Below are 69,730 nucleotides of genomic sequence, written 5' to 3'. Positions count from 1 at the left end.
CTTTTTTTCCGTTTCTGTTTCTGATACATGTACGACCTTCTTGCTCTTAATAGTCGTTTCAATTTCAAGAACGATAGGATATTGAAGTTTTCGGAAAGAAAAAGTTTGACTATCATAAGATGCCTTGCCCAGTAGGGATAAGAATTATGCTTTTTTAACAGAATTGCATTCCCGAATAGTCTACCCGAATGACATGGCAATGTGCTTGTCAAGCTACGTCAACGCTTTAATTTTTTAATTATAAAAAAAAAAACTAAAAGAGACCATCTGTATAGTACAATTAATATTTTATTCTTGGTCGGTAAACTTGCATCCTGGGTTTAGGAGCATGAAGGTATTTTTAATGGACCTATTAGTTATTATAGATAGGAGAGGGTTAATTATTATTTTTACTTCTTTTTTATCCACAGTATAATTAATTAATCATCTTTAAATAAAAAAAAGTTCTTTTTGGGTTTTTTTAATTTTTTTTGTCAAATGAAATTACTTAAATGCCCCTAAAAAATAATTATTCTTAGCTTTGAATGTCAATGTATTTAGTTATTTTGTTATTTTCATGTGGTTTCAGGGGTGATTAGGTTTTTAATATATTTAAAATAATATTTTAATTAAAAAGCAGTTAGCATGCGCACCGTTTTCATCAGTGTGGTGAGGCGTGTACAATAAAAAGACTAACAATTGAGCTCCGACAACGTGTTTTTCCTTCCCTTTCTCTTTCCTCTCTCCTCTCCTATAAAAATATACTGGTCATCGCAAAAAAAAAGTATGTTTGTTTGTTGATTCAAATTAGGTCATTATTTTTTTTATTGTAATGTATTTAGTCTTGAGTTATTTATTAATTTTTTTTTTAATTTTATCCTTTCATATTTTATTTTTATATCATAGTTGGTCCTTATTTTTTTAATTGCACTGTATTTAATCTTAAATTCTTTATTGATTTTTTTTTCAATTTCATCTCTTATGATTTTTTATGTCAAATTGGTTCTTATTCTTTTCAAATCTATATTTTCTTTTTTATACCTTTTTATTTGTTTTTTTAAATTTATCCTTAATTATTTTGGTTGGTTGAGAATTTTACATTGTTATTTTTTTAGATTTGACTTTTATGTTGTGATTTGGTTGTACGATTCATGTCATAAGTTTTGAAGGTTGGGCCGAATGATTTTAGTCATTTTTATTTTTAATTTCATCCTTTATTATTGGGTTCGTTGGAAATTGGTATTCGTTGTTTTTTTACCTTTTCTTTTTATAGAGTTATCCCGATATCATGTTTCGGGCTATAGATTCGGTAGGTTCACCAAGTTTGACTCGAGCCTTTTTTTCATTGCTTTTTAACCTTTTTTTAATGTCCCTTCAATATGAAGTTGGTTTGAAAATTGAGTATCATGATTTTATTTAATATGATTTCCATGAAATTATTCCGATCTCATAACTAAGTAATAGATTTGATTTGATTTGATTTTTGTTAAAGTTGGATGATAAAAAATTTTCATGTCTAATTCTATGGATGTACTTTTTTAGAATTTACCTATGTCAAACAGACTAGGATTATTTTTTTTTCTTTTTAGTTTTGTCATTTATTATTTTATTGTTAAGAATTGATTCATAATTTTTTTTTCTATGCAATCATCCCATTCTAATTTAATTTTTATTTTGTTAACAAATAAAATCATTGAGACATTTTAGAAATATTATAAATATATATTTTTATAATATTGACAAGTATTCATTTTTTGTATTGAATCGTCGTTATTTTTTTCTGCTTTATTTGTTGATGTCTTATATTTTAATTATATTATTAAATTAACCAAATTTATTAAATTTTTTAAACTAATGACGAGAATCTTAAAATATTTTTTTTTAAAAAAATATTTACTATCATTTTAATATCTTTTCTCCAATGGAAAAAAAATAGATGAACTCTTGGAATAGCACGGCCATCCATCTTATTAATTAACTAATAGCTGCCTTCTGCTTTAAGGAAACAAATCAGCTACCAGAACACTCGGCAATCGGGAACCAAAACCAACAACCACCTTTATTCCGGTTAGCTTTAATGCGAATGGCAACCTTTTTCATAAAATCCGCTTTTTAGCAAATCAACGGTGATGTAACTTTCAGCTACCATGGACGGATATATAATCCCATGGATCAAACGGTTAGGGGACACCGGGGATGATGCAATTGACGTTTTCATGTTTATCTGGTGGAGATGAAGTCTTAAACAGGGATAGCAAAACTGGAAGAGACACTTAACAGTAAATTAATTCAGAATGAGTGTTAACATGGGAGTATTCTATTCGGGAAGGCTATATTCTGGCAATAGCCTTCCCTAACCTCATGATTCATAACCATCGCAAGTATTTATTCATGCCGTGCAAATTGCATGTGATGGACGGGGAAGAAAAACTGGGGCCTGGGACGTCTGTTTCCTCGTAGCTTAAGGGGCTATTTTTGCTTATATAAATTTGTCAGGAGCTCTTCATAGAAGAGCAGCATCGCTTTGTCTTAAGCATAGTGGCTTTCGTCCTATTTTGTTGGAAGAAACTCCATATCCGAGCAGCCTTGGCATGGCTTTTTTAAATCATCAATGCTTGTTAAAGAGAACTGGAGGAGACGAGGAGGAGATGTCACGAATAATTTGAGGAGATTTTAAATAAACAACTCGAGTTTAAAACCCACCTAGGGTTGGATATAACAGCACGCCTATGACTTAAGCATTGTGATTAGAAAAACAAAACAGGGGAATGCATGTAAACTCAAGGACTACGAGCAGCTCTAACCTCTCTTAGATTGGTCTACCTTTGGGTACAATCTGATCTTTGAGCCACATATATATGGGAACCAACACATAGTACGTTGCTGCCATGGCACCCAAAATGAAGCGCAGAAAGAAGACGAATGGGTTCGCTGGCTTCGACACATCCTCTGCCTTCGGGCCAAGCTGTGGTAAAAGAAAAGGAAATATTGCAAAGGTTAAAGATAAGATTAGTAAAGAAGCTTGCAATTGCAGAACAATGCATAATTTTCAAATAGATTTCCAATCTCAATTGCTCCAAGGGCAATAGTTTCATGGCCACATACTAAATCGTAAGTCAACTAAAACCTTGCATTCATACTACTTTCCAGTCAGTTGCAGGAATCTAATCATGCCACTATTAAAACCAAAAAGTGTGGTGCCCATAAACAGGGCGACAAGAATTTTCTCAATTTCATCAATTTAGCTGTTCAGGAATTCGGGCCCAAAACCATGCTGTGATGATGATTATGCAGGCCGTGATATTGATCTCAATGGTGCAAAGATGATGAAATTAAGCCTAAATACAAATGTTGTGTGTTAAATCATATTCTTTCTCAGCAGGGAACCTTTCGATCAGATTCTAGCTTTCAATTTGTCAACTTTCTCCTAAAATGCTATATTGGAAAATTCCAAAAATCCTATATCATTGCAGGATCAAGATTCAAATCTGGAAGCTCAAACCAAGTTCATTTATGTCCAGAACCTAAAGAAGTTCTACAATAGTGCAACCAGCTTCTTTCTTTTCTTGGTGGAACCTGAACTGTTCAGAATTACAAGCTCATCCCCTTTCAGCCAGGATCAGCACAAAATAGATCCAAGCAACTGGAATTCATTTTGCAGAATATGGATCAATGACTTGCTTCAGGAATTCTTAACAGAGATGATTACTGGTGGTTCTATGTTGTCAAGTTTACATCCAACCCCATGACCTAAAACAGTGAATTACTCCCAGCAATGAAAAGACTGATGATAGAAGACTACAAGATCCACTGCCATCTGAAATATCAATAAATTCCTGTTGAATCTCTAAGAGAGTACAACGAATTCATAACTCGAGTTTTATATTTCATATTAATATAAACATAAGCTCTAATTCTAAATTAATAATGATTTAAAAATTGAAACCTCAATGGCAATGACCAAAAAATAACATGGCAGGAAGCCAGCCAGGTGCAAATAACAGACTCATATTACCTCCATTTAAATGACATGCAAAGCTAGAGTGAAGTGGGTAGTTATTATCATGCAATGGTAAGTCAAGAATAGTTACCTGCAAAGGAGAATCTCCAGATGCAGGTTTAACACCTGTTACAGAACATCCCATGATCAGCCCGTGCCTACGAACACCACGATACCACTTTGGACCAATCCTCTTTAGTTGAACATCCTTAAACCCAGCCTTCTGGAACCACTCAATGTACTCTTCCTCCTTAGGGAAGAGCATCCAGACATCAGCAAAGAAGCGAGACAACCAGAATGTTGGATGCACTGGACCAATTAAGCAGGCTTTACCTCCTAGCTTCAAAACCCTGTACGCTTCCTTGATGCCACGCTGGGGATCAGGCCAGTACTCAATACTGAGAAGGTGCAGACATGTAATTCCCATAAGAAATCATTAAGAAAGTTTACCTCGCTCAAATTTCAACAACAAAGCACCAATTATTTATTTTTTCTTGAAAATCCACCATATTCTTACTCTTTAATGTATGCACACTCCTATGCACACTCCTAAGAGCTTACCCAAAAGCTTCTATTACATCAATGGTACATTAACAACATGTAGACTAACCATTAACATACTTGATTCATAGAAACCAAATAGAGGCCATCGCTTGCTAAAATCAAGTAAGACTTGAGATATGCAGGTTATAGTTCAGGAGAAGCCACTCCATGCAAAATATTGAAGACAATGACTTTCTCCAAATTCTTCCACTTTTTAGCCGTGTGCCACCTTGACGGAACTATATTTTTTTAAAGTTCTGATGCCTTCTGGAAAGTAGATACCAAATTACAGGAAAGCATATTCACGAAAACCATTCTATGGAATTTTGACCAGGAGAATCATTCTGGATAGTGCTGAAAAGGAATTAAAAAGCTCAAAGGTAATAAAAGAGTTTGCAGAAAAGCCTCATTGTAGTCCTACATAAATGACTGTTTCTTCGGCCACCAAAACATGAAACAACCAGAATTTAGCACAACAAAGCGCAGTATCAAATAGCAAAAACAATAATTCAGTTCAAACAAAAGGCAAGGCATGTAATTCAGAGATATACCTCCCAGCAGACACATATCTATCAGCATAATCGGTAGGAAATGGTAGATCCTCAGCATCGCCCTCAACAATCTTACAATCCTTCAAAGGCTCTTTCTGCTTGGCCTTTGCAAGCTGGTGCGGAGATTGATCAAGGATGGTTACATTTTTGGCATCCACATGCTTAACTATACCCAAAGTGGTGAAACCAGTGCCGCCACCAACATCCACCACTATCGTATTCCTGTCACTGAGATCAGCAGGCTCAAGTGCCTCATCTCTCATGTCCTCGGTCCAGTGCCCAGGGTTTATGACATGGTCATACACAATTGAAAGAAACCTATAGAACCAAAAAGCCTCTTTCTTGTGTTGGATAAACCTAGGCTGTGAAGCTGGCCTAGGGGCTGATAAACTGCACTTGGGTGTTAAAGTTCTTGCCTTTGAGATTCTAGTGCTAGGGATTAAACTCACTTTAGAAAAGTGCCTCCCTTGCAAATCTGACCCCAAAAAGCCTAACCCTTTAGGGGTTATGCCTCTTATTAGAGCGAGGTTTTCAGCTCCATTGAACACTGAGGAGGTCATGACTGAACCAAACAAAGAAACCCACAGAGGAATAGAAATGAATTTGGAGATTATAGAGAAAACCCACTTGCAAAAAACTTAATCGGCTGTGGTGTGTCGTTGTTCAAAGAGTGAAGTTGATGCACAAGTTTCTAGTGTGCAAGGTTGTGGTTACTCGCTATATCTCTCAAGAACCGAAACAAAATATAGATAAAACAACCAGTAAGTGACCTAGAGCAGCTTTCGAGGAGGCTTCCCACCAGTTACCAGAACATGCAGTGGGTTTGGTACTTGAGATTTATGCGCGTAGAAGGGGGTTGGGTTGGTGGTAAACAAGGATCCCAATCCGGTAACAAAAGCACTGGTTTTTAGGATATGAATGGAAATGATTTTGTTTTCTAAAGTGTATTTTAAAAAAATATATATATTAAAAAAATATTTTTTATTATTTTTTAAAAATTATTATTTTAATAATAACAACAATAATAATATATAAAGAATATATTTAAATAAAAAAACTCAAATTCTTAAAAAATATTATTTTAAACACGTTACCAAACATATATTCTAAAAACCATATTAGTCCTTTATTATTATGATTTAGTTTAATTGATTTCTCTACATTTAATTTAACTTTATAAGTCTCTCTTTATGTATTCAGGAGTATGGTTATTGTTATTTTTTAAATAATTTTTCTTTCTAAAATGTATCAAAATGAATTTTTTTTATTTTTTAAAAATTATTTTTAAAATTAGTACGCCAACACAATCTAAAATATACAAAATTAAATTAAAATTTTTAGAGACGGATATTTTTTCACATGATTATAAAACTCGAGTTTTTTTAAAACTCAACTCTTTATATTCTCGTTACATTCTAAATAATTATGTGATATTTTTCTAATATTGTACAGATTAATTATATTAGCTATACATGTAAAATATTTTATTTTTTAAATTGAATATATAGAAAGGAGCTATAAAAAGAGTACTACGATCTCTCATGAAGAAAAATGGGAAGGATTGAAAATTACCTAGAGGCAGCTATGGAGATTATAAGCCAGTTTGTTTTTTATTTTTTATTACAATTGCGTTTAGATGTTTTTGTCATAAAAAAATATTAAATTTATTTTTTTAGTGTATTTTGATAATTTTAAAATGATGAAATTAAAAAATATAAAAAATAATTATTTTAAATAATTTTTAAATAAAAAATAATTTTAAAAAGGACACCTCATGCTGTGGCCATATGGGAGGATTCTCATGCGAATAAGGTAAAATGAGACAAGGAAAAAGGAAAGACTTTGATAGTTATTAAACAAATAAGTAGAAATTGACAACTCAACTAGGACTAACAATCCACAGTGCATGGAGTTATAAAACGTCATCGTGCTGTTGATGTACAACTGTGTCGGCGCAAGACACTCAAGGCTATAAAGGAGGCACAGGACATGAAAGACGACGTGATTACTAATTACTAATTAGTGTGTTCTTGTGTTTTGTGGGCCTTGACCCCCTTCCTCAAGGCCATATTACATTATATTATAATAATTAACAATTAACAAAAAAAACTAAAACTACTAGGTGTTTTGTTGTTCAGTCTTGTACTGTGCAACTCCTTGCCGAGCACTGTAGATTTCGGCATTGCTTTTTTAGTTTTCAAAGTTTTTTTTTTATTACATCATTTTTTTTTTATTTTTTTGTGTTTTTTTGGCTGGTGGTCTCTCTTTTTTTTTTCTTGCATGTTCTTGGTGATAGTAGGTTTTTACTTGGTTTTAAAACTTGATTTAAACCAATTTAATGAGATAATATTTGAATTTGTACTAAGAAAACACAATTAAAACAAAATCAAAATAAGAAAACAGAACATACATCACTTTCTATACTAAAAAAAAATTGAGATTTCAAGGTAGATTTAAGCGAGGAATAACAAGTTTTGTTATAAGTTAAAACTCTCAAATGCTAAGAATACTATAATTATAGGAATACCTCTGATATATTTATTTTTTATTCATTCATGTCTTCATTTGTCAAAAAGCTACAACCTTTTATGTAGAAAAAACTAATAAACCCTAGTAATACTAAATATGAAAAATAAACTAGGACTGACCAAGTCGACTCGATCACATCAAACCAACTCCCTTATAATTTAATTTGAAATCATGTCTAGCTAAAAACTCAGGTTGAGAGTGTTTTTGGTCAGTTCCATAATTTTTTTTTCAATTTCACCCTTAGATTTTTACCGGTTGGTGGAGTTGTTTTTTAAACAGGCAAGTTGACTGGGTTATGTTAGAGCAATTCTAACATTATTTAATTTTAAACTCAGGTTAAACAAATAGTTAGGTAGGGAGGTTTTGTTTTGTCAATTTTATTCTTTTTTTTTTCTCAATTTCATCCTCATATTTTTTTACTGGTCGGCCAGGTTTGCTTTTGGACCAACTAATTTCACTAGGTAATGTTGGGGTAACTTCCATACTATTTAATTTTAAATACAGGCTAGGTAAAAAGTCAAATTGAGAAGTTTCAAGGTAGACTTAATGGGTCGAGTTTACTATCAATGATAAATATTTCTCTATGACTTAAATACTTTTTGTGATGTTTTAATTTTTTTTATATGACTCATAATGTATTACGGGTCTGTAAACTAGTATAGAGCTATATAATATATGTGAAAGGGAAAAATTGTTGTTTAAAATCTATCCCAAGCCATCCCACGTTTATTTCTGACAAAAACTATCTCAAGCCCGTAAACTTTTCTAGTCTGACCACTATTTTCACGAATAGCTATCCCAAGCCTGACTCTACATTAATTTTCTTAACCTGATTGTCATTTTCACCAATGGTTTATTCTTAGACAATAACCTATCAATTAATGGCAAACATGACACATTAATCAATGACTTAACTTCTTAGAAAAGCATATATTACTTATTATTTAAATACTATAAGTTACTAGATAAAAGTGAGACTCATTCAAGCTCACACATACATTACTCCCCCTGCAATATCATTTATTTGCTAACCTGATTGAATGTGAAAACCATTTCTATTGAGTTCCTGTCTCGAGATGAATTTATAGGCACTAAAATTAAAGTAATTTGCAGTAGGAATCCGGTCACCAAAAATCTCTCTCTCTTAATAATTTTTCAATAACTTTCTCTTTCCTCCATCAAGATGTAGGGATTGAAATGCAAAACAAATGAGCTTTAAGCGAAATAAAAATTCAAAAATAAAAGGGACCAAATTCAAGGTTTGTTCGCTTAAACACTTTTTGCTATATCCTCGTTCTCTCTCTCTCTCATTTTACTCTCTCCTCTCATCGAATACATGACATCTATGAAACTATTAGACAATATGTCAAATCTATGCTTAAAGGTTTTTAAACCCTCATGGCTAATTTTGATGGTAACAATAATTAATGAAGTTAATATGTTTGTCAGAAATTTTAATGTTGTAAAAACCTCTATGCATCATTCAAAGCAACATGGACTCCGTGGATGTAAATATGATTTGAACATGCCTAAGCTCATTTCAATGTAATCAAGTATTTATAAAATTTAATTTGAAATCACAAAAATAAATTTTATCCAAAATTATTTTTATATTGCCGAAATTCATCATCCAAGTTATTTTTTTTACCAAGACTTGTATAATTATAAATATCTTATGAAAAACCATGTTAATGATATATTCTGATGCAATCACTTAATTTATTTTTATAAAAAGCAAAGCTTCTTATCTATTTTTAGCTAAAATAACTTATCATATGTATTCCTACACTATTTAACTATTATTAGCCTACGTGGAAAACTAGTGATTTTGAAATGAGTGTATCTAACACTTTAGTTATTTGTAACAACTCTTTGTCTCTTCTTAAAAAAGAAGAAGCTCGTAGCTATTTCTTACAAAGAAGAATAACTAGGGGTGTTCACGATCCGGTTCGGTCCGATTTTAACCTAAAAATTCAACCGAACCAAAAAATAGTATTTTTTATTAATATAACCCGAACTAAACAGAGAATCGGTTCAAACCGAACCGGTTTTGTTCGGTTCGGGTCGGTTTTTTAGCATAAAAACTAAAAAACCAGACTCATCTTCATCATAGAGCTAAATCAAAGGAAAAATCTGACATCAAATATCAATATAAGCTATTAATCACAGCAACCACTTAGAAATTCAAGAAAAGCAACCAGCAATCAAAGTTTTCCACATAGGGGCTGAGAAGGGGAAGGGATGGGTTGGGAAAGGGAAGGGGAAGGGAGGTCTCGAGAGAGCTGATTGACCATAAATTTTCTTGGGTCTTTGGCTCTTTCGCCAGCTGTGAATGTCATATTGGCTTTAGTAAAGCCTTTTCTTTTGGGATATGTAGAGAATCTCAAAGCTTGCCTCCGCCCAGCACAAGGATGGAACTAGTAAAAGTTATATTGTATCACTATCAAAGGCAGGATTTCTTGAATAATGGCTCCCTCGCATCTGGATTGTGAAACTGGAAGGGGAAGGTTGGGAAGGGGGAAATGGAAGGGAAGGCTTGAGAGGGGGTGGCGGTTGGAAAGGGTTGGAAAGTGATTTAGGGTTCTGGGAAGGGGAAAAGGGGAAGGCTGGAGGGGGAGGGGGAGCTGGCGGCTGGAAAGGGAGAAATTTTTAGGGTTCTGGCAAGGGGAAGGCTAGAGGGGGAAGGGGGGTTGCGGCTGTTAAGGGGGAAAGTGATTTAGGGTTAAGAATTGTTCTTTTTATACTTTTTTTTTAAACCGGTTCGGTTTGGTTCGATTCAATCGGTTTAAGCTTTTTTAAACTGGAACTGAACCGGACTGGGTGGTTTTTTTATTTTTTAATCGGTTTTTTCTATCGGTTCGGTTTTTTCAGTTAATTGTTTTTTGGTGTTTTTGGTTTAATCGGTTGGTCGGTTTTTTTGAACACCCCTAAAAATAACACTTGAAAAACCAAAATCTCTTATTCTTATTTCTTTCATAAAAGTAACGATTAAATGAGTTTTTCTCTTATAAATACCTATTTGATTTTATGAGAAAACTCTCTTACACTCTTATAATTCTACAATTCATACTTTTAATGCTTTAATCCTTTAAGAAACTTTTACTCCACATTTCATTCACATTCTTGAGTTGGATTATAATTATATAAGGACTTGAGCTTAGTCCTCCAAAATGTTCTCTCGTGGAGTGTGATGACTTTTGTAAAAGTTATAATTATTGTGAAAGTAAAGTGATACTTGAACCACTTGGATAATATTTAGTTATGAGTCATTAAGTGAAATGTTTAATCTTAAGCTTTGAAAAGGATTGTGAAAGGTTTAAATCTTGATCCTTGAAAAACATTGTGTAAGGTTTTCTAATCTTGATCCTGGAAAACAATTAATGTAACCAGTAAAGTATCACCCACTAAAAAAACTACGACTTAATAGCAAACAATTGAATAAAAGTTCAATAAGTGGAGTAGGCAATTATCTAAACCACTATAAAAATCGATGTGCTTCTTTCTCTATCCTTATATCCTTAATTTGTGTTTTTTGATATTGTATATGGTGTCGATTTTTAAGCATGATTGAAATTTAAAGTTTTAGAATTTGCAATAAAGCTCCAATTCATCTTATTCTTAAGCCTTTTAAGACTTTAAAGATCATCCTTATTTTATACGTAAAGTGTTAAGATGCATTCACGTGGGTTTGTTATGCATGTAACAAAGGCCAAAAGACAGACCAAACATGTCATCTCTGGTTTTGGTGTTAGGCGGTGAGTGTGCATTGCCTAACCCAAAGCAACTTGATTTTTTTCACATAAAAAATATGTCTTAAATGGATTAGTCATTAGAAAATCATAAACCATCATCCATAAATCACCTAACTATTTTAGCGCTAGAGGCACAATAAAAGATTGGCTATTAAAATGAAGAGCATATATATGTATTATTCTTACATGTTTACAGGTCCTTTGCAAGTACTAGTATGAATACAGAGATACAAAATGCTTATTGAGCTCATCTTTGTACTATATAAAATTGTACTAGTTTGGTTTAAGCCAACAAATGTATTATATAGATCTAAGCTCAATATCTATATATTTTTTATTTTTAATTTATAAGAACAATAAATAAAGTTAAAAATTCATGAATAATGTGTTTTATTGACCACTATTTGGGTTCAGGTTTAGGTTTGAATTTGAATTATAAATACTTGATGGATACCCAAAACCTGATCGGATCGGGTTCGGGTATCAAAAATCCATACCCAATCGAGTTAGGGTTGGGTTTAAATAATGATTTTATATTGTTCAGGTATGAATAGTACAAAACCTAACCTATGTTATCATTGCATTCCCTAAATGAAAGTTATCTTTCTTGGTTTCTTTGTTAAATAAATGTTAAATGGATCACTCACCATTCTAAATTCACGAACTAAGATCCAATTTGATGAGGTATTAAAATACAAGATGTTTAAAAATAAGACTGATATGTTAGATAATCAGTTAATCTTTTATTTCAAGCAATTTGATCCATTCTGTCTAGCCAAAGTATTTGGTGGCTTAATATGAAAATCTCGAATGATTAATAGTTAATATTTGCAAAAGGTTCCTTTTGATAAATGTAGGGACTCTTTTATGCTTAAGTCAATAACTTTGTAGAGAGAGAAAATACAATGATGTATTTATAATTCATGAGTCTTGTCTTTTTATAGAAATGAGGGGTTAAAATGTAACTTTATACTTGTGATATTTTAAGTTGTATTTTACTCAAAATAATATATATTGGACTAATATAAAATACTAAGAAACTCACGTAAGGTTTTGAAAAAAATTATAAAGAAATGTTGGGCTCGGGCAATGCATTACCTGGATCTAAGCACGTTGGGTTTGGTAGTGATAACCCAAGCACAAGCCCAATCCATGTGAGGAATCTTTCTTCTTGCTCTTTCTTCTTGCTGGCACTGGAAATTGGAACACAAAAGTTAATTGGAAAAGGTCGAAGCCAGCTTGCCATAGAACCTTCATGGACAAAAATCTTTTATTTTTTTTCTTTTTTATCAAATCGACATTAAAATATTTACAAGGTAGTGGTACTAAAACTAACACATTGAATGTAAAGGAAAAACAAAATAATACAGAGTGGATGGAAGTCGGAATCCATGTAGAATCCACAGATAATCCTACGACTCAAGTGATGAGAGAATTTCGACATCTATTCGGTGCTACAAAGTCATTAATTACAGCCCTTTTCACAGCCATCAATTTTAATTACCAGTTTGATACAGGTGATCGGTTGTAATTTATATTCAAGCACAATGTACTGATTGCTAGCACAAAAGATCATATTTTTTCTGCTTGCTCCTGCAGTCCAAGATTCTGATGGATTTCACAACTCTTTGCTGTCTATGAGTTTTCCGTTTCAACGGCTTTTACTGCTTGACACGAATGCGATCAACGTATTACCTGACAAAATCATTCTCATGTCGCTAAATGTTCCCCAAAACATTGATGATTGCGTTTAGATCAATTATAAGCTGTTCCTATATATGTTAATATAATCAGGCCAAAAGCTGTAGCTTTTATAACAAAGGAAAAAACAAAGAAAATACCCCATCATTTGTTAACGTATCTTTCATTCCTTAGGTAGTATCATTATAACAGCCAACTTCCGGCGAGCATTTCATTGCCGAGATTCCAAACTCGTAGGATTCTCCGCTTACCATAGAAGGACACAGTACTTGAGCTTCTTCTTTTTTTTCTTGTTAGATAATGACATTACTTGTTTAACCCTGAATATGACAAATTTCAGTTTACAAAAACATCGATGCTAGGGCTAATTAGTAACTTAACAAAAACCGATTACGGGGGCAGAGTCCAGGCACTTTAGAGAAAGCACAGGAGCAGATTCGCCCCCTATATATAGGCGCAAATACAGCACCCTCCAAATTAAATATCATCGCACCCTGTGTGCTTCAAGATTCAACACCACCTCCTGTATATCGGAGGCAAAAAAACCGTAGTCCAAGACAAAGCTCAGTCCAAATGGCAGAAATTCCAACCAACCTGTTGCCCGATGAGGCAAGCCCGGATTGGATGAACAAAGGAGACAACGCGTGGCAACTCACGGCAGCAACTCTTGTGGGTCTTCAAAGTGTGCCTGGCCTTGTGATCCTTTATGGCAGTATCGTGAAAAAGAAATGGGCTGTTAACTCCGCATTTATGGCCTTATATGCCTTCGCGGCTGTGCTAGTGTGCTGGGTGGGCTGGGGCTACCACATGTCATTCGGAAACAAAATGCTTCCTTTCCTTGGCAGGCCCGATATTTCCTTGGACCAAAAGTTTCTTTTGGACAAAGCCTATGTTGGGTACTTGCCTAGTGCGACCCTGGTCTATTTCCAGTTTGTGTTTGCTGCGATCACGTTGATTCTGGTGGCTGGGGCGTTGCTTGGAAGGATGAATTTTCATGCGTGGATGCTGTTTGTACCACTTTGGCTTACCTTCTCTTACACTTTCACTGCTTATAGTCTTTGGTGTCCAGGTGGTTGGTTAGCTAAGCTAGGGATCATTGATTACGCTGGAGGATATGTCATTCACCTTTCCTCTGGCGTTGCTGGTTTTACTGCAGCTTATTGGGTAACTAACTGCTAACTAGCACACATGGCTCAGTTAAAACGGGACATATGTTAGAAACTTGTTACTAGCTAATATCCATATAATACAAAAAAAAAAGAGGCTCAAAAGCCTATGAAGATGATGGATTAAAGTGGAAAATCCAACTTCATATAATGCTAACGGTTTATATGGAACAGGTGGGACCAAGGACAAACAAGGACAGGGAAAGGTTCCCTCCAAACAACATTCTACTGATGCTGGCAGGTGCTGGGCTGCTTTGGATGGGGTGGAGTGGTTTCAACGGCGGTGGTCCTTTCGCTGCCAGTACAGATGCATCTCTGGCCATTCTTAACACCCATGTGTGCACTGCTACCAGCTTGTTGACCTGGCTCCTTCTTGACATTGTTTTCTTTGGAAAGCCCTCTGTGATTGGAGCCACACAAGGCATGATCACTGGTCTCGTTTGTATCACCCCTGCTGCCGGTAATATCACGCCCATATATATAACGATACACTTGTTTTTGCCTTTTTTGACCATTATCCTCTGCAAATTAATTTTAATCTTTTCAAGGCCTTTATCTTTTGGCAATATCGGATCAAACTAATTAAATTTCTTAAGAGACTAAAGAAACATTGTGAACATCAACTTTTGTAGTATAACTTAATTATAGTATTAGCTAGTCTGTTAGGTGATTATATCCCATGAGTTCAAAGTTTGCAAGGACCGCAAATGCAAAGCATCTACATCCTTAAATAGGAACAAATTTTGGACTCATCACTAGTCCATAGACACAGCGATGTGATGGCTGATGGTGAGTCGGACTCTTAGCATATATATAAAATATACTCCGTAAAATTACATAAGATTAGTCAACCTAGCTTGCTGTTGGCCAAATTTATTGAAGTAAGAAAATAACCATTGAACAGGAGTTGTGCAAGGTTGGGCTGCCATCCTGATGGGGATATTGTCCGGAAGCATTCCATGGTACAGTATGATGGTCCTGCACAAGAAAATATGGCTTCTCAAACAAGTTGATGACACCATGGCAGTTTTCCACACCCATGCTGTTGCAGGGAGCTTAGGAGGCATCCTCGCAGGCTTTTTTGCTAACCCGAAGCTCAACCGCATCTTTTACATGGTAAAGGACTGGCAGCATTACATAGGACTTGCCTATGGCCTACAAAATGGCAGGACCGCTGCAGGACTCAAGCAAATGGGCGTTCAGTTGCTAGGAATTCTTTTTGTGGTTGTTCTTAACGTTTTTGTCACTAGTGCGATATGCTTGTTGATTCGGTTGGTAGTTCCATTAAGATTGGCTGATGAGGAATTGCAAACTGGTGATGATGCTATTCACGGAGAAGAAGCCTATGCATTGTGGGGTGATGGGGAAAAGTACGAGTCCAGGCACAACTCACTTCATGGTGTTGAAGAGTTCCCTCAAGTTGTGTCAAAAGAGGTTGAGATGGCTTGATGATTTGGTCGTGCTTATTTGAAAATGTTTCCTCTTTTTTCTTCATATCGTTGTAAAATCTGGGGTGAAGTTGTAAAATGTGCTCTTACATTTCCTTTCTCCTTCGTTAGATTTTTAGTCCAGGCACAACTCACTTCTAGTGATTGCTTGTGCTAATTGTGTGGCATTTCTGCATTTAATGTTGCTTTAATTTGCAAGTTTAATTGACATTTTCTGTTTAAGTCCAAACAATTAAGGCTGTAAAATAGTGTGAATGGAAGCAACATTTGAAGTGGGCTGTGTTCATTTTCCTTCTCCCTCGTTGCCATAGATAATTGGATTCAAGTTTCATGAATAGTATGATAAACTCATGTTCTGCTAATTTTTAGTTTTTAGTGTTTTTAAAAATATATTTATCTTGAAAAAATATTAAATTAATATTATTTTGTGATTTTAATATAATAATATTAAAAATAAAAATAAAAATATTTTAATTTATTTTCAAATAAAAAATACTTTACATTGTAATACAAAATATGTATTTAAATACCTCTTATAAATAATTTAATGATTTTGAGACTTCATGGATTAAAAAATGGCAGGTGCCAATATACAGAAGTAAACAAAAAAGACAGCCTAAAAGTGTGGGGGAGTGCCTAACAAGAAAGGCAGCTTTGCCAAGATAAATACGGCATCTTGATGGTGGCGGCTGCCACCAATGAGTGGATGTCCATGTAGAGTATTCTATATTTTATAAAAAGAAAAACAAAATGACGAAATAATCTTAGCTGGGCACCTGATATGGAAATCTCACAAGTCTTCTTTGTTTTTTAGTTGCTTATTTACACAACCTGCGAAGAGGTGAAGTTTTCTAAGTAAATTTGCAAGAAGAATTGACAATGGCATCAATGAACAACAAGAAACATGTTTAAGTTTTGGCTCTTTATTTGCTTGGGGTGAACTCAGATAGGACAGCGAACATGTTGGTGTGTGCAAGTATGGAATGACGAATGAAATCTGGAATGTAAAATATAATTTTAATGAAATATAAATTAAAATATTAGCAAAGTAAATCACACATTGAAAATTATATTATTAAAGAAAAAGGTAGAAAAAAATGGATCTTTAAAGAATTTAAAATTTCCATTTGAATAACCATTAATTTATAAAAGGTAGAAAAAAAAAGCAATGGCAGTGGAAGTAGATTAGTTGTCTAGTTCATTAAAAAAACAGAAGAAGAAGAAGAAGGAGAAGGAGAAGGAAGTAGACTAGTCGGCAGACTCGTGGGATAGTAGAAATCTCTTACTATTTAATTTTTGTTAGAAAAAGTAAAGCAGCTTTGTTCAAAGGGAAGAAGAAAAGAAAGTCGCTGTATTTTCTGCCTCTTAAATAAAATAATAAGAGACAAGAGCCACTGGAGCCTCGAGGAGGAGGAGCAGGAGGACGCAGTAATAAAACCCCCCCAAAAAGTCCAAGAGTTGTACGGGCATTCTTTCTTAGCAGTTTGTTTGGTTGTAGATCCATCCGTAGGGCTGTATGTACCGATTCTTGTTTTCAATTTAATGCAGTGAAGTGAGATATTTTTATGTTAAAAAAACAACAAGCGGTGATGGAGGAGTAGGAACTCAACCGTGGCCGAAAAAGGAATGGAGTCTGAAACGGCGTCTTCGGCTGATGAACAAGTTAGCGGTGGTGGTGGTGGAGGAGGAGGAGGTGCGTCGGCGGGAGCTGATACGAGAGGAAAACATCGGATTCTTGCTGAACTAAAGCGCGTGGAGCAAGAAATGAAGTTTTTGGAGGTCAGTTTGAACCTTTTTTTTGTGTTGGATATTTTAAATGCTATAGACAGCCTACATTATTAGCGTATGTGATGTGCCGTTTAGGTTTGGTTTTATGGGAAAGTAGTTTTCTCCCATGATGTCGTTAAGACCTTAGCTTATTCTGTCTAGATCACCGGAAAGCTTTTCTTTTTTAGCATGTCTGGACATTGGCTTAGGTTTATGCTTAATCCCGCTGACTGGGTTTGGACTGGACATCGGCATCGAAAAAGGTTTATGCTTTGATTGAATTGTATGGAAAGACGAAAGAGAGATCACGGGAACTTGGTGGGAGCTAGATGATGATTGTATAGGAAAAATGATCCTTTCTGGTTGGAAATTGAATTCATTGTCAATGTAAATGGGGAAGGCAATTATGCTATCTAAATTGGCAGAGCCTAACATGTTGCAATTTTTCGGAGTGCACTAAAACTCATGCGCAAAGTTCTGGGATTTATTTAGTAGGAATGGATTGGGGGAAAATTTGAAGAATGCAGCACATAATTTATACTTCTCATCTTTGGTGTCTAGTCTTGATGACTTGTATCTTAACATGAATTCTGTTGTGTTTATTTAGCTATAGAAAGTTGGACTGTTTGACTACACTGTTGTTTTCCAACCCATATTACTTGACCATGCTCATTGAATTTTGTTTTTGAAAGCTATGGTTGAAGCTCTTCAATCTCTTTCGATGATTCTAGTCAATGGAGTGACTTTTAAGTTTCATGGCTAACATTTTGTTTCAAGAGCTGTATTGTTATGCTTGGGAAATATTTGTATACCACACAAAGCATCATAGTAGTTGAGCTTTGGCTCAGATGTTAGGAAGAGTTTTGTCCTTTTGTTGCTTATAGCATTGGGATGGAGCATTTCTAGTTGTATACTTGTGGCTACTTCGAACTGTTCGCTTATGATTAAGTACAGTACCGCATTGACATTGTGACAGGAGAGTTTAGAAAAAGCGAGTAAAACATCAGCATGTCTGTGAAAATCACCATCTTGCTACAGGTTTATTATGCATTTACTCCTGACTGTATTTCTTGAATAAAAAACAGCTGCTTTAACCTGGCATGTTCAATAGGGTTTTGAAATGCGACCACTTTGTTGGTGTGGAGGTTAATGGTAGGAGTCGAGGTTTGCTCCTCACTCAAAATGTTTTTCTCAGCCATGCTATGCAGATCAATGTGGGGGCATTATCATCTCCATTTCTTCATGTTCATTTAATTATGCATCATTGCATGGACTCAGTTGTAGGCAGAGTGTATTCTGGATTCATCTTATTTTGAATGTTTCATACACTTTTTTAGGAAGAGTTGGAGGAGCTCGAAAAGACAGATAATGTATCAACTGTGTGTGAAGAGTAAGTATAATAAATGATTTTTGTTTTTTCAAAACAATGGGATTTGCTCAGAGTTCCTCAATCTCTTCTCCAAGCTGTTAAGAATTTTCTTAGGATTGAATATATTTTAATTGTTGTTCTTCAGGTTGCTGCGCAATGTGGAGAACATACCCGATCCACTTCTCTCACTGTAACTTCTCTAACACCCTCAATATGCCCTCTTGTTTTCCTCTTATGACTTCTTGTTATCGTCTATGATGTTCATTCATTGGTTTCTTCCATTACAGAACAAATGGCCCTGCAAACCCATTGTGGGACCGATGGTTTGAGGGGCCTCAGAAATCACAAGGTTGCGTGTGCAGGATACTCTGATTTGTAACATTTGTTGCTGGAAGCTTCAAGACTGTTATCTAACAGATTTGTGAAAATATGACAGCACGATTATTATTTTAGCGAATGGTCAATGAATTTTCCCACTGCAATAGAGAAATTTTGGGTTTTGACAACTGATATTACAGCCATTTCCTCTTCATAAAATTGTAAATCAATGACATTTAAGAGATTCTCACTCTCTCAAGGACGTCAAAGCGGTATCCTCCCATCTAGCAAGCTGAACATGTTAACACCAGTCGCTATTTTGTTTTCTTTGACAAATTCCTGATAGTTATTGAGAATCATCAGAGGGATTTTTTACATTTCCAGAAAGCAGTTTCCGCGCTATACAACCGTTACTTAGCTTGAAACAATGTGCTAATGAGAAAAGGGCACGATCCTTTCTCAATTTTACAAAATCAACTCTTTCGGCAAAACATAATCAGTCAACACGGGAAAATCACAACAAGTCTTGACATGGTGGTGGTTCTGAGCTTTTGATGAATTTCAGATGCGCTACAGATCTTATTATAAACCGCTCTTTGCATTTTCACCCCATTATATTTTGGAAGGAACTTCGGTGCAACTCAATACTGCATTTGCATATATATATAAGGAGCTCCATACGAGAAATCCCCCCGTTTTCAAAAACAAAGCTGCCAATATTATTCCCTTGAAGCGGGATTGACTTGAGGGGTTCCGTGGGTTCTTTACACCCCGAGCCAGAAATATCGGTCGTTGTAGTCTTGAAGCAGTAGTTGGGACGCTAGATTTTAGAAGACCAAAATATCCTACGTGTTCATACGCGCACGCACCGTAAACAGCCAGATGTAATGGATCTTATGACACTTACGAAGAGACTGCTATGTTGGAATGGTTTGCACCAGACTTCCATAAATTAGATGTAGGATAGATCAATGTTGCAGAAACTTACTTGTTGTTTGATTTCAAAAGGATCGATTTCAACTTCTCAAGGCTTCAAGAAGCAGCCGAAAAACACTATAATTTCCATAGCAGGTCGCTAATTGTTAGGCAAACGCCTCCATATCCATCCTATAATATCATAAAAGCCCTTTCCTGTGATAGAACCACAGTCCAGTATATGCAGTCTGCTACCTGATAGAAATGAGCAGGCATGATACTTGGCGGTGGATCTTCACGGTGCCATGCAAGCCAACTTAGTTTTAACAAGACAGACCAAAACATTCTATTCATACGTATAACCTTATCTGGTGAGGTGCTGAATTCCGAGAGCACGTGCAAGACAAGGATTTCTATCATTAGCAAGCATCAGGAACAGAAACTAGAATATTTCAAAACAATGTACACGGTAACATTGATGTACAATCAGAAGTTGAAACGAGGCCACCAACCATGAAGTAGTTTGAAATCAGCTGGAACCAATTCCAGAGTTATCATTGTGTAGACCTACAAAGAAAAAGGTGGTGAAGAAAAGAAGATGATTACAGGACCTGAGTGGACAATAGTTGCCTCAGATGGAGAAGATGTTCCTCGTCTGAAATGTGAAGGGATAGGCGAAGATTTGTTAGGAGTGACTCTTGCTCCCAACTTAAGGGACCTGAGGCATATAATGCCTGCACAGTTGACCGATAAGCATGAAACTCTAGCTCATGGATTTCAGCTTCTAGCTTTTGTTCAAAATAAGGAGTTAAACGCTTGATGAAAGAAAAGGAAACAAATGATGACTCGGCATCTGACCTATGGGATGCATTATCCAATGGTGTTCGGAAATTATGACTGGAGGAGTCGGCGAAGCCATTAGAACTGCAGCTAGCAACAGAACTTTGGTTGCTATCTGCAGTCAAACGAGGCCTGGAAGGAGTATATAACCACTCAGTAGTTGCTTTTACCATGTTGGCATTCATCTCACTAGATCCCTTAAATTTCTCATCCGCTATTAATTTTTCAGAAGAAATGTTGTCTGCCCGCTTAAAAAAAGGAAGATTCCGTACAAGTTGCTTGTGGCATCCTTCCATACAAGAAACCAGGTCCTTTGAAGATCTTTCAAGATGATGCTGGTCAAGACCCATTTTGACATTATGCTGTCCATCTTTAAGGTGTTTTTGTCCATCTTTCTCTAGTAAGCATGGATCTTTCCTCGTCACTGGTACCAGAGCCCTTCGCACCAAGCTCCCAGAATGCTTTGACTTATTTTCTGCACATTTTTTGGAGTGTTCTATATTTTGAGCAACCTGCAATTGAAGTTATTCGGATATCAGTAACAGTTTCTCCCTACAAAACTTGTTAGAAACCTTTACCATTTGGACTAGAAGAATAAAATGACACAATTCTCGTCAAAATAAATTGTAATTGTTCTCATACGAGTGTATGGATGCACAGCAGAGGAAAACTAAAAGCAAATAAACAAAGACTTCTATCAAGAGCAGCAAGACACACTGGGTTCAAAGAAGAAGTCCAGCCATATGATAGTGAATGACTAGAAAATACATGGATTTAAAACAGAGGAAAACAGGTTAAATGAAACATTGCAGTGGCATAATACATTAAGACCAGAAGTATGATAAACTATCAAAAATATCAGAAGACTGGTGCTCACAAGCAGCAGCACACATGCACAGGATCTTATATAGAAAAGTCAAGAAAAGCTTACTATTAAGCTGATTTTTCAAGAACTTTTGCATGCAATTCAATATTAGAAAGAGAATGTCAAACATTCAGTTTGCAGATCAAAATGCAGTTCAATCTCAAAGTATGATAAACTAGCATTTATACAGAGGGAGGAGGCAGATTTTTGAACAGCTGGAAAGGGTTAGCCAAGGAGAAATTGAAGGTAAACCAAAGCATAAGCATAAGCAGGAAAACAAATACCTTTCCTATCACCGACCAATTATTATTATGCCAGGCCTGCTGAATCCTTATACGCGATTCATGAAATTCTTTGAGTTGGATGGACCCGAACAGCCTCACAACAAAGAGGTTATTATTCAACACCTTTGCAATTTTTCCTTCTCTCCAGCATTGAAAATCAAATATCTCAGCAACATCACCAACCATCCATCTTTTCCTTTTTTTACGAGGGGGCTGAGGCCTGACATCCTCCTCACGCACCTTCTCCATGACTGGCTCTCCCTTGTTGTCCGAAAGTGATTTGTACCTAATTTTACAATAATTGCCACGGGCCGAAACAACACTTCCGGGAAACCACGAACCACATGGCTCATGGTCTCTTCTTAAAACTTCCACCAAATTCCCTTCTTTAAACTTCATGATTCAAGAGTCTCTCAAGCTTGAACCTGAAAATATAAGCAATAAATTTAGCAAGAAGAATAATTAGCATTGTATCCATATGCCATCTTTTAATATCATAACAAGAACGAACACGAAGAAAAATTATAAGGGATTCGTCCCAAACCTGCCAACAAAAACTCAAAATTCCATCTTGTTACATCAGATCAAAGATTTAGAGGATCAGATTGCTGAAGCATGAAATTGAATACAGTCTTAAGCATTTTCATACAAACAGAAGCATCGTATAAGAATTGAAACTTGGTCATCTATGAACAGCAATCAACAGAGACACAGACATAAAAATCACCAAACTTTCAACAATACAAGATTTATTCATCGAACTTTTGAGGTGTGCTGCAACATAAGATTCATGCTTTTAAAATTTAACAGGAACCATATTATATTGTGCATCAGACCAGTTCCTTCGACTTTTAATTAAGGTTGTCAATCATGAATCGGACAAAATCAGCATTAGAATATGTCACAGCCAGATACATAACATCATTCTTTTCCTTACTTCACTTTTTGAACCGAGAAAAAAAACAGATTTGTCTGTTGAAGAAAAGGGATCCTTCCCAGAATTCATTAAAATCTTTAAACTATGAGTAACTGAGAAACTGTGGACTAAAATACAAAACAACAACACATTAAACCATTCAAGATTGAATTCAAAAAAGAAAAAAAAAAGGGTAATCATGCTCTACAAAAAGAAAATAAAGGGGCTTACCTTGACATGGAATGACAATTGCAAAAGAACAGGGACACGGCTTTGCTGTGCTCATAACCACAACTTTACGCATACTGGCTAGCTGTATGTTTTCACTCTTCTTCCTTGCTTGAAAAACTTTTCCAGTATGGAATAGCTCATTTGATGCTAACTTAAACCCGCTTTCAAGTTTAGCATTATCAAGTATTTTGTCAGCCTGGGTCAATTTCATTGGACCATTCATCCTTGTAATTTTTTTTTCTTTAATTATTTGCTGCAGCGTAGGGTTTATTTATTATCTATTTTTTTAGTCAGCCTATTTTCAAGTCAGCATTCAATTACAGAGAATAAAAATTATCCTCCGGTCACCCTTCAATTAATAGTTTAATACTAATTCTATTGAGAATTAATTGTTTTACAGTTAACGTCAAATATAATATCGGAGAGAAAGTATAATTTACTTGGAAAAGGAGTGAAAAAAGAAAAATGATCGTTAAGTTTTATGTTATTTTTTAAAAGATCAATAAATTCATATTTTATAATTTATTTCTTGAAAAAAGTAATTCTTTAATTATGATACCTATCTTACCCTTCATGTATATTCTCTTTCTTTTTTAGTTTGCTTAGAACAACTCTTATAGCAATTATATATATTTCACCTGTAAAAATAGTTTATTGCTGTAATCAATTTTTCTTATATTACCATTATAGTAAACTTAAGAAAAAATATGATAATAATTATTATTATAAAAGTGGAAAAATAAAATTTTTATATTTGTAAATTAGTAGTTTGAGAAGGTGAAAATACTAATGATAATCTAATTTTTAAAATATAATTATTATTGTTATTATAAAAGTGGGAAAATATTTTTTTCAAAGTAAAAAAAGTTAATGATAATCTTTGTTTTTTAAGTAATAAATATCATTTAGACCTTCAATAAGTGGAAATGAATGTTCTCTAAACACTTTCCACGGCGAGAATAATGGTTGCTTGAAAATAGTCTTAGGGATAGATCATAGATCTAGTGGTGAGAAACATTTTGTTTTTTTATTGATTTTTTACGATATAAATCCATATAAATAAAATCAGTATGGTGAAGTAAAAGGAGAAGGAAAGAGAAGACCGCTTGCCTGCCTTATTTTTTGCGAAAGTGGTGGTGATTATTCTGGTTGTACGAGGATCGTCCATTACAGTGGTGGATCACAGGTGACGTCATGTTGATAAGAGTGCTTGTTCTTTTTACATATCTGACAGGTTATGTGCCTCAACGGTCCATTGTAATGATAATTGATGCTTGCATCATAAAAAGCCATCCTTATCTTTCTAAACCTTTAATCAATCTTAATTTATTATCTATGCCTAATTAAATCATATAATATATATATATGTATATATATTTCTAAAAACTTATCAGCTCTCGAGACTTTGAATCAATTAATAAAGACAATGGAATTTAATTAAAAAAATTAATTATTATTGAGAATTCTTTTATGGTTTGCCATCATCATGACATAATCTATAGCTTGATTTTTTTATAGCTATGATCTCACGTAAAAATGTCAACGGCACGGATTGCTTGCTCAAACTCGTAACGAGGGCTCCAATACTGCAAGATAGATATTTACAGATCATGCATATTATGTTGAGTCACATAATAAAGAGAATTATCGTGGGTGGTGGGGGGATTACGTTTAGAAATCGTTTGGAAATGCAGTGTAAATTGTATTTTTAAAAATTTTAATTTTTTTATTAAAATTTAATATAATTTATATATTTCGGATCGTTTTAATACGCTAATGTCAAAAATAATTTTTTAAAAATAAAAAAACATCATTAACATATATTTCAACATAAAAAATTATTTAAAAAAAAACCAGTACCACACTTTCAAACAACGTCGTTGGGCTACAGTAAATGCACTGCCTAAGAGAAGAAAATTTAAAAACACCATTTAATGCTTTTTAAATCCCAGTGGGCTGGTCTGGGCCGGGCCCACTAAAGGAGAAACAAGAGGAGGCCATCGTGCTTCGCCGCTTACGAGTGATGGGCCGAAAGTGTTAAAACGCAGGGGCATGCAGCGGAAAGTTATTTTAAGAATTTCAGTGATGCGATGGCTCACTGTCTGTACTTGAGAAGACAACTTCTCATCCAGCTTTAGGTTAATTTACTCCGCAAGCAAAGCGTTGTGCCACTAACACTAGTATATGCTTAAAGTGCATCGATTTATTAACTTAACATAAATCTCATTGGAAGACTTAAGAATTGCTAAATATATTGTTAACAAATGATTATCACAGGAGGCATCTACTGTGGCTCCATGCTCTTTGCCCTCTTCAATGAGGCCGTCTTCACTTGAAAGAACGAGAGTACTGAGAGAGTTAGGGGAGCCATGTGAGGTGAGCATGAATCGATGATAAAGCCCACTACTTTTGGCAGTTTGGCTACTATTCCCAAGCAAATGGAAACGCACACCTTGTACCCACATCCGCATTATATATTATCTTTTTATAAAACAAGCGGCTGTTCTTACCGTTATATTCATTTAATTAATTTGTAGTCTTATTAATTTTGGCATCTATGGCCTATGGATTGGAAGCAAGGGAAAAGAAATTTAAATCCTATATAATTCCTAAGCTAAGCTAGTAGCTAGGTCCAAGGAGAGCTAACCCTAATTCTCCGCCCACAAAAAAAATCGTAATTTATACACATGCACAGGGTCTAATTAGGAGGATAGAAACTAGATTTTTTAGAAAAAAGATGGAGAATATAGACCAGAATAGACGCCTGGTATGGGGTCCCGAGAGAATATATGAAGCAAAATAAGCTAGGGTCTAGCTTGAGGAGAATGACTAACCTTCTAAACAATGTCGGTGCCTAAAATTAAACCCTAGACTAAGGTGTGAGAGGAATACCCACTCCCACAAAATATGCCTGTGAGTGTCTTGAGGTGCAATAATCAACCAGAATCGTAGATCGACGCCCGTGATCAATATTGAGGCTATTTTCTATTTTCTTCTGGCTATTTTACTTAGATGCTGCACAAGAATCATTATATCTACAGGCAAGCTTGATGATCTGATGTTGAATTAAGATATATTTTGCGGGACTAGGAAGAGACAATGAAGGAGCAAGTTCAAGCACGAAAACATGCCATTGCATCATGCATGTGCATGCCTAATTAAAGTTAAGCAATCCCTCCTTTTCTTCCCCTCGTCAGAAGGAAGGAAAAAATAATGACTGTACATAAGCACATGCTGGGAGAATTTCTGTTTCACTTTTAGATAATGCGACATTTGCTTCTGCTTGACACTTATTCCATCTAACTAAAACTGACACGAGAGTTGTGGAGTACTGTCATTAGATTCTAAATTGTACAGGCGGGAGAAAGTGGGTAAGACTTCTTTTCCAGAGTTGGGATATATCTTCCATGCTTCAAGACACCTGTGTGGTTTCTTAACGCTGCAGAAATGGACTTTCATGAAATAAAAAATTAATTTTTTTTATCTTTTTTATTTTAATATATTAATATTTACAATATTTTTTTTTAAAAAAAATTAATGCATTACTATACTCTTAAACATCATCAAAGATATATATTATTTGGGCTTTTTCCTTCCCCTTCTATGGAATAAAAGGTCTTATAAATGTCCATTCTTTATTTTACTACAACATTTAGTTCAAAGGATTTTTATTGTTGTTGTTGTTGTTAAAATTGTGTTTGTTTATATTTTAAAAGTGTATTTTATTTGAAAAAATATTAAATTAATTTTTTTAATGTTTTTTAATGGTTTTAATGTGCTGATTTTTATAAAAAAAATTAATATATTTTTAAAAAGTTAGTTTTTGAAAAACACTATGTAATATAATAATCCTTTCTTGACTTGACATAACATAGCTGAACACATTCTAGTTCAGCCACTGTTCGTTTCTCCCAGGATATCACTTAACAAATTTGTAACTGGCCCAAAATTTACAAGGCAGGGGACATAAACAGGCGCCTGGTCCATTTTTAGCAACAGTTTAAGAACTAAAGGAAGAAGGGGGAGATTAAGAAAAGGTCGGTTGGGATTAAAAAAATTCTGGGATGGTTGTTTTTATTGCTAGTACGGGCTGGCCGGCGCCGGAAATTAAGTAATAAAACGCAGTGTGAAATGTGAGTTTATAAAAAGATGCTGCATGCCAAATGTAATTTCTTTTTCTGGGAAAAAACAAGTGGGGTAAAGTACTAAAATTAGGAATATAAAGGAAGCAAATTTGGAATTTCAACTTCATAGTGGAGATGTTTTATCTAAACCCTTATTCCTTAAATAAATTAAAAATAAAAGAAGAAGAAGGTTAGTCTAAAAGTTTTTGAAAAAAAAAAAAAGTGAAAAAAACTAATTTTTACCCGTCAAAGTGTCATAGCACGGTCGTGATACCCAAATCCGAGACTTTGCTTTTTAACTAAGCGTCGCAGTTAAGCGGAGAGAGTTGTCACTTTTGAAATGTGAAACAGGAACCTGCAACCGGAGCTCAAAGCCAGCAGGAAAATTGATTTTTTGTTTCCAATAAAATAATAATAAAAAAAAACCTTGACCCTCGCCAGCAGTTGTGACTCTTGCGAGGGAAATAAGATTAGCAGAATTGGAAGAAAAAAAAAATCAGCAGAATTGAAACGGAAGCGGCAAAATTTGAAGCGGTCATAGGCAATCATTTCATAAGAAAATATAAAATGCCCATGTGACTTTAGGATAGAGTCAGAAATATTCAAAGTGGTCCAACCTAGAGAAGAATCAGAATCCCCCATCTCTTCATGATTGTTTCAGCATTCCCAAATCCATTGAGCCCAATCAATTAATTTGCAGAATAAACTATGTTCCCAGGGCTTCCCCTAAGCATACGGGGACTATTCCATAAACAATAAGGGCTCGCATTTTCGTGAACAAGTTTTGAATATCCATCATCTACTAGTTGGCCCTGTATTATTTTAGTGTAGGCAGCTGACATTTGTGGTTCAAGGCTGGCTTCAAGCACCATATGACCTCGCTCAGGCTACAGAGGGCGAGGACCAAATAATCACTCGATCCTTTAAACGCATTAGAATGCGAAGGCGTGCAAGAGCTGTGGCTTGAGAGGGAGGGGGTTGGTGAGAAAGAACACGGAAGTTTCAGGTTGGGATTTGTGCTCTTTCACCACATTCATGTAACCAGGACATGGGGCTTGAGAGGGGCGTACGTGGGCTCCATGAATTATCAGGACACCCCACCTAAGTTTTCACTTGTTTTGTTTTTTTGACCACCTCCACTTATGAAGCTGGCTTGCGCGAGCCTTGTAAGTGACGAGGGTAAGTGATATAAAAAAAAAGGGGGTAAAAATTAAAGGCATGCTGGAGATCTGAAATGCATGTGGGTTAAATGAAAAGTAACTAAGAGAGTGTTGAAAGGTGAAAGAGAAGCGGGTGCATGCTCTTTTCTATGATATATAATAATTATTGGACCATAGGTGGACAAGACGTATGAAAGAGATGTTAGGCCCTTAAAAAAAGCATATGATATTAGGCAGAACTTTGAGAGATGTTGTTCACTGAGAGAAAGACTCACATGGAGGAACGCAGAAAGCTATGGTTATTCGTCCCGAAGACAATCCACATGGGGTGGCAGCCCCAACCCCCAAATTTCCATATTGGAACCCCACTTATCTCCCAAAGCCATGTCATAAAAGTAAATCTCAAGGCAACTCAAGGGGCCCTGTTTGGCATGCACCAGCCATCTTACTGCTTGTTCACAGCTGTTGAAATTTATGCACAAAACTCACTGTATCAGTTACCTCCCTCCATAGAGATGACAATTTTTAATCCCATCCGAGGATAATATGTAGGATTTTTTCATAGATTTCTATTTTCTTTGATGTATAATGGATAAATTATGAATATTATCAAACTAAAAATCAACTCGGTATATGTATTCTTATTATATAGATATACATACATAGCATTTATATTTTTTAAAAAATTAATATAATATATACATGGATACTTCAAAAACCGATAAATAAAATATAAATATTTAAATTTCTTATTAAATGAATAATAAATAGGAAGTAAATATAAAGAAACACTACCTGTAGTATCCTTGCCATCAATCTGCACTAACTGAGATGACCATAATTTGGAGGTAATTGGAGCTCTTTTCGAGGGAACAGTCGAGCAATACTAAGTAGCTCGAAGTTTACAATTAGCCATATGTGACAAAGGTAAGAGAATAGAGTAAGCACTTTTGTTCATTTGCTCATCAGATTTGGATTTGACCAGTTGGGTCCTCAAATTTATAAACTCGCAGATGGAATACAACAATACGTTACGTGTAGATTCAGAGTTCAGGCAAAACTAAACTGGACGGGTCTGGTTTATTAGATTAAGACTGGCTTGGAACTTGCCAATTTGAAGCCAGCACCGAATCCCAGATAACCTAACTGTGAGAAAATGTTGGTGTTTTACGTCGATTGTGGAGGCCTAGACGTCAAAAACTCCTCGGCTTTGATTGTCTTGTATGCACATTTATATCGGTATAAGCTGGTATAAATTTGAAATCACAGGCAAAGAAACCTAGAACAGCTAGCTAGGGCTCAATTCATTAATCTGCGCATGCAGCTTCACTCAAAGAAGTAGGTTTGCCGTTACTTGGACGCGAAAATACCATTTATAAAAAGGACAGCGCTTGTGAAATTCACGAAGGATATAAAAATCCCAAAAACGATATGTTGGTGCTCGATTTAAGGATGTGCACAGCCACAAAAACCATTGATATTCATGCTGTGTGTTGAAAACTGTGTTTTAAGCTAAAAAAAAACTTAGAAAAGGATTTTTGTAACTTATTAAAACACATCAAACTGCGTAAAAAAACAAGTTCCCTATCACACGATGTAAATTAAATCAATGCATTTGCATTACTTAAAACTCAAGCTAATGCATGGTCATGTATATTGATAAAACATTAGGGTGCTAATTATTAATTATTTATATTGACTTGTTCTATTATGGATAATAGAAGCTCCAATTATCTTTTTTATTGACTTACTAGCTAGTGGTACCGAGCACTGCGAAAACATGAAAAAGCAAATTAAAAATTTATATAAATCATTAAATTAATGAAATATAATAAGTGTATGTTTGTTTTTATGAGTCAAGACATAATATAGTATATCATACAAAAAACATAAAGTTCATGTTTTTTATATGATGCAGTACCACGTAAATAAATGAATTTTAAGGGAGTGTTTGTTTTTATGATTCAACTTATTTTTTAAAGTGTTTTTTAATTTTTTATCTAAAAAATATTAAATTAATATTTTTTTGTTTTTTATGGTTTTGATGTGTTAATTTAAAAAATAAAAAATAAAAAAATATTTTATTATATTTTTAATTAAAAAATATTTTTTAAAAACAATTTGGATCACATTACCAAACACAACTTAAATCTTGTTTTAAAATCATAAGATAATGTTTATCATTGTCAATAATTTATGTGGTAATTATAACATATGATCAAGTGCATATACAAATTATGTCTCAACTCTAACTAGCAAACAAATTAAGTGAGTGTTTGTTTGATATTATGATACAAAAATATTTTTAAAAATTATTTATTAAAATTTTTCATTATTTTTCACAATCATCAACGTATTAAAAATATAAAAAAACTAAAACATATTTTTTTAATATTTTTTTAAAGCAAATACACTTTCAAAACAAATTCAATCGTAGTTAAAAATACACTCTAAGTGCCCATTTGGGAAGTGTTAAAACTGGAGTTTTATGAAGTTTTTTTAAAAAATTTGTTTTAAATTAATTTCTTATATATATTTTTTATTATTTTAAATATATTAATATTAAAAATATATTATTTTAAAGTATTTATGAACAAATATCTCGTACTTGCAAACAGTCAGCCGCCCTTCATCCACAACATTACGTGTCAGGTTGTGTCTGTTACAGCACTGCTGGCTCCTTGATTCTCTCAAACTGTACTCATGCCTCCTTATTTGCCTGTCGTGACGTGTATTTCTTTTCCAGGTGTAACAAAGATGATATGCCACGTGTAGTCCTCTATGGACTTTGTCGAGCCAAGTCTGGCGTCTTTTAGTAGTGTACGGAAGTGGATTGGACCGGTGATTACTGCTTAGTGAATACATAACAGGGTCGCTGTGGTGAGACGGTGCGAGGATGTATGGTGGGGTGGTTGTTCACGACCTTCTAAGTTCGGAAAGCGATATGTTATTTTTCACTGCTCACGTGTTGCTTTTTCAGAGGATGTATGAGATTGTTTTTTATTTTTTTAAAATTTATTTCTGACATTAATATAATAGAATAATTTTAAAATATATAAAAAATTAATTAAAAAAAATAAAAAAAAACATCTGACAAAAAAATACTAGCATATTGCAAGTTACATTTACTTTCAAGTTTTCATCACCGGAAACACAATCACCAATAATTGTTTTTTATTTTTTTTAACATTAAAACATTACAGTTATAGAACAACATTAAAAAAAAAATCAATATTTTTCAAACCAAAATAACACTTTAAAACAACACCTAAAAACAAAAACAAAAGTCCTGCAAAACACCACCATGTCTCTCGTGATTCGCGTTAGTATGAGCACACTGCTTTCTCTCTCTTGGCGGCATTAGAGTGCTTTGCAATGCACGTGCACTCCACCAGTGATTGGTCAGAAGTTCTCAGATCCATATAGACCGTCGGATCCCTGCACCAGGCTCAATTCATGAGAAGGATCCTTAATTAAATTTCAACTGCACTTGAGGGGGGGGGGGGGGGGGGAGCTATTGTAGTGTCTGTATTCACATGAATTGAAGTCTTGAGAGGTTAAAAAGACAGTAAGTGAATAATAATTGCAAAGGGACAAAAATTTATTACTTTCGTTTAGCCGACATCCTATATAAGCTGTGAATCGCCTCGGTTTTCTTATATTATTTTAAGTTTTTTTTATTTATAACTGAATCTTTTTATAATCTAATTAGATAATTAGGTAGAATTAAGCTTGAAATTATGAAAAATTATTAAATTTAAAGATATAGGACTGTCATGTTAATATATATATATATAATCCCAAATTCTCGAGAGTTTTTATTTTGATAAAAAATATTTTTTTTATTTTTCATTAATCTAATATAATAATTTTAGATATTTAAGTTTAAAGTTTCCAAGTTTAGTTCATTACACTAAATTTAATAATAATATTAAAAAGTTCTTACAGTTTAAATATTATTTATTTACATTAAAATATATTTTATTTCAGCACATGCGCGCTGTAACCTATTGATGCCAAATAACAGGTTAAATTGATATCAATATATACTGTGTAGTTTATAAGAGTTTTATGAAAAACATATGATATACATGAAAGTAATTAAAGTGAAAGAACAAAACAAGTGATATACAAAAAAATGCGTAAAATTTTCCAAATACAAAAACCAATATGAGATCTTGTATGCAATCAAACTTAGACGGATGACTTCTTGATATAGATTTAAGCATTTTAAATTAATGAATTATTTATTTCTCTACGTTTTGTTTTAAAAGCTGATATTTGGAGTTCAAATTTGAGTTATAAATTTCAGTTTCATGGCTTAAAAAATCATATCCCTAAAACAATTATTTAAATATTTTTTTTTAAAAAAATCCCTGCAATAATTTCACGCACCAACATAATAGTAGAAATGAAATAAGATGCCAGGCGGAGTACTCCATGAACTTTGTCGAGCCAAGTCTTGTGTCTTTTAGTAGAGTGTACGGAAGTGGATTGGATTAATGATCAGTGAATACTTAACAGTCTCGTTTCGGTGAGACGATGGGAGGATGATAGGTTATTTTCCACTGTTCATGGGCTCCCTTTTTTACTTTCAAGTTTTCACAACCAGAAACACAATCACTATGATAAATAAAAGTTAAAACCACCTATCCAGGGTGCAGTAAAAAAATAAAATTAAAAGGAGGTAAAAATTTTCGTTGTTTTAGTATTTAAGCTAAAATTATAAATATTATTAAAAAAAATTAAAAAAACAATTTTCTTACAAGAACCACATCCTTTTCAGTCCTTTTATCTCTGTCACTGTACTTATCTATTTTACTTTACAAAGGGATGTTTCAAATTTTAATACGTAATTCTTAAAATAATTTCTTATTTAAAAATATATTATTAGATTTTTTTTAATATTGGTATATAAAAAATATAAAATATTAAAACAGCATTAATACTTTTTCAAGTCATAGGTATTTTTAAAAAACAATTAAAAACAAAAACATATAAAATACATGAAAATAATTAAAGTGAAGGAACAAAACAAGTGATGTACAAAAAAGGAATACAGTTTCCCATTTATAGAAATGAATCGAAAATGAAAAACCAATATGAAATTCTATTTACAGCCAAACTTAAACGGATGAGTTTAAAGAAGAAGCATATATAATAGTCGAATGAAATGATTTATGAGTATTTAGTCAAGTGATGTAAAATATTTTTTTAATTGAAAGTATATTAAAATAATATATTTTTATTTTTAATATTAATATATTAAAACCATTTATAAGAATATTTAAATAAAACTAATTTAATTTTTTTAAAAAATATTTTAAAAACAAATTGTATCATAATATCTAATACACCGAAGGGGTCAAAGATTATACAATACACACACAAGTGTAGTTAGATACGGTAAAATCTCAGCGAAAACGTTGTCTAAAGCATTAAAAGTAGGAACAAACCAAGTTGGGGTTAGTTTAGGGAAAAAGGGAGTCAATCTATGAGTCATCGTTCAAACTCTCGATGCTCTAGACAATGGGTTATCTGACACGTAGAGTACATGGCCGACGGAAGCTGACCAGCTTATTGCTGGTCTTGCGCGATACAAGTGGGAAAAAAAAATGCTAATCCCGCTCAAATTCATTACCCATCCTAACTTAAATTAATTCAAAAGGCATGTTTTAATATTTTTATTTTAATAAAAAGTAAAACACTTTTTTTTTTAAATGATACCAATTAATTGGACCGGTTAAGTTATGAATGGATATGTTAAGCTAACAAAAACCAACAAAATCAATTTTAACTTGGGTTTTTTTGAAAATAAAACATCATCTATAAGCCAAACCATCAAATTAACCATGAAGCAGGGCACCTCGAGTATGAATATATTTGTTTTATTTTAAAAAATATTTAAAAAATATTTTTTTTTATAATTTTAAATAAGTTTAATATTAAAAATAAATTTTAATAAATTTTAAATTTAATATATTTATATAAAAAAACCTTTTAAAAAACAATTACATGCTGAGTTGCATTGCCAAGAATTGAAAACGCCTATTTCAAGCCCCGTTCTTATTCGAGGACCCAAGTGCCATTTCATGATAAGGCACAAACGGCTAAAAACCAATATGGCCTTTCTAGTAAATAAAGGGTAAATCTTGTCATTTTGTCTTGCCCTTCCTTTTAACTTTACCCACCCTTTTAAAGACCAGAAAAGCGGGAGACGATGATATAGGCGCAGTCTCAGAGAGAAATACACACGGGAAATAGAGAGAGAGATGAAGTCTGGAGAGTGAAATGTTTTCTTGAGGAAGAAGAGACTGTAGAGTTAACGAGAAAGTGAGTCAATATACGAAGAAGGGAAAAACAAAACGATGGGAATGGTACAAGAGCAAAATATGGAGAAGCAGATGGGTTGCATGGCGGGCTTCCTACAGATCTTTGATCGTCAGCAGATTATCACCGGAAAGCGCCTCTATGCCACAAAACGTCTCCCTTTATCTACGGTAAGCTTTAATAATCCTTTTCAATCTTCACTCTCTGTTCTGTTGACATGTCTCTGTTTAGTTTTTAATTTTAGTGTGTAATTATTTGTTGGAATTTTCAGGGTGTTGATTCAACCCCGGAGCCAGAGAAGTCAATTGGATCACCAGCTATGCCAAGGGAATTGGAGAAACCGCAGCAAACAAGATCAATGCCTTCTCCGGACAGGTTTAAGCAATCTCCGGCGACGGAGCTCAGTTCACCGGCAGCACCGCAGTCTCTATTATCGGTTGAGATTCAATCAAAATCGCTTCCTCCTCTTCCTGTTCTGGAATTAAAACAAGGCACTAAATCATCTTGGAAATTCTGCAAAGAAGCTCCAAGACTGTCTCTTGATAGTAGAGCAACATTTGATGCAAAAGGAAGCCTTAAGCCGAGAGAAATTCGTACAAACGCTGCAATCTTGTCAGTCAATCGGTGCAACGAAGAGCGAACGGACGATAATGACAAACAACGCCGATCGCCAAGTGTGATTGCGAGGCTTATGGGGCTGGAGCCATTGCAGGATTCGAGTCCGGATCCTTCTGAACATGTTAACAAACCTGAACTCAGAAGATCTGCTTCTGAGTCTAGAGCCTCCAGAGATCTGTTTCAGTATCGATTCATTGATGGAGTCAATTTTCAGTTGAAGCAAACGCTGCAGCAAAACACACAAACCAGTGTTTCAAGAAAAGGAGGTAAGAATCTGAATCCAAATGGCAGAGCAGTAGATCCAAAAGCGTACAATGCGGTGCGGAACTTGAGAGCTGAACCAGCTAGAGCTCAAAACAAAGGCGTTGGACAGAGAAAAAGCTTCTTCGATTCAGCTGATTTCTTTCCCGAGCCAAAACAGACTATTTCTATATGCGGTGAGATTGAGAAGAGGCTGAAAATGAGAGGAATTGATGAACCATCGAAAGATCTTGAAACCCTTAAGCATATCCTCGAAGCTCTCCAACTCAAAGGTCTTTTGCATTCCAAGAAGCCAACAAATCAAACTAATCAAAGAAACTTCGTTTACGAAGAAACTCCAGTAATTCTAATGAAGCCAGCAAAATCACCAGCTTCAATGAACCGGCCAGATGGAAGAATCATCAGCAATTCGCCTCCTTCAAGTTATAGACAAAGACATGGTGTTCGTCGAGATTCATACTACTCCGCTGAGACATTGCCTGGTTTGAGCCCCAGGCGCGAGCGACTGGAGATTGAAAGGAATGTGAGAGGCCAAGTCAGAGGTAAGAATACGAGTTCGCCAATGGCAAATGAGAATGGTGGTAGAAGTCCCAATAGAAGGAGACCTATGAGTGTTGAAACGCAGAGGAGAGTTAGTAATGATTCATTGGAGCAGAGAAGAGAGTCTCCGGTTCAGTCTCCTAAAATTAGTTCGAAGACGACAAATCGATCACCAAGAAGAAAACCAACGGTTGAGATTTATCACAAGGATGATAAAGTGGCGGTCCCTGCTGAGGATGAATTATCCACTGTCTCTGAGAGTAGTCTCAGCACCTCTTCTCACGCAGATATAGAGGTGAATTTTCAGTATTTTTTTTTAAATAATTAAGGGATTGATTTAATTTAATTTGTTGATTAATTTGTACTAAATTTAATAACATTAAGAATTTGCAGTTGCAGAGGTTGAAATTAGAGGATTATAACGAAGGAAGAAATCTCTTGGAGAGGTGTGATAAGCTGCTTCATAGCATAGCAGAGATAACTGCAAACGAGTTGCAACCTAGTCCAGTATCAGTGCTTGATTCCTCGTTTTACAAGGAGGAATCTTCTCCCTCACCTGTAATGAAACGGTGCGTTGATTTTAAAGGTAAGGGGACTCCCTGTCTCTGTCGCATTTTGTTCTAATTTTTGCTTGCTTGGTAAAAAAGTTTAGAGGAAGCTTCAAAAGCTAGATTGGTGACGTAGTTTCTGATTCCTTACTTTAGGCCTGGAATTTAGGCCAGTAGATCTAGGCCTGCTTGTAGTTAGCGTAGCAGTCCTCTGCCCCTCCTACAGTGCAGCAGTCAAGTAAGATCCATTAAAAAGTTGCCATGTCAGTGGCTGATGCCTAAAATCTGGATATCGAATTAATAGATGACGTGGGTTGGTTTAATTGGTGGCTTAGCTACTGTTTGATAACATGGTAAGTTATGCTATATTATTGTTACGGGTAGCAACCTAAAACCAAATGATGGGACCGGTTAGTTCATGTAAAAACGACGTAGGAGCTTGCAAAATGTAACACGCACCGGTTGTGTAATCACGTGGAAAGATGGGAGAACTTAAAGTTAAAAGTGATGATGATCATCGGATTCGAGAAAACGACTGCGTATCTTGGACAGTCCTTATTGAAGAGTGTTGAATGCCAGAGTAACTCAGTAACTGTGACGTGTAATATGCTGCCAAATTAAGTGTCGAAGAGGTACTCCTGCTGCAAAATTACTGGAATAAGAAAGAAAAAAATATATCCCCAAACCCCGTACCCTTCTTTCTCTCTACTTCGAAAAGAATATGCTTCCGGGAGGTGACTGGCAGATGTCCGTTCAGGACTTCCATGAGAAATTAGAATGCTTCATGCTTGTCTTGGTTACTTTTAATAATGGCCCACTGTTAAACACAGTGCCCTGCCTTCCTATTATAGAGAGCTAGCACAGTGGGTGTTTGTGGATGTGGATTTCCTTATTGTTATGACCAGTTGCTCTCTCTGTCAGTTCTATTAAGACTTTGTTGCTATCATGGTCCGTACTGATATGGACACTGTTTACCTTGTGTTAAAAGTAGAGGAACATTTTAATGGGAACAGTGCTGCCTGTGAATAATGATGTTATTCTGTTAATTTATCGTGACTCTGGACATCGATGTCTTGTGACACTTTTGATTTTTTCGATCAATTGGCAGAACTAGAGGATGATATGTGGAGCACAGCAATCTCTCACGCCGAGTCAAATTCAGACGACTGGGACTTTATGTACATTTCTGATATCCTCCGAGCTTCAAATTATTTGCCCGAAGACTCAGATATATTCCAGTTTCTAGAGAGGCAGCGGCATCTCAAAGGAAAGGACACTTCCCCAGTGTCAGCACTGCAAAGAAAGCTTGTTTTTGATACAATCACGGAAATTCTGAATCGAAAGAGACATTTGCCTCCTTGGAAGGGAGGACAGATTTCGTTGCAACAAGTTTGGTCAGAGTTTCAAAGAATTAGGGAGAGAGACGCATCGGATGACTTGGTTGAGGTGATCTGTGGTATGCTTAGAAAGGACCTCGCAGGTGATACTATTACTGGATGGGGAGACTGCCCAATTGAGATGTCTGAAGCTGTTTTAGATATCGAGAGGCTGATATTCAAGGATTTAATTGGCGAAACCATCCGAGATCTCGCTGCCTTTTGCCGGAAGGGCAATCAAGTAGTCCCCGTGCCTAGAAGGAAATTGTTATTCTAAAATTGAAGAACAAAAAAAAAAATAAACTGGCCTTGGTTTCTTTTTTTCCTTCTTTGGTTTGGGAGGGAAGGGGGGGATTTAACGATTTGGGACGGAATTTTTAGTTTAATTCACCAGAAAACCAGGGAAATCTAACGTTCAGTTTTGCAATTTGTAAAGAGAATTGGGGGGCGAGCTACGAATGAAAATGTTAAATTTGGTGTGGGTAAGCTCTCAAGCACGCATTATGTTTGGTATTTTAAAATGTCGGCAAGTTAAAAAGCGCAATTATTTTACCACTAAAGCATAGTTAAGTACACAAGTCTTCTCTAATAAGCAATGAATAATCATTCCACCTGCTGCTCTGAAATTATGGTCAGAAGTGTTCATTTCAATGACGACTGGCGCTAGAGGGTGTTGGTTGGTGGTCATCATATTTATAACGTCCACCGACCACCGTGAGCTCAAATTTTTAAGAGAGTTACAAGTGTTTTGACTATTAGATAGTCCCTTCTTTGGATCACGAATGTTCATATGATGTAATGAGAATCCTCGGAAACGCAAGTTCTAGTTGGTTGGGGAAATGGATTTATACAGGAGAGGGAAAATGGACAGTATCCCTCCTACAACAGGTAATTGTTACTGAAACTGGAGGAGTAACTCATAACTGCCTCACTCTTTACTTGCACCTTTTCCTTCTTAATGCAAGATGCAGAAGATAAGGGACTGCCCAAAAATCTCACTGACCAGCAAGTAGCATGGGCAAGGGCTTGGAGTGACAAATGATGAGCTGTGGCAAACCGTCCAGGGTAATCCATGAGCTGACTAGTGGAAGTGCTGTCAATTTAGATTTGGTTTGACGGGTTGGTTAACTAAAGTTTTCCAAATCTTTGCTTGGAGCTGGCTATGATTTCCTGTTTCTTCACATTTTACTTGCCGGAGCTGCAGGAGATTTAACCGCGCGCTTCCATTATTTGCTTGTTTGCAATCTTAAAGAACTTGGTTGACACTCGTAATTGCTGGAATGGATACGAATCTGTATTGCTTTTAACTTACAGAAGCAAAGTTGCTCTATTTATCATAAGGTCCCAAGAACAATCCTTTTGTGCTGAAAAATATTACAAGAAGAACTCGAGTAGGATAGATTATGACCTGGGGACCCTTTGGCCCCGGTTATATAATACCATAGGCAGAGAGAATTTAAAGCTTGTCTTCAAAAGTACCGATAGAAAGCTGCTTAATGGCTAATGCATTAACTAAATAAAAGGCACCTAGGTTTCTTAGACACGATTACTTCTCCTCCCACATCATAAGCATGCCATGTGCTGATTTTTAATGTTTTTCAAAGTTCCAGAAAAACCTGTTCTCGTCTCTCATCTTCCCGGCAATTAATCAGTCCTTAGTCCATGGAGCTTGGCCCTCAGAAATTCATGGTTACTGCTCGCTATAGTTCGCGCTTGAACACTCACACCAATCTAACCAAATCATGGGTTTCTTGGGTCCTTCTGTAGGGCTTGTTCGGTCGCTTAGCTTCCTGCTGTGATTAAATGAAATGGTTTGTGGTTGGTACATTATTCAAACCAGTCATAACACCTCTAAGTATAACCATTTGATGCCAAACGATTTAGGCTGTGTTTGTTTTTTTGTTAGTTTTTGTATTTTTGATAAAACAAACATAGTAATTTGTTCGATAAACCAAACTGTATTTTATACTGTGGGGTTTATTAAAAAATTAAATTTAAAAGGTGGTTTTTATGCAGTAATTTTTACATTTATTTTAACCGAGTTTTGTAAAAATTCCTAAAATCCTATTTGTTTTTGTATTTCAAAAACGTTTTTGAAAAAATTTGAATTTTATTTTATTTCTTTCTTCGTTTCAAATTAATATTTTTTAGTATTTTCAGATAATTTTGATACGCTAATATCAAAAATAATTTTTAAAAAATAAAAAATATATATTATTTTAATGTATTTTCAAGTAAAAAACACTTTGAAAAACAATCGTAACCATACTTCCAATACAACTACCAAATATTTTATACATGTTTTGTTACTACATATAAATTTCAACTATAATTTTTACTAAATATATATTTAAATCCACCTAATCACAGCTAATTATATTTTTTAAAAAAAATTATTTTTTTAAATTACAATTATAAAAACTATCTGAAAAAACAAACACGTAGCCGTTGTTGATGCATACCTTGTAGAGTTTTACCAGTCTGATAAGTGTACACGGAATTTTAAAACGAACCAAGGTCATTTAGCCAAAGCCCCAGACGGACGACAAGAGCAGCCAAGCATATCTTGAACGGTTGGGGCTAATTCATCCACATTTATCCCCACCAACTATAAGGACAAGGCATGCCTACATTAAATGCATTGCATTTCCAAGACCATCTTGCAGATTAGAAAATTCCAATGATATCATCATTTACTTTCAATAGTAATTTGTCACTTCTGTTTGGGGTTGCCGTCAAAGCACACCTCGGTTAAAATACAATATTGTTTTTGAAATTATTTTTATATTTTTTTATTATTATTTTAATATGTTAATGTAAAAAATAAATTATAAAAAATAAAAATATATATTATTTTGATGTATTTAAAAAATAATTGCTATTACATTTTTAAACTCCCCCGAAACTGAGCGCGAAGGAATCAACATGTCAAACCTTCTTTTTATCGTATATTTTTGCTTTTTATTACATTTCCCCCCCCCCCCCCTCCAAAATGCCAGTAATGTGTAGACTTGTTGTCCAGTCGATGAAAGCAAAGATACAAAAGCAGTGTGGGGTTATAAAGCGATAGGCACCTCAACACGCTGCCCTCTTTAGTTGTGGGCCTTGATCCCTTCTTCCATATCACTTTTCCATTACAGGCCTGGTGGCCCATATGTCCCAGTAGCCGGTCCCTCTTCGTTATGTGTCCAGACCAATTTCTCCTCTCACTCGCAGATATTAACGGGTATTCCTACGTAACCAGGGGCTTCATTTTTTTTTCCACTTTTCCTATATTCCGCCGCTTCTAAGTAGAAATCTGCGATGGCAAGAAGAAGCTACGACCGTGAATCTCTAAACATGGGAAAATTGGGGTCCCTGTCATCCAAATTGTGCACAAGCTTATCCATTTATACGTTGAAAGATGCTAGTGGTGCACCGGCATGTGCACATGCGACTGCTATGGACTTGACGTTAATTTGAGAGGTACATGTGTTCTGGGGTAGCACGCAGTTGATTAGTTTCATGAACTTAAGACTGCAAAAGAAGTCTTCCATCTTGGCTTAATCCGTACAGTGACTGGCTTTCGTTGTCACCTCTATGGGGCCTCTGCACATGACAATCTCACTGGGCATTGCCGGAGTATTATTTGCCAAGCTAAAGCTCAAGGATATATATACGTGGAGTTCAAATATGATTGGATACTTTAGGGCACTGGAGGTTTTAACCAAAGGGCAAACAATGGCCCCGGCACTCAGGATGTGATGAATGGCAGCTAACGTTTTTCTTTGATCAACGATGGATGCGTATCATCTCTTGTTTGCAGACGGTCTTTATTGGGGAAAAAAAATGGACAGATATATTCTGTCACACTTTTATTTATTTATTTATTTATATCGCTATCTCTTTTACAACTTGCAATTTACTCTACTCTTGAACTGTGTCAGCACACTGATTTTTTCTTAGAGCTACAGACAAACATTATTCTCGTAATAAATGAGAATGATGTCCTGCTTTAGTAGCTAGCAAGTGCTCTTTCACAAACGACAATCCTTGCTTACAACCCTTATCTTCCCATCCCTCGTGCCAAGAATCACAGTAAACGGTGTTTTTCCCATTTTGTACTGGAGATTTTTTTTACTCACCCATGTGGTTTTTTTTTTCCTGCTATTTTTTTTAATTGTAGGTATTTGGGTCAGCTTACGTGTATTTTTACTAATCCACCAAGATCTTGAAGTTAATGACTATATAAACCTCTAGTGGCTCTGAAGTTTATGACACTCAAACTAGTGACATCTAGGAAATAAACTCATAGCATGACCAGTTGAGCTACATTCCTCGGAGTTCTTGCTAACTTAATTATATGGGTTGGGGTAGGTGCAGTGTAGAAATCTACTTTTGTCTAGTACCTTAAACGTTGATAAATTTAAGTAATAGAAGCACTGAAACTTATAAGGTGATGTTTATTTTTGTGGTTGAACGTGTTTTTGAAAAAGTATAAAAAAATTTGTTTCAAATTAATTTTTTTTATTGTTTCTGTATTATTTTGATATGCTAATATTAAAAATAAATCTTTAAAAATAAAAAATATTATTTTAATATATTTTTAAATAAAAAATACTTTAAAAAACATTATTTTTTTATTAAATTTTCTATTAGGCATTTAACCATTAGCCCAAAACCCCAACCCATTTACTAAGCCCATACGAAGCCCCTCGCTCAAGCAATATAATCGGGCCAACGCAAGCCCACGATTAGAAGCCCTATCTAAAAGAGCGATGACAATTTCTCTCCAGCCAGAGCCTGTTTGTTTGGAAATTGGAACTGAACAGATCAATGAAGGCACATGACATGATACGCTGATCCAAGGAAATCACAGTGCCGATTCTACTTAAGAATCTTGTACAACGATGGTCATTCAGTAACGGTTTTTGCTACAAATCTCAAAATCGGATCTCCAAGTTCCTTCATTTGAGCTCTCTTTGCTCATTCGTGCTGCAATGAATGGTACCTTCTCGTTTTCTTGTATATTTTTTTGGTTGATTGTCAGTTTTTTTAATCCTTTTTGTGATTATTATCGTTAGCTTGGCTTGGCCTTTGATTACTGATGTAGCTCAGCGTTAAGATTATTTACTGAAACTGAATTTTCTTTTCACGATTTCATGGGTTGAAAATTATGCTGTTTTGAATGATATTTGGCATCAGTTTCTGATGCTTTTACTCCATAATCACACTCCAAAGACTTGAAATGAATCAATTAATTATGCCTAGTAGATACAGATGTAAGCAATTAGCTATAATTGAGTGCAATTATGTTGTGCAACACTGTGGAACTCACTGTTTAGGACCCCTTTTGTTTGTGGATTGGATGTTGAAGGTGGAAATCCTGCTCCACCAATGTCTGAAGTAGAAGAAAATATTAGACTTGTGTTCTTTACTTCAATTTTATGGATTCTTAGTTTCTTTTAGTTTTTGGCATTTTATGGATTCTTAGGTTCGTTTAGTTTTTGGCAGCTTTGTTTAGGTTGATAAGATATCGAGGTGACATAAAACCTCTGTCCATGGTGGTGAAGTTTTGGCAGAATAGGCATGGTGATGAAATTCTTTCTATTGCCAACATCGCCCAGGTATTCGTCCTTCTTATCCTTTTAAATTTGTGATGCTTCTCTACGCATTTTCCATTGTGCCTAATGTTTAGATCCAAACACAGTCTTTGTAGAATGAAATGATACCTCTTTCAAGGTTGGCCCCAGGTGTACCCTGTCTCTCCACTGAGTCTCATATTTGAACACTTGCAAAGAGATTATTATGAAGGGTATCCACTTTCAGCTAAATTTTTTATAATGGGTGGCAGTAGTCAGTCACTCTCTCAACAAGACAGAAAAGACAGCAGAAAAATCTTTAGTTTGATCATTTGACAGAGCATAAAAGGTGGGAAACAATCTTGGTCCACCCTGCTGATTCTAAACCCTACAATAAATCCTTGGTCAAAGCACTTTTCATAATAAAAGGTTAATTGGCTTTGCTATGAGCATGATTAAGAAAGTAGGGGTTTAGCACCTAGTCCAAGCCTCACCAAATGTTGTGATGAAATCAGCGTGGTGGTAATTCTATTTAGAGGGGAGGAACAATGTTTTAACATTTTATCAATCTGTTGAGGATCTGTCTAATCAAAACTGTGGCCTTGGTGTTTGGCTTCATTTAAATGGTGCCCAACATGATGGTTTCATCTGAATGAAGGGTGCGAAAAGAGAGTTGATGCTAATAGCCTCTTTGATTTTGAATGACCCTTCATGTTTAGTATATGATGCAAGCATTTATATTAGAGGTAATCATGATTTGCTACCAGCTCTTCAATTTTTTAAACATTCTTGTCTCAGATATGTGTGACCATTATTAGTGAGTTTCATCCAAATCCACAAATATTCCTTCCCCATTGACACCACAACATCTGAGTTGCTTGTTATAGCAGCAAGTTCCATTTATGACTGGCATCCATTACTGATCTCCAAAAAAGGAAAAAAAACTTTGGAATTATCTTGGAGTCCTGACTAGTAGAGTATCATTTCTACCCAAAGCCATGCTGGGTTTGAGTTCTTGAGCCCTGTGACATCTATCATAAATTGGCCAAAAAAAAAAGAAATTTATCAGACCTTTTCAATAAGGTAAGTTACACATTTGCGTAGTTCAATGTATGGTTAATCATCATATTTTTGTATTTACTGCCATAGCACTGTGAAATCTAAATCACCCTAGTTATAGGCCAACAATTATATACCTCCAAGGACTGCATGAAAATTCTTGAAGAAACAGAGCAAAACTACAGTCGATACAATATTACCGTTTCTTTACCAGTGCTGAACAAGTTGTCTCTCATTTCTTCAGTGGTATATTGAATAAGTAAAAAATCATTACAATATTGTGACTTAGTACAAGTGGTCATGAACTTCTGAATTGTATACAGTATGAAAGAAATATCTCTCAATTAGTTGTCAGGATAAAAGGTTCATATTGTAAAACGAACTCCTCCTTCCTTGCGTCTTCATGTTAACTTGAGCATTTCATAATGTGCTTTCGGTTTGCTTTACCTGCAAAATACACAAGGATTGTGTGAGTGTGAAACGACTTTCCTTTTTTATTTTCTAAACTTTGATATTATTGTTCTCAATTAGTAGACTGCCTTTTAGAACACTCAAAAGTTCTTCTGATCCACATATGGCCAATCTGCTGCCAGATTGGATGTGCTTGTTTTGTTCATTAAGCCAAAACATATGGTGGAATTAAGGATGCACGAGCATGTGCTTATGTGAGGGTGACTTGAATTATTACATAGTTTATAGCATGGCTGTTTGAATGCTGGATCTTCAGTTATTGCCGGAGGCTCCTGACCAAATATCATCTCACAGCTCATATCATCAAAATCTACAAAATCAGACAGCAAACCATTAGTAACTTAGCTGCAGTAGACAGATCCCCTTCATTTAAATCATCGTGTGTTGATTGCAAAATTTTAACAGTGGTGGCCCTGCACTCAGCTAATGATTGGCACGTGGGAATGTGACTAACGTTCAACTTAGGTGCTTGTTGTCATGATATATGGGAGCAGGTTAAGGATCATGATTGGTTTCATGGGAAACAGGTGAAAATTAGCGGATTGTATTGAATTTGGACGACTTGGTGGCACCAATCATGGAATCATATATTTTTAATTAATGTTCACTAATTCAGGTAATTTTGACTTGATATATTAGCAGTATTCTTCTATATGCTGAAATTCACACCTTAGATTGGATGGGTTTACTTGCAGTTTTGCACCCTTAGTGGTTATGCTTGGGCCCCCCTTGGGGCCCTCCATTGACATGATGAGCATGGCTTCCACATTCTCTAGTGCAGTTACTATTACTCCTTGAAGTATATCCCTTTGTATTTTGTTCCTTTTCAATTGCCATGAGAGGAAAATGGAAAAATCGTTGTTCTATTGGCAACTTTCTATTCCAATGTTCTGCACATTATACGCCCTTTGCAGTGCAAAACAAAATTTGAGTATTGATTTCTTATGCAGTAGTGTTCTGTGTTTGTCCTTTCTTTCTTTTTGCCCTCAAATGCCGTCTCTTATGATTGTGCCACATACAGTGATTTGGTTCTTATGCCTGTGTGGCCATGCATATAGTTGCTGAATGAGAATACTTACTAGGAACCATGTCAACTGGCATTCCAAGGGAGTGCTTGATAAATGTTTGACTCGGAATCTTGCACAGATTGGTACACATCCCAACACAGTTTGTCTCCTCTAAAAACCTGCAAGGTGTAGGATTGATGGCTAAGATACCAAGTGCAATAAAAACTTTAATGATGATTTGAAAATGATGATGATTATTGCCATTATGATGGTCATGATGGAAATGGAGAAGGAGAGAGCCTTGAAGCATCAAACTTATTGGAGCAGATTGATTTGCCAAGTAAAGTGTCTTAGGCTGGTGACATGTATGGGATAGTGGGACCCCCTTAGGTTATAATAATTAATTTGGAATTGCAGGGAAGTTATTTTACCTGCACTTTTTTATGTGGACTACATTCTTTTCCTTTTTTCCGTTGAACTCAGATTCCCGCACCTTGTTTTGTAAAATCCATGAAATAACTCTCGTTAGGGTATGATCACAGTTTAATAGAAATATATTAATTCGCAAAATGCTTTGTGGGGGTGTGTGCTTGTGCTTTATTGAGTGATTAATCTACAAAATGTTCCCATAATTGTGGACATCAATGATTGTCGTGACCTAACGTAGAGCTAGCTATTGAGAGGAACTTTGGGTCAAAGAAAAATATCAAACCCAGCACAAGGGAGAACAAATATGAGTAAACAGATTCAGTATAGATGAATTTAAATGGAAATGTGAATATTGAATGAATAGCCCGACCTTTACGTTTACGATTTTGACAACATATTCAATATATTTTTGTTTTAGGAAGCTCAGATGATGTTGAACATATAATCAGACTAGTTATTTTAAAAAATAATTTTTTATTTACTAATTACGATTTTAAATATTGGGTTGCTGAAGTTTGATTAATTAAAACAATCTAGAACTAATTACTTTAAAATTTGATTAATCAATTATTTGAACGAGTATTTCTTGTTACACGATAAGGGTGGTGCTATGGACACAATTATAAGTCCTTTCACAATTTTTAATTTTTAACTTATAAATTATAACTTGCACTATATTCCTTATTTAAAAAATTTGCTTTGAGTGATTTTTACTAAACATATTTCTATTTAAAGTTATCCTTACTACTGGCATGGTTTTTCCCCAAGGCAAAGGATCCTAGGCCCCTTAACCTCCCAGATCACACCCCTCGGGTTTCAGATGATAAAAAAAAAAAAAAAAAAAAACAAACAAACAAACAAACAAACAAAGCAAGCATGCCCACAACTATAGTTCAGAAAACAAATTGAAAGCTTTAATTTTTGGAGTAATGTTAAAGCACATGTAAAAGCAACAAATCATGTTTGTTTTTATATCTTAAAAGTGTTTTTTTTTAAAATAAAATTTTCTTATTTTTTATTTTTAATTAATTTTTTTAATATTTTCATAGTGTTCTAAAGTGCTTATGTTAAATATAAATTTTAAAAAATAAAAAAATACATCATTTCAATATATTTATAAATAAAATACATTTTAAAAAACAAGCCACAACATTAAAAACAAAAAATTCCTTACCTCGCTGGGTCCTACTAGCCAAGCAAAGAACAAGGTTGTGAAGGCCGCAAAGTACTCTCTTTTAAACGTGGACTCTGGTAGCATTATCTTTATCTGCCACAAATCGAAACATCAACGCTGATTCATTATAATATTGGAGCATGATATGAAGAATTTAGGAATTACACCTCACATGACATAGATTAGTAGAAAAATTATTTAAGAGTTCCATATAATCTAAAAATATTTTTTGCTTTTAATTTGTTCTCTCCAAACAAACCGTCTTGTCTGTCTCAAACAATTCCGAATCAATTCTACATGAGGGATTGAAGGAATTAGAGGAAATGTTATCTTCTTTTGATAAATTATGTAAAGAAGATGAGAAGGATGGATCATAATACATGTGTAACAGCTAAAAAAATCCAGTCAGAATGCTTTGTTTTGGCACATGGTTCCACTATAATTCACTCTATTCAACTTGTTCTCAAAGAAATTAATAAAGATGAGAATTTGGAAGGCCTAGGAGTTTCCATGCATTTCTCTATAGTATGTGTGCATGAAAACCAGAATAATTATTACTCTTACACAAAGGTAAAACCAGGAAGGAAAATATCGAACTTGCCATGTTCAAGATCAGTCTGGGGATGGCTCGATTAAGAGATTGAAGCACAAGCCCGTGTTGTTGAATTGGACTGAATTTCTGCCATGTATCTGTAGCTGTCTGCGCCAAGCTCTCATAACCTCTCTTGCTGTTTCTTAACCCTGCACATGTTTTCATGGTCTGATTTTCTGTCCTCGAAAAGGAAATGAAGAAAAGCCCATGAATAATCAATATTAGAAATTAACTAAACCTGTTGCATCTTGAAATTGCTGTGATAGATAGTTTATCGCTAGCTCGGCAAACCAGCTATCATTATAGATAGTCTTTTCCGTAAGTCCTGCTAACTTGTCTGTCCGATTTGAAGCTTTCCTTTTCTCTGTTACTCCAGTCATGTTATTATCCGGTGCTCTTGTAAGAACTGCAAGAATAGCAGGAGAGTGATACTTGATCTTACAACCACGCGGCTGTCGCGGCAGGGATGGAGTAGGACTTCTAGTTTGCCAAAGAATCCCTGCTTCCATTTCTCTGGTTGATCAGAAAGAGAAAGAGAGGTTAAAGGGCCTAGACTTTGTATTGTATCTTCGGATCTAGTTTTTGGCAGAAGTGGAGTGTATGACAACAAAGAGAGCATACGTAGATACCATTTTAAACAAAACTCCTAGTTAAGAAGATCCTGTAGTTTTTGTTTCAGGTTTTTTGGAATCTTGCAACCTTAATTTGTGCTATTGCATTTCTTGTTCACATTAGCATATATATATATATATATAGTACTAATGGTAAGTACAAGTGGACGTTTACTCGGTGCATTGATTATCGTCAGCTTATTGAGTGATCAGCGTAGGTTCTTGTGGAAGCACCCTGTCTTTCATTCAACTTGCATCACATCAAGACATCATGGATCAAACAAAACACAATCCAAAGAATCTTTCATTGGGAAGTTGCAAATTATGCTTTTATTTTTTCTTAAGGTAAATCGAGTACGTACCTCATTGGACTAGGTTCATAAAACTTTAGACCAGAGCCAGAGATGTTTGGATCTCTTTGAAACCTGTGGTTTATTATGACCATTTCAGAAAGAAATTCGTGGTGAGTGGAAAACGAACATGAGAATCCCGTGAGCAAGTATTGCACGGTAGCTTAAAAAACCTCTTTTTAAAAAAAAGTACAGAGATTTCAGAAAGAAATGCAAGCCGGTGTCTGTTATTTTGGTTCATGTTAAGAATGTGAGAGCTCCTGCCCGTGGGACAAGCATGAGTGCTGATTTTGGTTAGACACTGAGTTAGGACTTGGGACTCCTTTTTTATGCGTTATTAACATTATACCGTGCAAGATTATAGTAAGTTAATTAGCCCCTCCAAATTAAATTTTGTGTCAGGCTCCACCGCTGAGCCACCATTTAATATTTATTTGATGTCTAGCTTAATCGAGACCATCTCACTATCAACTGACGATTGAGGATGTAAGAGGGCACGATCATGTATTTGGATTTGGATTTGGATCCCACCAGAGTGTAGAATAACATAAATTAATATACCAACCTCCACAGACCAAGATTGGATAAAGATCGAATAACTGGTTATGGAGGAGGCTGCTGATGGTACAAATATATATATGCTTGTTCATCAACAGTTTGTCAAGCATTTTTATAATGATAAACTTAGAAAAGAAGATTTCCAAATCAGTCATCTCAAAAATCTAAAAATTATACAGACAATACATGAACAAACGAAACTGTGAGTCATTAAGGCGTATATAGGTTATGGATCCCTGATCATTTTCAGAATCAGAATGTTGTTTTCCTGGAAAACACAACTTTCCTGAGCTGCCATGCCTCTTTTAGTAGCCACAAAGTAGTTTTTTCTGATGAAGTCAGTTCTCGCTATTGCATGACAACATTGGGGGCTGCTAGCATGATGTATTCCTCCAAATTTCGAGATGAATGGAGGTGATCGATATTGTAGACTATTAAAGATAATTTTAAAGCATCATGTTGATCATTGATCAATTTATGCTACTAAAATCAGTATTTTTCGTCACTCTTTGAGCCTCAAGATTTTCTTGCTCGTCCAAAAGTGATTGGTTTCCATCTAAAAATTGTGTAAGGAGGTGATGACCCTGAATTTACATCTTGATCACATGTTACATGACATACAGCACAAGTTTCACGATCGAGACATACAAATTCAAAGCTCTATAATCATTCAAGACTTAAACACGAGCCACCTTTTCCGCGTCTAGACACACCATGGGATCCATTTCTATATTGGATCCAAGAAAGATGGCTCAACTTCCAAGAAGTCCTTGTTAAACCAATAGACTCACGGCACCCATCGTTAAACTTTGGGTAGAAGGCTAGCCATGATCTCTCAAAAAGTCAAGATGGAACCACACAGCATATACTACACCCACTGTTCACCTTCGAGTACATTCCACTTGTGTCAAATTTGATCTACTCGCTTAGAACCATGACAAGATATACATGTATTAAATGAAGGCACGTATCTCTCTGAGGTCACTTCTATAGTCATCGTCAATAGTACACAGCTCGTGAAATTCATAATTTAAACAGCTTTCGCATATACATGTTATCATTTCTGGCACCTGTTTCCATGTAGTTCAAGATTATAGTTTTCAAGTATATTAATAAGTATTACCTTTGTTTGGACACCAGATAAACGTTTAAAGCTATATGATCTCGAGATGAATCATCTTCAACCTTGCCATCTTCCCTCTGATGTTACCAGATATATTTCTCACTTCAATCATTTTCTTTAAATTCTATAAGCAAGCACACAACACTCATTAACACACAGCACTCTTTTAAGAATTTATTTCTCCTACATCAACGTTTGCCTAACCTGTCCAAGTTCAGTCTTCTCAACTTTCAGTCCATCAATCAATCTCAGAAAGAATCTTATCTCAGTGGGATTTTCCGTAAACCTCGTCAAAAAGTCAGTTCATGTGTTTCATGCTTAAGTGTATTTTGAAGGAGCCTGTTCGAGCCACTCTCATGTGAAAAAGACGGAGAGAGTCTAGGTGTGTTGGGCTGTTAAAGCTCATGGGTAACCTATCGCAAGCGAGCCCATATGAAGCTGTGGAAATATGTTGCCCCAGGAAGAATGATCATTTGTAAGAGTAATTATTGTTTAATACCTGTTATTTAAGTAAAATAATTTGCTAACCCCTTTTTCTTACATTGAATTTTTGTCAAAACTCTGCTCGCTAGCAGCACGAGTCCTTTGGCTACTTTCCTGCCATAAGGTCAGCCTCAACACAACTGACATCAAGCTCTTCTTCGGCAGAAATTGTTTAGCATGCCCGACTTCATTGACCCAAAATGTTTTGCAAACTAATCTCTCATCCATCCTCCACGGCCGGGCAAGTGAAGAACATGCGATCTCTGTCCTCGTCATTTTTTGGTTGCATGCCGCACAAGAGGCATCAATAACCCTGCCTATTTTAACCTGTCTCGTCTTAGTGGTTGGCCTTCTCAAAAACTATACCTGGGCACATGCATAGGACCCTGGATTAAATCGAACCAATCTACCGTGTTCCCTTCTCTGTAATAATCCAAAAACCTCTCTGCAATTAAAGCGCCTTTTAGATGAGCTTGCCAAGAAACGTGATCATCGTTCTCTGCACATCGGACAATAGTACCACAAATTGCATATTGAATTGCACCCATCTCGTCAGATACAGCTGAAGGCCACTCCCAATCCACATTACAAATCACATCTGACACTTGCGGTTGTAGGCTAGGCAAACCAGATTCATGAATAAGCCTTAGGATTTAAGTTCCCAGCAGAAGGACCTAGAGGGTACCGTTATACCACTACAGGAATGTGCTTGCAACAGTTCCAATATTATGCTTCTTTTCGATTTGATCCTTGTTTAACTCGCCTTTCTTGTGGAAAGAGAGGAAACTTCTATTGCAGGATAGGCTATCTGATTTACATTTTTAATAACAGTATGCTACAGGGTGATATGAGGACAACCAGTTGCATGTTTTCCTTAAATAATACTACACAATTTGTAAAATCAATCCAACCTTTCTAATCGATTTTATAAATTATTCACGGATGCTAGTTCAAAATGCATTGTTTAACGACCTTGACCCTTCACCTCAAAAACTTGGAACTCAACGGATCTAAATCGCAACCGTGAAAATCTTGTTCCTGGCAAGTAGTGAATTGCCTGGAGTGTTTAACTGGGATGCAACAGACCAACAACTGGCATAATCTTCATGCCAGAAAGAGGCTAACCCATCACAGAATACTTCTTTCTATTCATGATAAGTTAAAAAGCAATTTACCTTCATCACCTTTCAGTTTTTAGTAGCATGATTATAAAACACAGCATTTAGAAGCACAGAAACTTCGAAAGAAAGTCAAGAGGATGCTAAGAAATTTAAGGTACGGATCCAACAAACAACATTCCTATTCTAAACGAAGGAACTAGTTCTAGAGGACAAACCTAGAAGTCAAACGATATGTACTTAACCAAGATGTCCTACACAAACGCAAGCACAACATTAATACCAAACAAGTCTACCTTAACCTTAACCTAAACCTAAACCCAGATACAGTCACCAAATTAAACACATGATTGTCCAGCTGAAAGCAACTTGAAATCAGATGCCAAAAACTTTATTCTTTGGTGGTTTTGTTGATGAGAGACTTGTGAATGTGAGGGATGACACCACCACCAGCAATGGTTCCCTTGATGAGGGTATCCAGCTCCTCATCTCCTCTAATGGCCAGCTGAAGATGCCTTGGTGTGATTCTTTTCACTTTCAGATCCTTGCTAGCATTTCCAGCAAGCTCAAGAACCTCTGCAGTCAGATATTCAAGGATTGAAGCCAAGTAGACAGCAGCGGTGGCCCCAACTCGCCCGTGAGCTGAGATCCTTTGCTTTAGATGCCGGTGGATACGACCCACAGGAAACTACACCCATCCATCATAGACATAAGAAAATCATGTCAAATGAGTCCAAACATCGTCAATAAATCATAACAGTCTTGATCAAATGCCACTGTGATAGAAAAAAAACCTTCGTAAACAGAATTTATGCAGTACTATAACCAAAATCTTACCCTATAAACTAAAGTGATGACCATATCTATTCTTTCTACCCAAAACAAAAGTACTTCAAATAAATTTTAAAACAAGATGGACTACCATTCTTCTGATTAGCTCAAGTCAGATACTAAAACCTACATTAACACACACTGGCAAGCTTAAGGATCTTTAAAATTACACGCTTCATTTCGTTAACACCTAATTATTTTCTTCAAAATGTGTGCTTGTAATTTCATGTGCCTAAAATTGGGATTCTATTTAAGAAGAAGAAGACCCACTTCCTTAAAATCACAGCTGTTTTCGTACAAAACCAGGAAGAAAATAACAACTACTGGCAATTCTAAGACAGTTTTTGCAAGACATGACAATCCCAAACAAGCTGTAACATGTAATGAAAACTATCAAAGAAATGACATTTGATTTACTGCTAGAATCAGTCAAATTAGCGATGATAAATGAACGCATGAAAATTCATTTGATTGGGCATATATGTTACCTGAATGCCAGCACGAGAAGAGCGAGAGACGGGCCTCTTCTTGTCCTTGTCCTTATCTTTGTCCTTGTTAGCCGCTGCAGTTGTTTTCGTTGCCAGAAGCCCTTTTCCTCCTTTCCCAGCCATCTTTCACCTTTTCTTTTAAAAAATTCAAATTCTCAGATTGATAATAGTTAACAAATAAAACAAAAGGCACAAAAAAATACAGCGCAGAAGAAAATTTGTAAAAGGCTGTGCCTCTAAGAGGCTGTTAGCAAAACATAGTTCGAAATTATTAGCAGAATCAGAGTAAAGATATAGGAAACCCCCAGAAATGAGAGCAACTGACAGAGATTTGTAGTTGAGAGAGAGAAAGAAAGAGATCTGGGCTGGACTTTTTAGGGAAAACGAGAAATTTGGAATTTGGAATATCTAAGCAAAATCCAGTAAAAATACTCTTAGATCTTAAGAGAATTCAAAAGAATTTGAACGTAAAGGAGTAGAGTAAAGAAAATATGGAAGACCCAAAATTTCAATTTAAAGAAAAAGAAAAAAAAATCAGAGAGTTAGAGAGAGAGAGACCTGAGGAGCTTTGAATCTGGAGAGGAGAGGAGAGGAGAGGGGACTGTAGAGATTGAATGAAAATGAGTGGCTAGCGTTTGGTGTTGAGGATTATAATAAATTTAATAAGGAAGATAGGAATTTGAATGTGCAAAAACCCAAGGGGCGGCTTCTTTTGGTGGGAAATAATTCCCCAAATTTTCGATTTCGAAATTTTTGGCTTTGTTTTCCTTTCTAATTCTGTTCTGGGTTTTACCCTTAGGATAGGATGTTTGTTTTCCTGTATAAAAAGCGTTTCTGAATTTATTTATTTATTATTTTAATTTAATTTTTTTATAATTTTAAATTGTTTTGATGTTTTGATATTAAAATAAACTTAACAAAATTATTTTTAAATAAACATTACTTTAAAAAATAATCGGTATTATAAACTCAAATACTATATTAATAGTTAAAGTTATAGATGTGATCTAGGTTAAACCAACTTAATTATTTTTATTTTTTGATTATTTTAGGGGTTTTATATCTAGTAATTAAAGTTATTAAATTTAATTTAAGATCTTAAAATTATTAAATTAATGGATAATTTATAGGCTATTGTGTTAACCCAATTTGATTATTTTTTGTCTGAATAATGTTATTTTAAGTTTTTAATTTTTTATTAGTTATCTAACTGAGTTTGAGAAGGGTTAATTCATTTAATTAATTTAATTTAATAAGGTTGGTATTTTTTAATTAAAATTAAAATCCAATACTGAATTACAAATCTCTTGAGTGAGAGTATCAAGGCATATCAGGTTTAATAAGCATCATTGTGAGCTAATTTCTTTTGCATTTGCATTTAATTACGAGAGATACCCTTACCTTTTGCTGTAGCGTGACCCCGTAAAGTGGAAGCCCACTACTCTACTGTATTATTAAGTCAACAGCAGAGCTCTCTGCTTCCTTCGCTGCTCCTGAGTGAATCGCCCATTTAGACCGTTTATATGTTTTTTTTTAGTATATTTTTGGTACGACATATAAAAAGGTTGTCTCCTGCATATATATGTCCAGGCCCAGGACAACAACTTCCATTTTTTTTTCCCAACAATTTGTATATTTTCAATTTTGAAAAAATATTAACATCTACGTTTTACTTATTATGTGCATGAAGATTAGTGGTGAACATGATGTTTTTTTTTAATGAACAAACTACTTATTAGAACCTCAAAGTAGATTGATTTAATCATGTGATTTTAATGTTAAAATAGATATTCACGACTTATAATTATCAAATACAATCTGATTTGATTGATAAATTTAAAAACTTCAGGATCCAGAGTTTGGTTAAATTAAATGATTTGAATAATACGTTTTAAGATGTTGATTAGGTAAGACTCAAGTTGGTACTACCACAAGAGGAAATAAGGGACCGTTTGGGAACGCGGCTGCGGCCGCGTTCTCAAAAAATTTGAAAATTTTTTGTTTTTTTTTTTGCTAAAATTTAATATGGTTTGTACGTTTTGGATCGTTTTGATGTGCTGATGTCAAAAATAATTTTTAAAAAATGAAAAAACATCGTTGGCATGCATTTTGGCACGAAAAGTTATTTGAAAAGCACCCGCAACCACACTGTCAAACACGCTCTAAGTCTTTGAGGATATATTACATATATTTACAGAAATATAAGAGATTATTTGACATTGAAAAAAAGAATCCAAACTTTTGTGTATTTGTTAATGAGTTGATGAGATTAGAGACATACATATTAATTATTGGATCTTTATACATCCATAAATCACGTGAATTTATATGGGTAAACATGCAAAAAAAAAATATGTAATTTAATTTTAGATATAATTATTCGAAATAATTGTTAGCTGTAAAATGAGATATTTAGATGGTATGAACATGCCATGTTTGCAACCTTAATAATGATAATATGAAGCTGATAAACACTAATTGACTCAACGTTAAATTTATGAGAATAAAAAAAAAATTAGATTCCTCAAGACCTCACCCTAGCTCACACCACTAACAAGATGGACTAAAAAACACCTAACCCATACCCACTAGGATAGAGTGAATTTGGGTTTAGGAATCTAGCTTGCTTGAGCTCTTGTGGAATCAGGTTAGTGGGTTTGCTAAGAGCTAACTCGAACTCAAACCAATTGGGTGGTGAGTTCATGCAAGCCAAACTGAGCCCAAAAAAGCAAAACAGGTTCAGGGACCTAAACCTACCCTCAAGCTCTCATGGGCTTGAGTTGGTGGGTTTCAAGGGTTAAACCGAACCCAAACCCAAACCTCTAGAGAGGTGGGCTTGGGTAGGCTGAGCTCAAACCCACCATGAAAATGGTTTTTGGGTCAGAGCTCTTAAAGCCCATTCCCGTAAAAAATCCTAAAGCACCAGCAAGCTTAGCATGCGATATTCATTAAGCCTGGCATATGATATTCATCTTATAAAAGGTATTGAAAGCATCACTTTAGAAATGGATCTGCAGACATATCTCAGATTTCAATTTTGCGAAGTTGCTATTCGGAAGAAACTTACGTTATGATGGTGAAATAATGAATTTTTCTTCGTTAAACTGGAATATGGATGTATGACATGTCAGCTACTTTTCACACTGACATTCGTTTCTGGAATCTTTCCATGTACAGGAATTCTTCAAAGCACAAATTTATATCAGCTCTAGTACAGAATGGCATTGGAAACACGACTCTAGGAACAAAATGGCCATGCTGGAATTTTATTTTGAAAGCAAAGACGTCATTTTTTTCCAATCGAATGGTAAAAATATTAAATTTTGGTTATTGAACATGCTTTATTTGCAACCATAATGTGTATCTTGGTTTATTACTGAGGGGATGTTGCAGTCGAAGCAACTATAGAGAGCATTGACTCTTGGAAGAATTTGGAAGAAATCATTCACGTATCAGATGGAGCCATGGTAGCCAGAAGAGATTTAGTTGCACAGATTCCATTAGAACAGGTCCCATCAGCACAAAAGAAGATTTTTCTGCTACGCAGATAGCAAAATAAGCCTGTCGTCGTTACACCACAGCTGTTTGAATCCATGGTCGATCCTATACCAACTAGAGCTGAAGTTGCTGGTGCATCTGAAGCAGTTTGACAGCGGGCGAATGGATAATTAGTGCTTTCTGATGGGTCAGCCATGGTTCAATTTCCTTAGAAGGCATTAGCTGTGGTAAGAAGTATTGGTTTTGAGAATTGTGAGGTGGTGGAAGGAGGAGAAACTCCATGGAACCTCTAGTTATCTCACCTGTTGGTATTTCAGAACAGAGATGCAGTTCAGCTGCCAAATTGGGCCTGTTTTCATTCCCGTAAATTGGGTATGGCCAGATTTTGCATTTAATTTGCAGGGTTATATTTAGGGTCTCTTGTCATTCTTACATGGATTAATAAAAAATTTGGGAAAATAACACATGTAATAAAAAAATAGCAAATATAAACACAATTGTTTCAAAATTCATATCGCCTACAAATCAATTAACACTTACAAAAATTAACCTAAAATTTATTTTATAAATATTCAAATATCAAGAAGAGATGAGATTTAAAATTTAATGGCTTGAGAGAGAAGCTAATTTGACATGAAAGAGAAATAGTAAAGAAAAAAAATAAAGAATGGGTCATTACAAATATATCATAGCTTAGTTTTTAACATATTCGATACCTTTAGAAAAATCATAATTAGACAATTCTAAACACACATTAAAAAACCACTAGATAATATCGTAATTGGTTATAAGTTTTATTCCCAGTTAATTTAGGACCACCAAACGATATCGTAATTGGAAAAAGATTTTATTCACTGTTAATTTAGGATTAATCACAACTTCATTTACTAATCTCTTAAAATATAATAATAATTATTCCATTAAGATTTTTTAATTATATCGAACATGTCAAAAAAAAGATTTCCAGTATGTCTCAGTAACCTATTATTTCTATTCATTTTTTTTCTTGTTACATAACTTTATCTTTTTTTTCCCTTTATAATTAGATGTTGAATCTTATCTTGGGATTATTAGATTTTCATTATGTTTTCGCCATTGAATTTTGAATTTTTTTTTATTAGATGTTCATAAAATTTTAAGTTAGTTTTTATTAAGATTAATTAATTTGCAACATGCTTTTCGAAACAGGATTAAATAACCGTTACTGAAATAATAATTATGTATAAAATTGATATTTATATACACAGTCGTGTCCAAACTATTCTATTTATCAAATATGATTTTCAATCTATATCATCCTTCCAAAATTTTTGACAAATTGTGTCATTTTTTTATATAAAAAATTCGGTTATAAAAGGATATTTTCCCAGGGGTCTGTCACGAGAAGACATTAACATCAGTTTTCTCATCTTAAAGTCCTGTTTCTACAACTCATCATTGATCTCATTGGTGCTTCATAGAGATCTTCCAGGATATTTTTTTTCCTGTATGTATTTGTTCCTGCGAGTCATGCTAAACCGTTGAAATTTTTCTCTTTGTTGATAACAAGGCAATCTTTTTTGGAATTTCAGATACCCCCAAATTGAAAGACGATGCATTTTTGGTTTTATATGGAATATGGGCAAATGGCATCTCTTCTCTCCCGTTCTCGTCCTGACCTCCCAATCCTTGCATTTACATCGTCATTTTCTGTGCACAGGCGCTTTAACTTGCAGGGGGGTTTGATACCATTCTACCTTCTCTCTTTTTTTCCCTGTGATGTCAAGGCAAGCAATCTAAAAGGAACTTTTTTGGCTTCTTAATTCAAGAGAGGGATCATTGTGTCTGGTGAACTTATCATTGTTGCCTGTCCTTCAGTCTGTTCGAAGTGATTGATGTTCCCTGAACGTAATGTTCTTCTGGTTATACTTATACGGTTGCCTTCTAAAGTCCTAACTCATTTTAGTTCAGGTATTTCTTAATTTATGCACACTAATAAATCGAGATACCCAATAAAGCGAGTTATGAACATGACAAATTCTGATCGTCTGAGGATGTGAAGGAGATCATTGATACCATCTGCTATTCTTTTTCAGCTTCATCGAGGCGAAACTCTAGCTAGAGAAATGCGCCTTGAGAGCCAGTACATCAGTACATGCTTTACTTTATTTCTTTTTCCCTGTACGCTGACAGTATCAACAGATGCAAGTATTTTTTTGCTAGTTGTGAACTTGTAGTTTAGCTTTGGCTGTGGTAGTGGTAGGAAGGAATTTTGGACAGGCAATAAGATTGGCCTGTACACTCGCTTGTCACTCTGTTTCCGGTCAGCACTTGGCAATCTTGTGATCAAATATACATCAAGGGCCATTACTATTGTTTTGATTTGCAGAGATCAGGTTGATTGGAATCAATTGTATAGATATTTTTTTATAGATTTTTTGTTGTTTCAATTAACAAGGGAAAATGTTCTTGTTTTCTTTTTTCTTTTACCTCCCAGTTCAGTTTAGTAGAATTCAGTCTGCGAATTGCAGCATTGCTTGTTGCTATACATGTTACTACCATACATCATCACCTTTCTTGCTAGTTCCGCTGTAATATTTTTGCATGCCTGGCTCTACCCACCATTAATGGCGCAGTGAAATCTTTATCCCATGCCGTATAGGCGTCAACAATATCAAGAACAAAGAGGACTTTGTGCCCGTATGGTGCTCGGTGACATGGTTCCTCATGGCGCTGGGCTCTCTATTGACCATCGTGACTCCATCTCTGGGCTCTGTTATACTCTTTTACCATGAGTTTAAATGACAGTGATCATATAGCCGTTCAAGAGAATTACTTTTTGGTGTATATATGATGTAGTTTGCGACAGAAAATCTTAAGATACTCTCTAGGAGTAACTAGTCTTTCTTTTTAGCAGAAAGAATTATGATGCTCTTCAGATTTTATGATTTCACCATTGAAAAGTTGGATGACTATAGGGTACATGTATTTCTTTCTATAAAGAAGTGAAGCTGTGCGTGCTAAATTGGTTTGATTTTTGAGAAATTCTTATGCACATCTGATTTACGAAATCATCACAGCCCATGATCATTGAAACTTGAATGTTCCCGATTCCAGGTAGAGAACTGGCGATAGCCATATAGGATGGGTGGCAAAACCAAGCCCTTGCTGGCCCATTTTCTTGAACCCCGCCATTGATCGATCATCCAGTGTCCGTATGTTCTCTCGCAGATAGCACTCACAATGCATCATGCGTCGGTGATTGATGGCTCTGTGAAAATTGCCACCCTCAGACGCGTTAAGAGGTGTACTAGGTAGTGTGGTGGAAGGGAAATCTAACGGGTGTTGACAAAAAAGTAGACAAGAATAAAGCAAATCCCAAATGTGGAGAAAACGAGGAGATTGTGTTGTGTTCCCCTGAGATCAATTTGTCGTCATGTTGATCATTAAGAATTCGAGGAAAAGAATGGAGTCGTTGATCAATGGACCAAAAAGAAAGGCAGCCAATGGGTCCGAGCCCTAAAGCATTCTCGGAAAACATCATTAACTTTGCCCCAAGTCAATAAAACTTGTGCTTTTGTAGTTGGCAAGCTACTTGAGTAGCTTGCTGCCAAAAACCTTTTTGCTTTACTCATTTTAAAATAGTTCAGCCAATGAAAACTTCCCACATGTTCGTTCTTGTATCTTTAAATCTTATCTTATCCTCCTTTTTTTTAACTTTCTTTTTCTTAGACCATGTTTGTTTTTAAGCTGCAACCATGTTTTCAAAGACTCTTTGATTTTTTTAAATAAATTATAAAAAATAAAAAGATATTGTCTTAATATATCTATAAATAAAAACCACCGGTATTCAAATCCTGCTGTCAGCAGGTTAAATAAAAGGTATCATTGTTCTTTCAATAAGACAAAGACATGTGTGGTATCGCTTGAATTGCAAGACATCAAATTTTGTAAAACCCACCGGAAATGTAAAACCAGGGGCCTCAAATTTTAAATAGCCATGGATTGATGTTGCAGAAAGGACATGCCTGACTGTGACTCATCATGTAATTCACAGCCCACAGAAAGAGGCACCGCGTGGCTCATCAAGAAAGGAATAATTGCAACCATCTACGTCGTGTTCAGTAATAAAAACTTATGAATAAATAATTTACTTTCCTTATAGTTTTAGTTTTAGGTTTAAATCTTATAATTATTTATATAATATCTAGAAATATATATGTTTGTTAATTTTAAAATTTATTGAATTAGTTGAGTTATATATAAACTGGTTTATAATTACTTATATAATAACTATTAAAAATTTATATCATCATTAATTTCAAGATTGGCAGGATTAATTTAAAAAAATAATAATAATAATTGCCAGACTAGGTATAGCTTAGAAAAAAAGGACGATGATTACCAAACTATAAATTGCACGACCTTATTTTGTTTTTTATTAGGAATAAAAAAAGAATTATTCATACTCTAGTATCCATCACATCACATGTGAGTTTTTTTTTGGAATAATATTAATAATTAATCAATCCCACGTAACTCCAAACACCAAATGATGGGTTTAATTCAGAATACTCTTATCCAGCATGGTCGAAGCGAATAAATAAATAAAAAATATATTATTGTTTATGGGGCCTAGCAGAGTTAATATAGCATGAAACCCAATTTTAACACGAGCTTTTCGGCCTTTGAGATGAACTCCAGGGCTCATACCATGCTTTTAAAATGAGTTTTATGAAAATATGTAATAAGATCAGAATAATTTTTTTTATTTTTTATTTTAAATTTTTTTTAATATACTAATATTAAAAATAATTATTTTAAAAATAAAAAATATTATTTTAATATATATATATATATATATATATATATATATATATATATATAACATTTTAAATCGCATATACTACTAAAGGGCAGAAAAAAGATGTGGTTCGAATAAAGTCTAAAGGCTAGCCTATGTTTTTCCACCCTCTCCTGCGATATTTTTCCTCTCTATGACAGTTTGTTGTTATGTTAGTTTTTGTTTTTTTGTTTAACTATAGAATTAATTGGTTGATTAATTAAATAGTTTCGGTTTTTGCATTGACTTATAATTCTGTTTAAAATTTTGGTTTTATAAAGGTTAAAATAATATATTTTTATTTATAAAATCTTATTTTTTATTTATTTTGCAAACAAGAATTAATCTTATAACAATTTTAACTAAAATTTTAAGAAAATATATATTTATTCAAATTTACATTTTAAAAATCATAACTAAAAATATTTTTTAAATTTACCTTTTCTATACAATAACATTAAAAACTACACGAAACACACCAAGAGGGAGTTTGAAAATGTGAATGTGGTTGTTCTATAGAATATCTTCTGCTCTGAAATTCATCAAATAATATATTTTTTAAAAAAATTATTTTTAATATTAGCATATTAAAATAATAAATAAATTAATAAATTAATTTAAAGTAGAGAAAAAAATATAAAATTTTTAATTTTTTTAAAAACGCTTTTAAAAAATAAAAACAAACATAATCTAAATAATATTTGTTTTTGAAGTGACACAATACTTAAAAAAATAAAAAATTTTAATTTTTTTAATATGTATATATTAAAAATAAATTTTAAAAATTAAAAAATTATTTTAATATATTAAATTTTTTTTTCAAAAACTAACCACCTACGTAATACCCATCATTACCTAAATCTTCGTTACGATGTTACGACCGTACCACCAAAAGGTAACGGGGAGCAAAAAAACTAGAAAGGAAGGAAGAGAGCACAGAATTGCAATTTTCTCAGTTACTGTACCTGGTACGATCCCATAATATATATTTGACAACTCATCTAAACTACAACCTCATTATACAGTTGAGAAGGGCCCACAACTGATCAAATCTACAAAGTCTGGCCTCAAATGAGCGGTGCTGATGTAAAATATTAATTCATAGACTCATCAGACGGAACCAATTATTCATGGGCCCATCTAAATTCTTGCCCCGTCTTTGACAAACAAACTCAAGTACAGGTAGTCTTTCTTGTGTAGCAATAAAGTAAATGGGTTTTCTTGTGCAGAGAGAATCATTCTGTGTGGACCACGTAGATGTGAACTACTGTCTCTCTGGGGTCCAATTCAATCACTCGGTTGTCCTTCCATTGTTGGAGCCCACATCAACTATTGAGTCCAATTTGAGTGTGTAATATTTTTTATTTTATAAAAATATCTTATTTGAAAAAAATATAAAATTAATATTTTTTATTTTTCCTCATGTGTTTTTGTAAAATAAAATAAAATAAAAATTAACATCACACCTAAATAACAAACACATAAAATAGACATTATTTAGAAGTTCTTTCTTTCTATTATTATTATTATTATTGTTATTGTTATTAAAAAGGTAAAAAGTGACTATGAGAGAAGAATGCATCTCCCTACTCTTGTAATGCCAACAAACAAAATCTAAACCATAATCGTGGAAATAAATATATATGAAAATGACACCATACGAGGTTACATGACAATAACCTTCAAGTACATGAGATGGCTAGTTTTTTTATATATATTATTATTGAAGGTATAAGGATATTTTTTAATTAAATTTTACACATTAAAACAGAATTATTCTCTGATAGAGTCTTAACAATCCACACTACATTTATAAATAATTAATTTCTTACAAACTCAAGGAGATTTCCTGGGAATGGAGGAGGCCAGTTTAATAACTTTTTTTTTTTTTTTGTTAGTTGTGGGTGTCTGAATCAGCTTAGATGCATTTTGATAATTAATTTCTCGATCTAGATTTTAAAATTAATAATTATATAAATTTTTAATAATTTTAAAATTTATAAAATTTAAATTAATAATTTTTAAAAAACAAATAAAAATTATATCCACCATCATAATTACTTGCACATAGGATTCTTTGCTCTGTCCCATGTAAAATGTGAAGTCTTGCTTCATCGAAAATCGATGTCGAGGGAGATGTGCGGCCAACATCCACACACATGGAGTAGTGCTGTGAATTCCTCAGCCACGAGTATGCATGTGGCGAGTACTCTTTTGTTTTGATATCCGGAGAACTATATATGGCCATCTCGATCCAGGTATCAGGAGATGCAGGGCAGATCGATGAGCCAATATCACAATCATATCAAAGATCGGTCGATACAGACAAATGTAAAAGATTACCTGTCCTCTCTATCATCATGCTTTCTTCAAACATACTATAAGATATATTAAAGCTAGAGACTAGATCAATTAAACGTTACTCCATCCATTGTTTTGTAGAGAATGATACTGAACTTCCCACAAGAAATTAATATCAAACACGAACAAGCCCACGACCCTAATTCCTTTTATGGGATGAATGCATGCGTTAAATGGAAGAACAGTTTGATTTCTTCTTACAAATAATTAGAGGTTCGATTTTTGGATGGAGAAGGGATATATATTAACACTAATTGAGTTATAGTTTATTAACAAAATGCATTAAAAAATAAACTGTCCCTGTTAATAATGGGAAAATGTTGTCTTCATTTTATCACAAAGTTTGTTACCTTCTCTTTTACACAAGGTAAATCGTGACATGCAAGAAAAGAATAAGCAAATAGCGACAACGTACGTCGAAGCATTTTCGTCTGAAAGGGGCTACACAGGAAGCCCGTCAAGGGTTATTTGGTTGTAAAAACTAAAAAGAAAAGCATGAAATATGTCCGAAATAATATTAAAATTAAAAAGATATTTGAAGCGTGAGTAAATAACAACATTGAGTTTACGACAGGAGAGAGAGAGAGAGAGCCATGCCAGAAAATGACAGATAAGAGAGAAAATAGTGGATTCAAAAAGTATAATTTGGTGTTGATGGCTTTTATTAGACAAAACGGGTTCCATTTCCATGTTTTTGACCCCAATATTGTCGGGAGAATATATATATATATATATATATATATATATATATATATATATATATAATAAAAACAAGAAAAGCATGAATTATACTATATATTACTTTTCTTATAAGAAATTTTTTTATTGCTGCATGATTAAATAAAAAGATTTGAAGAGCTGCCCGTGTTACTATACATAATAAAATGTCTTAATATATATTTTTGTATCAATTTACCTACTTAATTTTTAATTAACATTGTAATAAATTTTAATATTATTATCACATATTATTTAGATTTATTTTTATTAAACACGTATGTAATCTTTTTAGATAAGAATTAAAATTTCTCTCGTCGCTGAAAAGTGCTTTGCCAACTCCTGCAGTTTTTTTTTTTTTTTTGCATTGAAAAAAATAAACCTGTCCTGGGCACGTGATTAATTTATCTACGATGGGATAATAAGCTTGTCTTGCACTTCTCTGAAAAGATAGATTGAAATTCCAAACGTCATTATCAAAAGTGCCCTTTTATTATGATCTTTAACAGAAAGTATTAGTTCATTGTAACGTGTTACGCCGGCTGTCGAGCAAAAAACAATTTATAGCGTGAGAAAATATGATGTATTTTCTAGAAAGATTAAAAAAAAATCACGCACTTGAGTTTAACACTATAAATAGAAAATATTTTATTTTACTTTAATTTAATATATTTTTAATATTTTTAGATCATTTTGATATACTGATATTAAAAATAATTTTTTAAAATAAAAAATTATTTTAATATATTTTAAAATAAAAAATATTTTAAAAAATAATCATTATCATACTCTCAAATACTTAGTAATAAGCATTTAAAATAAAAGGAAGTTTTGGCACGTGGGTTGCCAGCCTAATCCGCATGCTTAGATCTCCGGCTTTTAATCTGACAATTTATTCCAAAGAAATGTGCAATTCTATGTTAATTTGGGATTAAAAACCCAATTATGTAAAACAAATCTAGCCAACAAAAAATTTGAGAAAAAATCATTTTTTTAATTTATAATGACTTGTAAGAGACTTAAATGGTAAAAAATACTACCGTGGAAATGCCACACAATTTAGTTTCTTTTAATTAGATATATATTTAGTGTTCCATTTTTTCCTTTTTATTTTTTTATAAATAGAACTCATCATGAAAATAATGTACGTAGACTACTTTCTTTTTTAAGAGGAGGAAAATACAACTAGGATAATCATATATGTATACATTTTTGAATAACTAGATCTTATGAGGCAATGATATTATAGAGGAGAGGTCCGCAAAGTTTTTTTTTTTATTTAAAAGTACGATAATAATTGATATTTAAATTTTTTTTGCTCAAAAATAAATCAGAATAATAATTTTTTTTATTTTTTAAATTTATTTTTAATATCAATATATCAAAATAATTTAAAAATATTAAAAAATTTTAAAACAATAAAGAAACAAGTTAAAATTCAATATCAAACAACTGCGAAATCAATTTGTTTTAGAATAAATTACTTGATATCAATTATGAGATAAATTAAAGAGAAACAAAATCATAATATTTATCTGGATAAATTACTGAAAAATATTGTAGTGTGTTGAGCACACGAATTTTTATAATCGAATTTTTATTTATTTATTACACCTTACATAATAAAGTTAAAATAAAATATTAAAATATTAAAATATTTCCATATACAATCAATCATCATTTCCCTCCTCGTTTTCTTATCTCTATCTTTCTAAAGTAAGTTTTCTCTTCTTTTTTCTTCGATTGATATGGAAAAAATTTATTATCTTTCTAAAGTAAAAAAAACCTTCAATTTTGACCGAAACAAACCCAAAATTACTTCGAATATATAATCAAATGTATGTTATAATATTGATGGTGTGAATCTGAATGTCGAAAAGTTGAATGAATTTGGTAAGACGAAAGCTTAATTAATTATTTTGTTGATTTTTCCTTTTAAATTCCTTATTGTCTTACAATTACAATTATTTTTGTAAAATCTTAATTATTCTGAACAAAACCCTTAATTAGTATTTCGGAATAAGAAAGGGGTTCTTTGACAGAGTGGAATTGGACTTTGAAATGAATTGTAGCATATAGAATTATATGGTTATTACATCTTACAGTCGCAATTTAGCATAAGAGGACTTGAATTTCAGTTCAATTTTGCTAAGCTAATATATTGCAATGTGATGCACACGGGAGTAGAATAATGATACTTGTTACAGGACAAAACTATTATAATTATAAAAAGACATTTAAAATATTTAATTTTAATTCATTAAAATCTTCACTTATCAAAAAGTTATCACAACTCTTTATATATATATAAAAAAAAAAAACTCTAATAATACTGAATAGAAAAAATAAATTAGAAAAGCTATTCCTTAAGATAAGAAAAAAACTGTAAAAACATAATAATACTAAAAAGAAAAGTAAAATTAGGAAAATATAAATTAACTAAGGAAAATACTCATTTTCATATAAAAAAAAACTCATGCATTAGAGTTTTCAAGTTAGAAGAAACTCTTTCTTGAGTTTAGACCTCCATCGAAAAGGGTCATCCACCACAAATAATTTTTATATGTAGTTTATTCTATCATAGATCCCTAGCATCTCTGTGTGGGTCATCTTATGATGAATTTCTAACACAATATCTTTGTGTGAGCAACACTATTCTAGATCCTTAACTCAATATTTTTATGCAAGTTGCTTCATTAAGAATTTTACTATTAGGATTTCCGATAACAACAATTGACATAGATACAAATAACACATTATTAATGAGACATCTTTTTCAAGAGAGAACCTCCTCTTCTCCCTTACACGGGCACGTCTAATTTTATAACATTTTCCAGCTATGATTATTTAACAACTAACCATTAAAAATTAGTGAGCTTCAATATACATCTTGTACAACCTCCAACCAAAACCATCGGTAATCTTTGTGTCCTAATATTAATTGTTGTAACTAATAGTGAAGGATAATGAGGTTCATTACAAGTCAAAACCGTTAAAAATCAAGAACATCAAACTATGAGGAGGCAATAAGAATATTTAATTCTTGTTAAAAACTAGGTTGAAAATGTTTATTCTGTTTTTTTTTTCTCCTAAAGATGACGAGCCATTATAAAAAAAATACTCTTATAGCGCAACTACAGGACATGCACAAGTCATTGGCTTTCAAATTAAATCTCATGGGACAATAGCTCAGAGGAAAGATCATCAAAACTCATTGATTTGGCATGCAATAGCACTTATATATATATATATATATATTATACACATAGAGAGAGAGAGAGAGGATGAATACGAGGAATTCAAACCACTAAAAACATGATGAATTAAGTCATCATCCTTTATAGGTTACCCGACTACAGCCAGTTGATCTGCCCATAACTTTTCATCCTGAAGATTGTATGAACACAATGTAGCAATTGATGCCTACACTAGTATCTACATGTTTCATTCATATAATTATAAAATCTATATGATAAAGTTTTAAATACAAGGAAAGAACTGATAAGGGTGACAATACATTAGCTATAGACAAATTCTAAATAAAGAGATACAATCATGAAAGGAAACTATGTGTCCGCTAGAGAGAAACCAACCAAAATATATGTCTGTTGGAGAGCTCCAATCTTTGAGTTGTCTTGTTTAACACCTAAAGTCCATGATAAACTGAAGTTCTTAGTCTGTTGACTTTGTTCAATTTAAGAAAGCTAAAAATTCAAAGTGTAAATAAAAAAACTCTTGCATATATATATTTAAATAAATTGATAATTATCTATATTTATTAAAAAAACAGTTAATAAAAACTAAAAAAAATCAAGAGATGAATTTGATTTACTTCTTTTATGCATGTTTGCTAAACAACTTAATTTAAATTATCATAAAATTCATGATTAGAAAGATAATATAATTCCATCTGTCCTTTGTACAAAATTATCTATCAACTACAAACCCAATTAGTGTTATGGCTGCCAGACCGACATTCAGGATAGAAAACTCAGTGGAACCGTTTGTTTTTACGATAGAAACTATTTTTTCAAAAATAATAATTTTTTTTACTTAAAAATAATTTTTGAAGTGTTTTTGAATTATTTTGATATTATAATATTAAAAATAAATATTAAATAAAAAAAATATTATTTTAATATGTTTCAGGATAAAAAATATTTTAAAAATAATTAATACCACAATACCATTCATTACCAAATAATTTACCCAATGAACCTCTATCGTGTATTACAAGATTAACTTGCTAAAACACCCCCCCTCCCTCCCGGTTCTCTTGCTAAACGACATCCCATTAACCCTGTCTTTCCGATATTACAAGATTAACCCACGGTCCAATCCAAACA

General features: G+C 34.0%; 8 protein-coding genes and 2 long non-coding RNA genes across 17 annotated transcripts in view; 6 read left to right on the top strand and 4 right to left on the bottom strand.

Moving 5' to 3' along the window:
• LOC133695038 (peptidyl-prolyl cis-trans isomerase CYP63-like) overlaps nt 1-118 on the top strand; it is a 6,233-nt gene extending 6,115 nt beyond the window's left edge. For all 3 annotated transcript variants that reach the window (XM_062116787.1, XM_062116785.1, XM_062116784.1), the window contains one exon: nt 1-118. This exon is cut by the window's left edge and continues 501 nt beyond it. The gene's annotated coding sequence lies outside the window, so the exon portion shown is untranslated.
• Nucleotides 119-2,628: 2,510 nt separating this feature from the next.
• LOC133695425 (2-methyl-6-phytyl-1,4-hydroquinone methyltransferase, chloroplastic-like) lies at nt 2,629-5,992 on the bottom strand. Its single transcript, XM_062117419.1, has 3 exons — nt 5,074-5,992; nt 4,071-4,377; nt 2,629-2,944 (listed from the first exon to the last, which is right to left on the bottom strand). The coding sequence occupies exons 1-3, from the start codon at nt 5,631-5,633 to the stop codon at nt 2,789-2,791; spliced, it is 1,023 nt and encodes a 340-aa protein (XP_061973403.1). The 5' UTR covers nt 5,634-5,992; the 3' UTR covers nt 2,629-2,788.
• A 7,440-nt stretch (nt 5,993-13,432) lies between these two features.
• On the top strand, nt 13,433-15,784 carry LOC133693292 (ammonium transporter 2 member 4-like). Its single transcript, XM_062114478.1, has 3 exons — nt 13,433-14,219; nt 14,396-14,681; nt 15,126-15,784. Exons 1-3 carry the CDS (start codon nt 13,629-13,631, stop codon nt 15,668-15,670), a joined length of 1,422 nt encoding a protein of 473 aa, XP_061970462.1. The 5' UTR covers nt 13,433-13,628; the 3' UTR covers nt 15,671-15,784.
• Nucleotides 15,785-16,488: 704 nt separating this feature from the next.
• LOC133694975 (guanine nucleotide-binding protein subunit gamma 1-like) lies at nt 16,489-19,311 on the top strand. Its single transcript, XM_062116690.1, has 5 exons — nt 16,489-17,129; nt 17,218-17,448; nt 18,774-18,826; nt 18,951-18,995; nt 19,093-19,311. The coding sequence occupies exons 2-5, from the start codon at nt 17,296-17,298 to the stop codon at nt 19,175-19,177; spliced, it is 336 nt and encodes a 111-aa protein (XP_061972674.1). The 5' UTR covers nt 16,489-17,129; nt 17,218-17,295; the 3' UTR covers nt 19,178-19,311.
• Nucleotides 19,312-20,435: 1,124 nt separating this feature from the next.
• On the bottom strand, nt 20,436-23,385 carry LOC133694974 (uncharacterized). Of its 3 annotated transcripts, XM_062116689.1 has the most exons (4): nt 23,175-23,383; nt 22,028-22,452; nt 20,897-21,390; nt 20,633-20,772 (listed from the first exon to the last, which is right to left on the bottom strand). In XM_062116689.1, the coding sequence occupies exons 2-4, from the start codon at nt 22,424-22,426 to the stop codon at nt 20,748-20,750; spliced, it is 918 nt and encodes a 305-aa protein (XP_061972673.1). In that variant the 5' UTR covers nt 22,427-22,452; nt 23,175-23,383; the 3' UTR covers nt 20,633-20,747. The 3 variants fall into 3 exon arrangements, with proteins under 3 accessions (XP_061972671.1, XP_061972672.1, XP_061972673.1); XM_062116687.1 differs by having other exon boundaries at nt 20,436-21,390; nt 23,175-23,385; XM_062116688.1 differs by lacking the exon at nt 23,175-23,383 and adding an exon at nt 22,572-23,041 and having other exon boundaries at nt 20,436-21,390.
• An 11,266-nt stretch (nt 23,386-34,651) lies between these two features.
• On the top strand, nt 34,652-38,617 carry LOC133694968 (protein LONGIFOLIA 1-like). 2 transcript variants are annotated; one of them, XM_062116679.1, is made up of 4 exons: nt 34,652-34,958; nt 35,060-36,502; nt 36,607-36,793; nt 37,864-38,617. In XM_062116679.1, exons 1-4 carry the CDS (start codon nt 34,827-34,829, stop codon nt 38,406-38,408), a joined length of 2,307 nt encoding a protein of 768 aa, XP_061972663.1. In that variant the 5' UTR covers nt 34,652-34,826; the 3' UTR covers nt 38,409-38,617. The 2 variants fall into 2 exon arrangements, with proteins under 2 accessions (XP_061972663.1, XP_061972661.1); XM_062116677.1 differs by having other exon boundaries at nt 34,654-34,958; nt 36,601-36,793.
• Nucleotides 38,618-42,882: 4,265 nt separating this feature from the next.
• Nucleotides 42,883-46,174, top strand: LOC133693313 (uncharacterized). The gene is made up of 3 exons (XR_009842109.1): nt 42,883-43,117; nt 43,625-45,838; nt 45,918-46,174. It is a non-coding gene; the product is annotated as an uncharacterized LOC133693313 (long non-coding RNA).
• Nucleotides 44,977-49,128, bottom strand: LOC133693312 (beta-carotene isomerase D27, chloroplastic-like). Of its 2 annotated transcripts, XR_009842108.1 has the most exons (6): nt 48,663-49,128; nt 48,434-48,573; nt 47,833-47,925; nt 46,661-46,722; nt 45,440-46,408; nt 44,977-45,198 (listed from the first exon to the last, which is right to left on the bottom strand). XR_009842108.1 is itself a non-coding variant. In XM_062114501.1 (5 exons), the coding sequence occupies exons 1-5, from the start codon at nt 48,931-48,933 to the stop codon at nt 46,255-46,257; spliced, it is 720 nt and encodes a 239-aa protein (XP_061970485.1). In that variant the 5' UTR covers nt 48,934-49,128; the 3' UTR covers nt 44,977-46,254. The 2 variants fall into 2 exon arrangements, 1 of the variants encoding a protein (XP_061970485.1); XM_062114501.1 differs by having other exon boundaries at nt 44,977-46,408.
• A 3,659-nt stretch (nt 49,129-52,787) lies between these two features.
• On the bottom strand, nt 52,788-54,720 carry LOC133695376 (histone H2A variant 1-like). Of its 2 annotated transcripts, none has more exons than XM_062117339.1 (3): nt 54,545-54,720; nt 53,987-54,121; nt 52,788-53,355 (listed from the first exon to the last, which is right to left on the bottom strand). In XM_062117339.1, exons 2-3 carry the CDS (start codon nt 54,107-54,109, stop codon nt 53,059-53,061), a joined length of 420 nt encoding a protein of 139 aa, XP_061973323.1. In that variant the 5' UTR covers nt 54,110-54,121; nt 54,545-54,720; the 3' UTR covers nt 52,788-53,058. The 2 variants fall into 2 exon arrangements, with proteins under 2 accessions (XP_061973323.1, XP_061973322.1); XM_062117338.1 differs by having other exon boundaries at nt 53,987-54,116; nt 54,545-54,713.
• A 4,143-nt stretch (nt 54,721-58,863) lies between these two features.
• LOC133694411 (uncharacterized) lies at nt 58,864-60,034 on the top strand. Its single transcript, XR_009842283.1, has 2 exons — nt 58,864-58,970; nt 59,056-60,034. It is a non-coding gene; the product is annotated as an uncharacterized LOC133694411 (long non-coding RNA).
• The last annotated feature ends 9,696 nt before the right edge of the window (nt 60,035-69,730 follow it).

The sequence above is a fragment of the Populus nigra genome, chromosome 5 (assembly GCF_951802175.1).
Source record: "Populus nigra chromosome 5, ddPopNigr1.1, whole genome shotgun sequence".
Taxonomy (NCBI): domain Eukaryota; kingdom Viridiplantae; phylum Streptophyta; class Magnoliopsida; order Malpighiales; family Salicaceae; genus Populus; species Populus nigra.
This window is presented reverse-complemented; position numbering and strand designations above follow the sequence as displayed.

Bases quoted from the DNA above. Each gene is read 5' to 3' on its own strand.
- LOC133693312 (XM_062114501.1), bottom strand. From the start codon at position 48,933: ATGGAAGCAGGGATTCTTTGGCAAACTAGAAGTCCTACTCCATCCCTG. The intron at 48,574-48,662 runs GTTTAGTTAATT...AAACATGTGCAG, and splicing joins GCAATTTCAAGATGCAACAG to GGTTAAGAAACAGCAAGAGA. The intron at 46,723-47,832 runs GTAAGGAATTTT...TTACAAAACAAG, and splicing joins GGCTAGTAGGACCCAGCGAG to GTGCGGGAATCTGAGTTCAA.
- LOC133694968 (XM_062116677.1), top strand. From the start codon at position 34,827: ATGGGAATGGTACAAGAGCAAAATATGGAGAAGCAGATGGGTTGCATG. The intron at 36,503-36,600 runs GTGAATTTTCAG...AAGAATTTGCAG, and splicing joins CTTCTCACGCAGATATAGAG to TTGCAGAGGTTGAAATTAGA. The intron at 36,794-37,863 runs GTAAGGGGACTC...ATCAATTGGCAG, and splicing joins ACGGTGCGTTGATTTTAAAG to AACTAGAGGATGATATGTGG.
- LOC133695376 (XM_062117339.1), bottom strand. From the start codon at position 54,109: ATGGCTGGGAAAGGAGGAAAAGGGCTTCTGGCAACGAAAACAACTGCA. The intron at 53,356-53,986 runs GTAACATATATG...GGATGGGTGTAG, and splicing joins CTTCTCGTGCTGGCATTCAG to TTTCCTGTGGGTCGTATCCA.
- LOC133695425 (XM_062117419.1), bottom strand. From the start codon at position 5,633: ATGACCTCCTCAGTGTTCAATGGAGCTGAAAACCTCGCTCTAATAAGA. The intron at 4,378-5,073 runs GTATATCTCTGA...GCACCTTCTCAG, and splicing joins AGATATGTGTCTGCTGGGAG to TATTGAGTACTGGCCTGATC. The intron at 2,945-4,070 runs GTAACTATTCTT...CTTTTACCACAG, and splicing joins CTGGAGATTCTCCTTTGCAG to CTTGGCCCGAAGGCAGAGGA.
- LOC133693292 (XM_062114478.1), top strand. From the start codon at position 13,629: ATGGCAGAAATTCCAACCAACCTGTTGCCCGATGAGGCAAGCCCGGAT. The intron at 14,220-14,395 runs GTAACTAACTGC...TATATGGAACAG, and splicing joins GTTTTACTGCAGCTTATTGG to GTGGGACCAAGGACAAACAA. The intron at 14,682-15,125 runs GTAATATCACGC...ACCATTGAACAG, and splicing joins TTGTATCACCCCTGCTGCCG to GAGTTGTGCAAGGTTGGGCT.
- LOC133694974 (XM_062116687.1), bottom strand. From the start codon at position 22,426: ATGAAGTTTAAAGAAGGGAATTTGGTGGAAGTTTTAAGAAGAGACCAT. The intron at 21,391-22,027 runs GTATTTGTTTTC...CTTCAATTGCAG, and splicing joins ATTGGTCGGTGATAGGAAAG to GTTGCTCAAAATATAGAACA.
- LOC133694975 (XM_062116690.1), top strand. From the start codon at position 17,296: ATGGAGTCTGAAACGGCGTCTTCGGCTGATGAACAAGTTAGCGGTGGT. The intron at 17,449-18,773 runs GTCAGTTTGAAC...ACACTTTTTTAG, and splicing joins AAGAAATGAAGTTTTTGGAG to GAAGAGTTGGAGGAGCTCGA. The intron at 18,996-19,092 runs GTAACTTCTCTA...CTTCCATTACAG, and splicing joins CCCGATCCACTTCTCTCACT to AACAAATGGCCCTGCAAACC.